Source organism: Pistacia vera, unplaced genomic scaffold (assembly GCF_008641045.1).
Source record: "Pistacia vera cultivar Batoury unplaced genomic scaffold, PisVer_v2 Contig467, whole genome shotgun sequence".
Classification (NCBI taxonomy): Eukaryota; Viridiplantae; Streptophyta; class Magnoliopsida; order Sapindales; family Anacardiaceae; genus Pistacia; species Pistacia vera.
This window is the reverse complement of record NW_022196298.1, coordinates 1,023,752-1,095,840: the sequence shown is the minus strand read 5'-3', so window position 1 is coordinate 1,095,840 and position 72,089 is coordinate 1,023,752. Positions and strand designations below refer to the sequence as shown.

The following is a 72,089-nucleotide window of genomic DNA, read 5'->3' as shown; positions in this document are numbered from 1 at the left end:
GTACTAATTTAATTCTAGGATCAAATATAGTACCTAAACAATAAAGAAAATGAATGGGTTCCCAATATTTAAAAAAAAAAAATTCAATTGCCTTTATTGGTGCATTTAAAATTACATTGTCTTTGTTTTTTATAAATAATTCGGAAATTTTTATAATTATATGTATTACCAATGGACTAGTAAGATAATACACACCAAAAAGTTGTAAAATAGATTGGTAAAAAGTTTTAAAAAAAGAATGAAATATTTTAGCTATTTGCCAATCATTTTCTACCAAATAATGAGGACATCTATTATTTGCTACAAAATAACTAATTATATTAGCATAAGATAAACATGAATCAAGCATTAAATAAGTATTATTCCATCTAACAGGCATGTCTAATGCAAAAGTTCTAGGAGACATATTTGATTTTATACAAGCGTCTTAAAATTCAGCATTTATTTTATTACTACTAGTAATCCAAGCTAAACAATCTCTACTTCTATTAATATTTTCTTTAATTATTTTCATACCACTTTTCACAATTAAATTAATAACATGGCATGCACAACGTTGGTGAAAAAACTTGAAATTGTTATATAAAGGATAATTACTTTGAAAATAATCTATAACTTTACTATTAGAACTTGCATTATCTAAAGTTAAACTTATCACTTTACTAACAANGTGTTATGTTCAATGTAATTGGATTATTGCTAATTAATATGACTTTTGATATTTTTTAGTAAGTGTTTGCATGTTATTGGTTATGGTTATTTTGATTTAAATGTTTTATTGTTATTGGATGAGTTTAAAATTTTCAGATTTATATTAAATGTTAAATGATAATACGTTTTATAAAAAAACATTTTTCGTTATTAGGTTTGATATTTTTGTTTAATTGAATGTGAATGGGTAAAGATATATTAATATTAATAATAATTAATTGAATGTGAAGGGGTACAAAAATATTAATATTAATTAATAATAGTAATTAATATACATGAATGAAACTTGAATATTAATGGATTAATAAAATGTATTATTGAATTTGATGAATGTAAAAAATACGTCATATCTTTATCAAATTAAAAGAAGAATATGAAAGATCTCAAATTAAAAGAAAAATGTGAAAAATTTGTATTGAATACATTAATTGAATGCATGTGAATAATTTCTATTATAACAATCTCTTAATATTCATGGAAATCAATAACACACAAGCAAATCATTAGTAATTTATCAAATTAAAAGAGGGATATGAAAGATTTGTATTGAATATATTAATTGAATGCATGTGAATAATCTCTATTATAGCAAGCCCAATAAACAGCAAACACGTGGACTAATTAACGACATCCTACATGATGATCATATATCAATCCTACGTGGCGTTAGAAGAAACAGTATGCTTCAGCATTATATAAATATATAGATTCTAGGAGTTGAATTGTTGTTACTTGTTAGTCTCAAAATAGGGCTGGGGAGGGATGTTTGGTTAATAATTTATATAAAAATAAAAAGAAGAAGAGGGGGGCAACGCGCCCATATTTTCTCTACCAATTTCTCTATATTTCCCTTTTGAAGATAAGGAAGAAGGCCATCCACAAAACAAAACCATACAGCAAAACAAATTAAACGAACTTAAAAGATAACAAAAACCACTAAACTGTTGGGTCACAAAGAGCAGGAAAATAAACAAACAAAAAGGATTATTTACAACCTATACAAAATTCCATAGGCTATTACAATAAGATCTCTTCAATTCAAAGTTTACCGACAACCTCCCTGCTCTGCAGTCCCTTCAGCTGTCTGTCTGTATGTATTGTTACTTCTTTAAGTAAGTGAGATAAGGTTCTTGTGCAAGAGTTAAAACATCTGGCCTTTCTGCTTGATTGTATGTTAGGCACCGCCGAATTAAGTCCTGCATGGAATATCCGAGAAAGGAAATGAAGAAATGCATCACTAGCGTCTTCTATTCCAAAGCACGAAGAAATTTGAAAAATGAAAACATGCAGCAGTAACTACCGAAATGAGGTGGAACTCACCTTTGCCTCATTTGAGACAGCAGGCCTTGAGGGGAATTCAACCTTGCGAGCTTTAATAATTGTGTCTTCACGAAGTATCCGTTCTTGCGTCTGATCATGCCCAAAAGGGCGTCGACCAAAAAGCATTTGGTAAAATAGAATACCAGCTGACCAAACATCCACCTGTTTCCCAGAAAATAGCATGTCAAAGACAGACTACAAATAGAGTATATAACAAAGAGTGAGTTATTTGGAGCACCATGTGCCTCGAGAGACCAACTGTAAGGTACACAGTACAGATACTCTGTAAAGGTAGAAATGCCACATAAGTTGGAGTAATCAACATAGCAGGGGAGGCATTTGCTCCACTTTATATGCATTTATTCATTTACATGTATACACAGAGTGAGGGGATATGGGTGTGGTTGAAGTCACTGACCTTCGACGAAATAAGAGGGGTCTTGCTGAGCTCGAAGCACTCTGGAGGCAAATACCTAAACATACAATATCAAGAGGAACATCATTTGAAACTAATTCAATTTTTCTGAGAATATATCTAAATTCAGTGATCAAGTTATAAATGAATGCGCTAAAAATAAAGGTTACAGCAAGAGGATAAGAATGGTATAAAACTCTTTCCTACAAAGGATTAAAAAAATTAACGAAGAATACTCTTGAAATTGAAAAAGCAATTGACAAAGAGGATTTCTCAGTTAGCAAACCCGGCATCTTTAAACAGGAAGAATAATGAAACTTCAGTCATCCAAATATAGATGCTGTACTGCATCACTCACCAATATGTTCCAGCTCCCTGGGACGTAAGTTCCATACCCTGGGATCCAACATCATCCTCCACTATCTTGCTAAGACCAAAATCGGTCACTTTTGCAACACCAAACTCATCAAATAGGACATTCCCAGGTTTCAAATCATAATGTATAATCTTCTGTGCTCTTTTATTCAAGTAGATAAGGCCCTGAAATATCTGAACAATGATTATTCTAGCTTCCCTCTCAGGCAATACAGGTGTTGCTTTCAGAACAGCATCAAGATCTTTCCCTGAAAATAAAAAGATGCAAATATGTAAGTAGGGAAGGTAGGTTCTCTGAGTTTAATTATTGTTCTAACCAGAGATCGATTTCTTCACTTCCTTGTAACTAAATAAGACATTCAGATTTTATGAAATTGAGTTAAGAGTATGTATACCACTACAGTACTCCAATACAGTACAAAATGTATTCTGGTCAATCTCAAAAGTGTCCCAGAGCCGAACAATGTGATGATGCACCAAAGTCTTGTGAATATTGTACTCCCGAATAGCATGCCGTATGTAACTTTGCTTCTTATCTTCGCTCCATTGAGCATTCAGACCATGAAGCTTACATGCGACGTATCTATGCTCTACCAAGTCATAAGCCTGCTGGAAATTTCTTACTTCAAATCACTGCAAAAAGGTATAATTTTACAATTGCCAACATTGGCAAGGAATTGCTCTAAACTTCTATCAAATAGAAGCCTTGGTTATATTTGTGCCAAAAATAGGATAACCATCTACAGAGAGTAATGCTCAAAATCCTGACCTTGTAAACCTCACTGAATCCTCCTTTCCCAAGAAGATTTAAGAGTGCATATCTGTGGTTCAGAATCTGAAAATTGTTAAAACGAGAGCCATCCTCATCTCGTATGCGTTTCATTTCACGAATAAGCCTTCCCTTTTCTAGCTCATAACGATCTCTCTCTCGCAAAACAATTTCTTCCTCCTACAAAATATCCAGCAACTAAATCATAAAGGACATATTTGAACAAGAGTAGTGAAATTGATGTAGGAAAAAAATTTACGTTAGTTATTCTTCTTATTTTATTTTCTTACTCAACCTGTCTTAAAGAATTAGAATTTCTGTTTTATTTTACTTTCATCATTTCTCTTTCCTTAAGTAAGATCTTAATTTTACACTTTGGAGATTAGTAAATATATGAGTCACTCTAAGCAGAAGAGATAAGCATTAGTCTTGTCATCTCAATTACTTCCTTGGTAATACTATTTCAATTGTTTTGCTCCTCAAGGAATAAAATTCTTTTGAATTGAGTTTTACTTTATATCTTTTCTGCAACATCAAGTGGTACCAAAGCCTTGATCAGTCTGATGGCAAATACCAATAACCAATCCAGTTGTGCAGATCAGGAAGGCAGGCCTTTAGGTAGTTTTCCATACCCATGATAAGTGACATGAAAGGATAGAACACATGCTAAAATTGGCTACACTTTGGCCTTGTGGCAATAAGAAACGTAACCTAGATCAAGTTTAGGCAGACGAGGTGGATCATGGACAATGGTTCATGAGAATGATCTTTTACACGACATATAGTCTATGTAAATTCATCTATTTATGATTGTGGGTAGATGGCGAACATAGTAGTAGAAGATGTACACTCTAAAGATGTAAAAGAACTTGATCATGAGCAAGAAAATCGTTATGAAGATGTAGACATTACTATAGAAGCAGATGAAAGGAATAGAGTTTTGTGTGGTGTAGACAAGATCAATAGTTCATATATATGTCATGCCAAGAAAATTGACGAGTGACTATAATTAAGATATGCCCAAAACTTTTAAAGAAGAGGAATAATTTTTTCTACATTTTCTTAGTTGATTGACAAATCAAATATAAGGGTTGAGAACATACCAGAAATTGAATTTGAAGTCAAACCAAATGTCAAGAAATATCTCATATATGCCAGAATGCATTCGTCAAAACTGAAAGACAAGAAACACGATATCTCTGGGAAAAAATGATGATGAAGATTATGTCTTCAATTGACCAGATGACTTAACAATTTAATTGAAGCCATATCCTCCTGATTCTTAATATAACTCAATGACAAGTTCTATCTAAGTGGGGAGATTGATGTGGGACAAAAATTTAGGAAAATAAAATTATTTAGGAATATCTTTCATAATTAATTTTCTTATTTACCATTTGCTTCAGCTAAGAAAGTAATTCTTAAAATCAATGACCATAAAATTAATAATATAGAAATCCTGAAAATACAAATCATACATAAGAGGCTAACTTACACGTTTGATGCTTGCTAGACGGGATTTATAAATCTCATCCTGAATGAAGAAATCTTCTTCTTGTATTCCTGATTCTGTTTCCACTGTATCACCCTTGTCTTCAAACAATAGTAAACACAGTTAGCATCCAGAATGTTGCCAAAGAAACAATGATGACTGAGATACCTAGAATCTCTCGACCTCTCATTGCATGTTCATGGAGTTATAATCTGGGAACTACTTCTGGACCCTACAATCTTAATAGCTATGGAAGTTGTAGGATATATATCTCAAGTAGATGCCTAGACATATTTTCTCTACCAATTTCTCTATATTTCCCTTTTGAAGATAAGGAAGAAGGCCATCCACAAAACAAAACCATACAGCAAAACAAATTAAACGAACTTAAAAGATAACAAAAACCACTAAACTGTTGGGTCACAAAGAGCAGGAAAATAAACAAACAAAAAGGATTATTTACAACCTATACAAAATTCCATAGGCTATTACAATAAGATCTCTTCAATTCAAAGTTTACCGACAACCTCCCTGCTCTGCAGTCCCTTCAGCTGTCTGTCTGTATGTATTGTTACTTCTTTAAGTAAGTGAGATAAGGTTCTTGTGCAAGAGTTAAAACATCTGGCCTTTCTGCTTGATTGTATGTTAGGCACCGCCGAATTAAGTCCTGCATGGAATATCCGAGAAAGGAAATGAAGAAATGCATCACTAGCGTCTTCTATTCCAAAGCACGAAGAAATTTGAAAAATGAAAACATGCAGCAGTAACTACCGAAATGAGGTGGAACTCACCTTTGCCTCATTTGAGACAGCAGGCCTTGAGGGGAATTCAACCTTGCGAGCTTTAATAATTGTGTCTTCACGAAGTATCCGTTCTTGCGTCTGATCATGCCCAAAAGGGCGTCGACCAAAAAGCATTTGGTAAAATAGAATACCAGCTGACCAAACATCCACCTGTTTCCCAGAAAATAGCATGTCAAAGACAGACTACAAATAGAGTATATAACAAAGAGTGAGTTATTTGGAGCACCATGTGCCTCGAGAGACCAACTGTAAGGTACACAGTACAGATACTCTGTAAAGGTAGAAATGCCACATAAGTTGGAGTAATCAACATAGCAGGGGAGGCATTTGCTCCACTTTATATGCATTTATTCATTTACATGTATACACAGAGTGAGGGGATATGGGTGTGGTTGAAGTCACTGACCTTCGACGAAATAAGAGGGGTCTTGCTGAGCTCGAAGCACTCTGGAGGCAAATACCTAAACATACAATATCAAGAGGAACATCATTTGAAACTAATTCAATTTTTCTGAGAATATATCTAAATTCAGTGATCAAGTTATAAATGAATGCGCTAAAAATAAAGGTTACAGCAAGAGGATAAGAATGGTATAAAACTCTTTCCTACAAAGGATTAAAAAAATTAACGAAGAATACTCTTGAAATTGAAAAAGCAATTGACAAAGAGGATTTCTCAGTTAGCAAACCCGGCATCTTTAAACAGGAAGAATAATGAAACTTCAGTCATCCAAATATAGATGCTGTACTGCATCACTCACCAATATGTTCCAGCTCCCTGGGACGTAAGTTCCATACCCTGGGATCCAACATCATCCTCCACTATCTTGCTAAGACCAAAATCGGTCACTTTTGCAACACCAAACTCATCAAATAGGACATTCCCAGGTTTCAAATCATAATGTATAATCTTCTGTGCTCTTTTATTCAAGTAGATAAGGCCCTGAAATATCTGAACAATGATTATTCTAGCTTCCCTCTCAGGCAATACAGGTGTTGCTTTCAGAACAGCATCAAGATCTTTCCCTGAAAATAAAAAGATGCAAATATGTAAGTAGGGAAGGTAGGTTCTCTGAGTTTAATTATTGTTCTAACCAGAGATCGATTTCTTCACTTCCTTGTAACTAAATAAGACATTCAGATTTTATGAAATTGAGTTAAGAGTATGTATACCACTACAGTACTCCAATACAGTACAAAATGTATTCTGGTCAATCTCAAAAGTGTCCCAGAGCCGAACAATGTGATGATGCACCAAAGTCTTGTGAATATTGTACTCCCGAATAGCATGCCGTATGTAACTTTGCTTCTTATCTTCGCTCCATTGAGCATTCAGACCATGAAGCTTACATGCGACGTATCTATGCTCTACCAAGTCATAAGCCTGCTGGAAATTTCTTACTTCAAATCACTGCAAAAAGGTATAATTTTACAATTGCCAACATTGGCAAGGAATTGCTCTAAACTTCTATCAAATAGAAGCCTTGGTTATATTTGTGCCAAAAATAGGATAACCATCTACAGAGAGTAATGCTCAAAATCCTGACCTTGTAAACCTCACTGAATCCTCCTTTCCCAAGAAGATTTAAGAGTGCATATCTGTGGTTCAGAATCTGAAAATTGTTAAAACGAGAGCCATCCTCATCTCGTATGCGTTTCATTTCACGAATAAGCCTTCCCTTTTCTAGCTCATAACGATCTCTCTCTCGCAAAACAATTTCTTCCTCCTACAAAATATCCAGCAACTAAATCATAAAGGACATATTTGAACAAGAGTAGTGAAATTGATGTAGGAAAAAAATTTACGTTAGTTATTCTTCTTATTTTATTTTCTTACTCAACCTGTCTTAAAGAATTAGAATTTCTGTTTTATTTTACTTTCATCATTTCTCTTTCCTTAAGTAAGATCTTAATTTTACACTTTGGAGATTAGTAAATATATGAGTCACTCTAAGCAGAAGAGATAAGCATTAGTCTTGTCATCTCAATTACTTCCTTGGTAATACTATTTCAATTGTTTTGCTCCTCAAGGAATAAAATTCTTTTGAATTGAGTTTTACTTTATATCTTTTCTGCAACATCAAGTGGTACCAAAGCCTTGATCAGTCTGATGGCAAATACCAATAACCAATCCAGTTGTGCAGATCAGGAAGGCAGGTCTTTGGGTAGTTTTCCATACCCATGATAAGTGACATGAAAGGATAGAACGCATGCTAAAATTGGCTACACTTTGGCCTTGTGGCAATAAGAAACATAACCTAGATCAAGTTTAGGCAGACGAGGTGGATCATGGACAATGGTTCATGAGAATGATCTTTTACACGACATATAGTCTATGTAAATTCATCTATTTATGATTGTGGGTAGATGGCGAACATAGTAGTAGAAGATGTACACTCTAAAGATGTAAAAGAACTTGATCATGAGCAAGAAAATCGTTATGAAGATGTAGACATTACTATAGAAGCAGATGAAAGGAATAGAGTTTTGTGTGGTATAGACAAGATCAATAGTTCATATATATGTCATGCCAAGAAAATTGACGAGTGACTATAATTAAGATGTGCCCAAAACTTTTAAAGAAGAGGAATAATTTTTTCTACATTTTCTTAGTTGATTGACAAATCAAATATAAGGGTTGAGAACATACCAGAAATTGAATTTGAAGTCAAACCAAATGTCAAGAAATATCTCATATATGCCAGAATGCATTTGTCAAAACTGAAATACAAGAAACACGATATCTCTGGGAAAAAATGATGAGGAAGATTATGTCTTCAATTGACCAGATGACTTAACAATTTAATTGAAGCCATATCCTCCTGATTCTTAATATAACTCAATGACAAGTTCTATCTAAGTGGGGAGATTGATGTGGGACAAAAATTTAGGAAAATAAAATTATTTAGGAATATCTTTCATAATTAATTTTCTTATTTACCATTTGCTTCAGCTAAGAAAGTAATTCTTAAAATCAATGACCATAAAATTAATAATATAGAAATCCTGAAAATACAAATCATACATAAGAGGCTAACTTACACGTTTGATGCTTGCTAGACGGGATTTATAAATCTCATCCTGAATGAAGAAATCTTCTTCTTGTATTCCTGATTCTGTTTCCACTGTATCACCCTTGTCTTCAAACAATAGTAAACACGGTTAGCATCCAGAATGTTGCCAAAGAAACAATGATGACTGAGATACCTAGAATCTCTCGACCTCTCATTGCATGTTCATGGAGTTATAATCTGGGAACTACTTCTGGACCCTACAATCTTATTAGCTATGGAAGTTGTAGGATATATATCTCAAGTAGATGCCTCAAAGGGATTTGAGCCCTTGACCTTTTAGTTGAAACCAAGGGCTTTTACCATAATGCCCAACCCTTGGGGTTGACAGAGGATTCAGAATCCACATCCCCAACTCAGATAAACAAGAATGTAGTGTGAAGTATAAATATAAGAAAACTTGCAGTATGATATGTACAGCAACAATTTGACCAGATAGCAGACAACTAAACAAGTTGATATGACAATGGGATAACTCAAGGCATCAAACACAATTCTGACAGCATCCACTAATATATCAAGACAAGCCCTTGACCTTTTAGTTGAAACCAAGGGCTTTCACCACAATGCCCAACCCTTGGGGTTGACAGATGATTCAGAATCCACATACCCAACCTAGATAAACAAGAATATAGTGTAAAGTATGAATATAAAAATGCTTGCATTATGATATATACAGCAACAATTAGACCAGATAGCAGGCACGTAGCTTAGTTATGTCCAGAATAATACCCATACAAACGATGCCAGCATGGTTTACCCACATGAATGAGGAACCATGAGGAAGAGAGACAAGAGGGGGTGGGGGAAAGAGAGGTTGTAAAGAATAATGCATTGATATTTAGCTGAAGGAATAACATGAAGTAAATTATATTATCAAATTCAGTGCACAGCTATAGAGGCCTATTGAAGAATCAAACAACTTAAAAGAGCTTTAGATTAGGGTGACACAAACATCTTTGAGAAGTCCTCTCCCTAACTCGATATAAGGATGGCTGTATTCGTGAATTACGTTTAGAAACTACCGGAAACAATACACCAAGTGTAGGAAAGCATGAATTTTAATTGTTGAAAGATGTTTTACCAGATTGCCTTTTCTTTAGTGACTTCCGTTGGCGCTCAACAGCCTCCTTAGTTTCTAACAATTGTCTCTGAAAAAGAAAGAGAATACCAAAAAAGATCCAAATCAATCAAAGCACACAGATAAAAAAAAAATTGTAATTTGGAACGGACTGGGTAAAATAAGATAAGGGTGGTAGAAGGATCAAAATTTTAGAAGAAATCCGAAAAAAAATCTCATAAACTAGACAAAAATAAACCATGTCCATTTTCTAGGTTTCAAAATCTGAGTATAGTTTGGTTCAAGTACCAAAAGAAAGCCCAACCACACAGCAAGTACTAAACAAGAATACCAGAAATTGGAATTGGAAAAAAAAGACCTGAAAAATACTGATATACATCATAGGCTACTCTTGAACAGAGTCTTGGACATCTAAAAAACAATTAATCTCAGTCTGAATGTCTCAAAATTAAGACCAAATGAACCATGATCACCTCGGGATTCCTTTTTATTTTTCATATGAAAAATTATTAAAAATAAATGAATATGAACAAGCAGTTCACTAAAAAAGAAATAGCAAGGGAAGTTGTTATTCAAAGTCCCCTCTCATTTTAAATGAATGAAAAAGGAATATGTATCCTGAAACTCTTTTGACACCAAGGCCCAAAGGAAAACCAAAAACAGAGCTTTATCCCACTATGCCTCTCGTTCCTAATCCCCCAAAATAAAGCCCACTTGTTTCCTCTTCTTGCTCAACATCATAGATGCAAAGAAATAGAGAGAGAGAGAGAGAGAGAGAGAGAGAGAGAGAGAGAGAGACAGACAGACAGACAGACAGACAAGAGACAGAGACAGAGGAATTTAACTAAAAGTATACAATAAGTAAACCAAACAAGACAACATTAACATATTTCCCACACCAACAGGTTATTATCAACAAAAGCAAGAGTAACTATCCAGGAAAGCAACAAAAAATTTACGTTTTTAAATCAAACCCAGCAAGGCAAGAAAACAACTTACTGCAGGTTAATTCTAGAGATAATAGGCCAAATTTATATAGTTAATGCTCTTTTTTGTCATCCCCAATCTTAAAAAATACAAGAAATTTAAATTGTTTGATTCAGCTAAAGAAAAGGCACAAAAAAGGACCGCATGAACAATAACTCAAAATGAGAAAGCCACAAAGAAGATTTCATTTGCATATGAAGAAATTCAACTGGTTCCAAGAAGTGAAAAAGAGAAAAAAGATGAGAACATACAAGATGAGCATTTAGATCTTTCAATGCTTGCCCATCCTCCCATGTCTCAGATATGATGGTTCCAGCTCTGCAATGGAGAGAAGCTAAATTTCTTAATGAATTGGACTCAGATTTCATGATGAATTTGGCAACAAAAACTAAAAACATGTTGCAAGTCTTGGCAAAGACCAACATGTAAAATGACTTACAGGCTCTCGTCTATTATATCAGAACATTTATAAAAGGTTCTCCCATCAATTTTTGGATGCTTTTAAAGCAATTATAATTATAAATCTTTTAACGTCTTGTTTCCATTGGGCAGTCAAACAGCACGATATACTGGTTCTTTTTGCTTTTTCAACTCCTTTAGTCTTTTCTGTCACCCAAATTGAGCAACAAATGGAGCATGACGAACACATTCAAGAACATTTACAAGCTTAAGAAATAATGATATACCTGATTACACCGACATTGCCAAGTCTCACAGAATCTTGGCGTACTTTCAGCCTAGCTTCCTGTCTCTCAGCTTTTGAAACGGATATCAATAAATCAGATATTATTTTTGTCCTCTGCATAAGAGAAAGAACACAAAAATTGATAACAGTTACAACAGAATAGTACTAGTATTGACATTTAACACATTCATACAACAACTATTGTGTCTTACCACCAAATGGTTTTTCTGGAAAGAAAATTAAGTATGTGCATGATCAAAGCTCTTAAGCAGATTTTGAAAATAAAAAAAAAGGCACTATCAAAGAATTCAATGCAGACAGCAACACTGCAGTTGTCATTGAAACATAGAGTTATCCTTCGACATTCATCAAAATCTGTAGATTATCTATTTTGAAAGCTTGAAAAGCAATGGAAAAGCAAAATTCCAAGTATCCCTCACTTTCCCACCGTATGTAAGCTAGCCCATTAGGCTCTATATTGACAGTTCTACCATAAAATTTGTGCTAAATTAGCAAAATGTGAAGAGATACCCTCATGGACCAGGTGTCCACAAAGAATAAAAAATCAGGAGCCCATCTGTGTACTACTTTTAGACACCATAAAAAAATTCCCATGCTGAGGCTGTGATAGTGTGATTACATAGCAGTTACATTTTTCCTTTTTTCAAAAATCATTGTTTAATTATTAGAGATCTAGAATAGAATTACCATGAGTTGTGAAACTTTAAGATATTTTAGTAAGAGTAAATCTTTCAGAGTTACAATGGAAAGTAATAACCATATTCAACTTAATACAATGGGACTGTACAAATTGTACTTTTAACCATCAGCATATTGAACATGTAAAGAACAAGACCCAAAACATTAAATGTCCAAGCAACAAAACCGCAGCTAGCTTGACAAATGACAACCCATAAAATAACACAATGCATATATATAGTAAGTATAACAGTGGAAAGAGAGAGATCAATTAACACTTAGCACATAGTTTGCCATGAAAACTGAAACTGTAGCAATAGTGTATAAAATATATATAGAGATTTCGACAAGTTCATAAATCAAACAACTAAAATAAGCAGATGTTAGAAATGCAGTAGTAGAAGTCTTTGAGAATACACACCTTTGGCTTCATTTGTTGTTCATAATCTTTAAGGTCTTTCAATTCCTATGCAAATCACAATTAATATTAGAATATAACATCAGAAATAGGAGCAAAACCCTATATAATTCATCATAGATAACATTTATGCACCTTTTCTAATTGGCGGCAAAGATTTTGATAATCAAAGACCTCTTGATGGGATTTACGCAGGTCCTCCTCTAATGTTGCAACTTTTGCACGTAAAGATGTGACCTCCTCCTAATTTAAGTTAACAAATAAAGGAATTAGAATCTTTAATATCAAAACCTTGCTGTGCATATTGACAAAAAACAAAGAAAAAGGTAACCCCATACATGATGAGGGCCCATCAGAAAAATATGAAAAAAATATATTTCCTCAACACAAGAAAAGCAAGGGTGTTTTTGCAAAGGTTTTGTCAACATTTCCACAAGACATACCTCTAATGATGCATTATTGTCAATCCGAAACTGTTCTTTGGGCCTATTATCCTGCAGAATGGATATGAAAGATAGTAGTTAATACATGTAATTTTTTAATGAAAAATGCATTTTGAAAGAAAGGTGTAGATGAAAGGCAAAGGAAAATCTACGAAGGAAGGGAAGAGAAATATTAACGAAATCTTCTTTGCAAAAATTGTGGTGCAAACATTCAGCAAAACATTATGAGCTCTAAACTGAATGAAAGGGATTCCATTTTCATTTTATGTAAAATACAGAGAGGTCTACTCAATTCTTTACAATTAGAAAGTCTCTTTTGTAATTGAAACTGAAGATAATCTGATTTCACAACCATAACTAAGTGTGACAATAACATTGATGATGATGATAACTTCAGATAAAAACAAAAGATAAGGAAAGAAATCAGAGTAACTCGTACTAGTAAAACATACCTTATGATAGGAATTCTCAGGCTGACCATTTGAAGGTGAAACTGTTGTAGCAGATATTTGGGGTCTTGCTTGTTCATTTCTGGAACCACGACCTCTGCCTGAAACAGAATTCCCCCTACCACGACCATGTTTTTTCCTATTTACATCTAAACCTACCTTGGCCTCAACGGTTTCAGAAATCTTTTGCCTTCCATCAACCACTGCCTGGTTCAGTTTTAATCAAGCATTAGCATGTAATCATTTTCCAAATACAAAACAAGGAGAGAATTTATTGTTGAAGTGCATTAACATATTAATCAGTGCCATGAGAATATCGCCATTAGATTGCCTCATTATTTCATATGTAAATCGGAAAATTAAATAAAAGGCTCATGAAAGAAAACATTTGAATTTGAGAAAATGTGTGAACACAAAATTGATAATGAAAGAACAACCAATAACTTAGATAAAATATTAATACCAAACTTCCAACTGAACTGGATTTTAAATCATCAACCTACCCCTACACGTTCAAAAACAGCCGAGTTCTCATCTTCTTGAAGTTTCTGGCGCTTTTGAGTGTTGGCTTGAATCAGAAATTCCCCTCCGATCTGGGAATCATTTCATGAAGAGATTGAAACATAAGTAATAAGACCAAAAAGGTACTAACAGCTACAATTTTTGGCCAACAATTAGCAAATTCGAAATCATTCATAAGGAAATGAAAACACCAATTGTTCCCAAGCATTTATATCAACACCAATTGTTCCCAAGCATTTATATCATCATTTATTTAGAAAGGCATCTTACAACGCAGACGTAGATATACATTCACACACAAGCAGACAAACCACACGTGCATCATCTTAACCCAAGTATGGAAACAATCTCATCAACTTGAAAACTCCAATTTATAACTAAAAACATGCACATGCCTCCAAAAAAAATATATTATTCATTCTAACTATAGATTACTGGCTGATCATAAAATCTCATTACGTTACACATTATTCAGTTCTATCAATGCCATCATTTAACAATCTTATAATTCCCTCAACACCGTGTCCCTCGTGATAAGGAACATCTCAATCACATCACTTCTGCTTTATTATTGAACCAGCTCATTCTTTGAAATAGGAAAATTACTGGATACTGAATTAAGTAGCTCGCATAAGTTGGGATTAAACTCATTTTTATCTCAGCTGATATCTGCATAATAATCAACCCATTCAAAAGACCTAAGCTAGCATCATCACTAGAACAGCCACCACCACACTCGCTAATTAAAACTCTCATTTGTAAGAGTTCGCTTGACTTAATTCTGACTAATTAGAGTAACACAAAACCTATATTACATAAACGGTTGTACTTAAAAGAACCATCAGCCTTTCTCTGCTAATAAATCTCTACATTAACCAACAAAAGCGTTCGTTTACCATTATTCAACTCCAGCCCCAATTTGAAACACGTCCTAGCACTAGAATTAAATTAAAAAAAAAAAAATAGAATTCCAACAATTCAATATACATAATACACCATACACAAGATCAAGAAACTCTAGACAGAATTGAAGCTTACATCATCATCCGAATCACTAGAAGTTGAGGCCTGGTCCATGTCATCAGCAGCAACGGATCTTGTAGCCGTAGAAACAGAGGCCCAAGTGTTCTGCTGCTGCTGTTGCTGCGGCTGCTGGGCAGGAGCCTTGCCGACCATGCGAGCTTCGAGCTTAGCAATTTTAGTGGGGAGAGACTGGTCTGACTGGTTCGAAGAGTTTGAAGAAAAATGTATCAACATATCATCGGACATTGTGCTGTGGGAAAGAAAGCAGATCATAAAGGGTGTGTTTTTGGGTCTAAAGAAGAGTGGTTTTGCGGTTACTGAAAGCGAAAGACATGGTGAAGAGAGAATTAGGGTTTTGAAATAGTTGAAAAAGGGACGATTTACGGTGAAGAAAATGGAAATTTTGGGGTAATGTTTTGTGGTTTGGTTTAAGTTTCATGGTGGGCTTGGAGTGAAGAAAAGTTTTCAAAGGTTTGATTTGGTCAGGTCTAGAAATTAGTGAAACAGGGGACTCCTGTGGGAAACAAGGAAAAGAGAGGTCATTGCTTTGGTGACTTTTAGACGTGCCATCTCCTAAGTCTCTGTGAGATGCATCGTGTGATATATATGGTGATGTAATTAGTGACAACTTTTTAATTCCCACCTTAATTCCCTTATTTGAGAATCCTATAGAAATAAATGTTAATTACATCTATCTCTTAGTAAATTTCACTTGTTATCCTTGAATTTATTTAAATTATCATACGTGTGCCAAGTTTAGTGTTTTTTGTCACAAAGCACACTCGTATTATTTAAAAATTTATGTAAATACTACCCTTGACGTTAACTCTATCGAAATTGGCTACTAGAATTAGGACTGTGCAAAAAAATCTGATATCTGATATCTGATATCCGATACAGATCCGATCCGCTCCAATCCGTAAAAATCGGATATCCGAAAATTCGGATCGGATACGGATCGTTATTTTAAAAAATCCAAATATTCGGATCGGATACCGGATTGGGAATGTTACAAATTCGAATATCCGAATCCAATCCGGATTTTACAAAACTACGTCATTTTGACTTTTGAGTGTAACAACTAACAATAACCCTAAGTCTAACACAATGTCACAATTAACTCAATTACTCAACTTTGTCTCTCTCACTCGTCTCAATCTCTCGGCTCTCGCCGGAACTCGGAAGTCGAAAGCCTGTCTCTCACTCTCTCTCACTCTCAGTCTCTCTCGCTGGAACACGGCAACACGCAGTCAAGCATAGCACAGACCTCACACACTTTCTGTCTCTCTCACTCTTAGAGTCTCAGTCTCTCTCGGCTCTCGCTGCCTCGCTAGAACACGCAGTCACGCACAGTCGCACAGACCTCACAGTCTTACACACAGTCACTCAAACTCTCAGACTAGATCCCGGCTCAGTCTCTCACTCAGTCACTCTCTCTCGCTCAACTCTCTCGGTCTCTTTCACTCAAACACGCACAACGGCCAGTGTCTCTCACTCAACTCTGTCAGATCTCAGTCTCTTTGACGATTGAAGCCCTAAATTGATCGTAAGTTAATTTCTTTAGAATTTAGAGTTGCTGAATTTTGTTCACGTCATATATCCCTGAGGCTACAATAAATATTGAATCTACAAATTTGACTACAATAAAACTTTGTTTTCATAATTTAATCTTTATCACCGAAAAAAGTATCTGGGTATTGTAGTTTGACCCCTAAATCTAATCCACTGGAGAATTTTCCTGGCTTTGTTTATTGTGGAAGGAAGCATGGTTGGTGATAGAAAAGTGGAAAAGGAATATTATGAGAAACTGAAAATGTTTTAATTTGGTTTGTTTGAGATGCATTGCTTGCTTGCTTCACCGAAAGGTGAAGTGCTGACTGCTGAGATAGGAACAAGTTAACAACATCTCTTTTAGTGTTTAACTTTATGCTTAAGTTAAATTAAGTAATGGTGTGATAATAACATCAGGTGGAGCCTTATGCCCAACAATTTCATATTTTCATGTTCTTCCTGCTGCGCGGTTTGATGGCATGTTGGTCCAAATCTACTGGTGTTAGTGGCTCAAAATCACAGTCATTGTCAACCAGAGAGTGCAGATACAATGGTCAATCTGGTAACAAGAAACCATGTGTGAGGCGAGTAGGATTTGGCAATGAAGAATTGTAGATAGCATAGTCATTTAGGCTGTGACAGTGTTTGGACAACATAAGTTAAATGTTTTGTGCTTCATGTTAATTTTTTTAGATACTTTTATCATGTAATTGTAAGGGAATTATAATTTCAATTCTATTTCTAGAATTATTTGATTTTAAAAAGAAAATTGTTAAATTCGGATCACATTCAGATATCCGGTTATCTAATCCAAATAATCGGATATCCGTAAATCCGGATATCTGCATAATTCGGATCGGATTCGGATCAGGGTATAGTCTGATCCGAAAATTCGGATCGGATCAGAAAATGCCATATTCAGATCGGATATCCGGATTTGCACACCCCTAAGTCCAGAATAAGGGTAATTTATCCTTAAAAAACTAAGATACCATTTTTAGGGTATAACAAATTAACCATAAATTGGAGGGATTAAATGATATTAACCAAATGGGGTGAATTTGGATTGGGATCATACAAGATAACGAGGGTAATATTCACTTGTTTTGCAAGATTCTGTTATTTGGTTTGCAAATAAAATATTACATGTATCTTTTATTGCAAATAGTGTTTACTGTTGGTAATGTAGGAGGTAATATGATACCCTCTCCCTGAGGTGTTATTAAAAAATTATCAAATAATTTAATTTTATACCTATTTTGCCCTTAATTAAATACCATTTCGGACACAATTGCCATCAAATGTCTACCAAATAACCATTAGCTCAGCCCCCTACATTTGAGAATTTGGCTAAAAATTTCCAACCACAAAACAGTTTAAAAGTTAACAAAATACCTCTAGCCACCCAAGACCATCGCCGACCATTGGCTACCACTGCCAACCGCCGACGTCAGTCGCCATGATGGTGCACAATCGGTGGGATCTGATTTATCATGCACTGATAAGGTCATTTCACGGCCAAAGATGTGGCTGTGAAACGGCCATGGATCTGTAATTCATGGTCGGAAATAGCTTTGTCAACGCACGACCGACCATATACGACTAATCGTGCGCCATTTCATTGACTACCAGCGACTGTCGACGGTCATGGCTGGCTGTCGATAGTGGCTTGGGGTAGATGGGGGGGATTTTGGTACAACTTAAAGTTTTATGTGGCTGGGGTATTTTAGCAAAATTTCAAATGTAAGGGGTTAAAAAATGATTCAAAAAATAATATCATATTAATATTTAAAAGTAGAGCAATTTAATCTATATACAGATCCATTGCTAGAAATGGCTTTGTCGGCGCACAACCGACCATATACGATCAGTCGTGTGCCATTCCGTCGACTACCAGTGGCGGTCGGCAGTCGTGGCTGACTGCCGGTAGTGGCTTGGGGTGGATGAGGGTGATTTTACTACAAATTAAAGCTTTATATGACTAGGGTATTTTAGCAAAATTTCAAATGTAGAGGGTTAAAATAATGATTCAAAAAAAAATATTATTATATTAATATTTAAAAAAAAGAGCAATTTAGTAATCTATATAAGGTACCAAATACAAAATATAATTTCTCACTCAAATGTGCACAATATCAAAAGATTGGCGAGATAAGAAGCAAAATGGCATTGGTCGCTTAAGCGATCATGAATCACTTAAGCGACCAAGGCCAAAAGTGAAGAATCGCTTAAGTCATCTTGAGTAGGCCTTGGACATGATCGTTTAAGCGATCTATGATCACTTAAGCGACCAAGGGTAAAAGTGAATAATCGCTTAAGCAATCGTGCACCTGGGGTGACTTGATTCTGCCTTGGACATGATCGCTTAAGTGACCAAGGGTAAAAGTGAAGCATCGCTTAAATGATCTTGATTCTGGCTTGTATGTGATCACTTAAGCGATTTATGTGATCGCTTAAGCGATTGTACGTGATCACTTAAGCGATTGTACATGATCGCTTAAGCGATTAAGGCTAAATATACTGGATCGCTTAAGAAAGACCTAAAATCGCTTAAGCGATCCAGTATAGTCGGATGTCCTTTATTCTTCCTTTGACAAAATCGCGTAAGTGATTTATTATCGCTTAAGCAACCAAGGCTAAATAGACAGGATCACTTAAGCGAAACCATATATTACTTAAGCGATTAAGGGTAATTTACTTTGGTACTTTAAAAACATTAAAATTTGTATTGTATAGAATCATTATATACTTTAATATTTCTTTTCCCTATTTATGTACAAATGTAAAAAAATTAGTTTAATTAAAATATAATTTTGAAAAAAAATCGACTAAGTGATATAAATAATCAAATCAATTGACACAAGCCAGATCATGGTTCGTACAATCAAAATTGAAGCTTATTGCAGTCTAATCATTCTCAAATACATCATCCATATTTATGAAATGAGGTATGTTTTTACTAACATGTCACACTAGTGCGCTATGATATTCATCCATATATCATACGATTGTAACTTAATATGTGTTGATGGAATTAAGTTGCAAATAATTATTCTTAATTGGTCTTAATAAGTGTTAATAACTTATGTCGCTTAACATTAATAATCATGTGATGTTGTGAATGTTCAAAGTTTACATTAACGTCACTTAATATGAGGTTGACAACCTATTCCCAAAAAAAAAAAAAAAAAAAAGGAATCGCTTAAGCGATTTTATCATCGCTTAAGCAATCCAGTGTTTATAAGCTTTCATTGCTTAAGTGATAATATAAATCGCTTAAGCGATCTAGTGAAAGGCATAATAAAAATAATCACAATACATTGGATCACTTAAGTGATTTCATGTCTCGCTTAAGTGATCATGTATATTTAGCCTTAGTCGCTTAAGCGATTTAGTACAATCACTTAAGCGATCACGTACAAGCTAGAATCAAGATCACTTAAATGATGCTTCACTTTTACCCTTGGTCGCTTAAGCGATTATGTCCAAGGCAGAATCAATATCACTTAAGCGATACTTCACTTTTACCCTTGGTCGCTTAAGCGATCACATGCAAGGCAAAATCAAGATCATTCCAAATGCACAATCGCTTAAGCGATTTACGGTCACACTTAAGCAATTATTCGCTTTTACCCTTGGTCGCTTAAGCAATCCCAAATCGCTTAAGCGATCAAGTCCAAGGCAAAATCAAGATCTGCCCAGCTGCACGATCACTTAAGCGATTTATGGTATTGCTTAAGCGATTCTTCACTTTTACTCTTGGTCGCTTAAACGATTTAGGATTGCTTAAGCGATCAAGTCCAAGCAGAATCAAGATCTGCTCAGATGCACAATCGTGTCACGGGCCAATCTGCACCGTGGGCACGGCTGATCGGCCCCTGGCCTGATGGTACTCACCATGCTTCCCAATTAACTATAACCCCTTGGTCTTGGGTTCGAGTGGTGGGGAAGGCGAAAGAAATCCCTTAAGGGGGGGGGGGGGGGGGNGACTTGATCGCTTAAGCGACCAAGGATAAAAGTCAAGAATCGTTTAAACGAGACCATAAATTGCTTAAGCGATCGTGCATCTGAGCAGATTTTGATTCTGTCTTGGACTTGATCGCTTAAGCGATTCTTAAGTGACCAAGGATAAAAATGAAGAATCGCTTAAGTGAGACATAAATCGCTTAAGCGATCGTGTATCTTGGCAGGTCTTGATTTTGCCTTGGACTTGATCGCTTAAGCGATCCCAAATCGCTTAAGTGACCAAAGGTAATAGTAAAGAATCGCATAAGCGAGACCATAAATCTCTTAAGCGATCTGTAACGGACCGCCTGGCTCTGATACCCTGCCGGCCCGGCCACGGAGCTCCCTCCACGTGGCAGGTATTGTCCCCCTCCCCCCCCCCCCAAGGGATAGCTAGCCTGATGGTACTCACCATGCTCCCCAATTGACTATAGCCCCTTGGTCTTGGGTTCGAGTGGTGGGGGAGGCGAGAGAAATCCCTTAAGGGGGGGACAATACCTGCCACGTGGAGGGAGCTCCGTGGCCGGGCCAGCAGGGTATCAGAGCCAGGCGGTCCGTTACAGATCGCTTAAGAGATTTATGGTCTCGCTTATGCGATTCTTTACTATTACCTTTGGTCACTTAAGCGATTTGGGATCGCTTAAGCGATCAAGTCCAAGGCAAAATCAAGACCTGCCAAGATACACGATCGCTTAAGCGATTTATGTCTCACTTAAGCGATTCTTCATTTTTATCCTTGGTCACTTAAGAATCGCTTAAGCGATCAAGTCCAAGACAGAATCAAAATCTGCTCAGATGCACGATCGCTTAAGCAATTTATGGTCTCGTTTAAACGATTCTTGACTTTTATCCTTGGTCGCTTAAGCGATCAAGTCCAAGGCAGAATCAAGATCTGCCAAGATGCACGATCGCTTAAGCAATTTGTGATCTCGCTTAAACGATTCTTTACTTTTACCCTTGGTCTCTTAAGCGATTTGAGATCGCTTAAGCAATCAAGTCCAAGGCAGAATCAAGATCTGCCTAGATGCACGATCGCTTAAGCCATTTATGATCTCGCTCAAGCGATTCTTCACTTTTACCCTTGGTCGCTTAAGCGATCATATCCAAGGCAGAATCTAGATGTTCCCAGATGCACAATCGCTTAAGCCAACTTAGGGTGTTTATTTAAATTAACAAACTTAGGGGGTTTAAAAATAATTGAATAAAATATAATAGTATTTTCAGAATAGGGAAACAAATGTGTATTTTGTAAATTATAGGAATATGATAGGGGAAAAATAGGGAAACAAACGCACCCGTCGTCAAATTGCGACTTGGAATGTATCCTTTATAATATTTATCCACTAAAACAATGCAATTTAAACTCATAAATAAAATGAAATTTGAACATAAGAACATACCTTCTTCCCNGATGCACGATCACTTAAGCGATTTATGGTCTCGCTTAAGCGATTCTTCATTTTTATCCTTGGTCACTTAAGAATCGCTTAAGTGATCAAGTCCAAGGTAGAACCAAGATCTGCCTAGATGCACGATCGCTTAAGCAATTTATAGTCTCACTTAAACGATTCTTGACTTTTATCCTTGGTCGTTTAAGCGATTTGAGATCGCTTAAGCAATCAAGTCCAAGACAAAATCAAGATTTGCCAAGATGCACGATCGTTAAGCAATTTATGATCTCGCTTAAGCGATTCTCTACTTTTACCCTTGGTCGCTTAAGCGATCAAGTCCAAGGCAGAATCAAGAGCTGCCTAGATGCATGATCGCTTAAGCGATTTATGGTCTCGCTTAAGCGATTCTTCACTTTTACCATTGGTCACTTAAGCAATCATGTCCAAGGCAGAATCTAGATGTTCCCAGATGCACAATCGCTTAAGCCAACTTAAGGTGTTTAGTTAAATTAACAAACTTAGAGGGTTTAAAAATAGTTGAAAACAAATGTGTTTTTTGTAAATGATAGGAATATGATAAGGGAAAAATAGGAAAACAAACGCACCCGTCGTCAAATCGCGATTTGGAATGTATCCTTTATAATCTTTATCCACTAAAACAATACAATTTAAACTCATAAATAAAATGAAATTTGAACATAAGAACATACCTTCTTCCCTATGCCAAATTGGTTCTCCGAAAATTGGTCAAACCCTTACTACCTTTGACACTAAATAAAAGGCCAATTGCAATGTTCTTTGGTCTAAAAAATGCCGATCCATCACTATAAAACTTCACCGGATCTTAATTTATGTTATATTTTTCAACGGCTGTCTCTCCTAATTTTTCAAAATCCTAAATTGTCAAAGAATGTTAAGTTTTTATAGGAGGGTAATTTGGGAAACTACCATGGGTGTGGTTGGATCATACAATGTTTTATTATAGAAGGATGTTATATTAATGGAAAAATAGATCACCTTGAAGATTACTCTGAATGTTTAGGGAAATGTATTTAGTTTATTCGAATAAATTGATGAGTATGTTATATATATATGTTATACTTATATGCGAAATTCAGTAAAATGGATGAAAATGAAAAATAATTAATTTGACTTAATACGTTATAAAGGATGATTTATTCAAGGTAAAATTAAATTTAAAACTTAAAAAATTGAAAACAACATCTCTTCAACGGTTGGCCTTGGCAACTTTCTCGATTTTATTTTTCTTCTTGATGACATAGTTAGAAATATAGGGAAATAAAATCAGTTTAATGTACCACAAAAGAGAAATAAAATAACTTCATCAGATCGCTTAAGCGATCTACTTGTCAGATCTGCATATAAGAAAAGATCGCTTAAGCGATCTGGTGGTCACCAGATCTGATCTGAGTAGCATATTGCTCAAGTGCCCAAGGATCGTTTAAGCGATCTAGTGTTTACTAGATTTGATCTAAGCAGCAGATCATTTAAGCGATCTTTTGTTCAGAGCTACAGATAAGAGCAGATCGCTTGAGCGATTGGCTGTTATCTGCAAATCTAACATTAGATCGCTTAAGCGACCAACGATCGCTTAAACGATATGCTGTTCAGGTCTGCAAATAATAGCCAATCACTTAAATGATCTTATGTCGCTTAAGCGATTCGATCTTATCTGTAGATTGCTTGTTTTCTTTTTTTGATCGATTGGAACCTAATTTTCTGGATTTGCATGTGATCGACTTTGGCAACTGTTTCTCTTGTGGCCAGGTTGCTTGCAAATTGAGCACTTACTCATCCTTCAGGGAACCTCACAGGCTGATGGAATACGCTTAACTCTTTTTCTTCCCTTTTCTGTCTTTATGAATGGCGGATGGAAGATAATGTCAACCAACTCTGGTGCACCACTCACTGCTCTTCTAGAGAAACTGGATATATTGTTTCTGAATAAGCCAGCATGTAGTGATTTGTCATGTAGAGAAGGGAGCAAAGTTCCATGTAAATTCTTGAACCAAAATCCGGCTTCCATTGGTGTTTCAGTGCTACTAGTGCATGAGGATAAGGTAAACGTTGAATGTCAAGCACTTTACAGCTGCAAGTTTAACTAAGAAGGTTAACTAGGGCATCCGGACCATAGCAGCGCATGGTGAACTCTTGAGCATTAATGTAATAACTCCTTTATACTAGAATACTCATAGAAATATATATAATAAAATTCATATATTGTAGTAAAAGTAGATAGGTCCAAAAATGTTATTTTATTACATATAAACATTATTTATACAAGATAGAGCATCATTTACAAAAAGTCATCAAAACGATAGACAGTGTAGCTATTGCTCCTCGTTTGCCGACACCCATCCGACCGCGTCCTCACCCAGATCCTGCAAACGCAAAGAAAACAACGGGGTGAGCACAAAATAATGCTCAGTAAGTAAATCCTCTACTCGTCTGTCCCCGTAACTCTTTCTCTTAATTCTTTCCTTACACTTTTCTCATGTGATTTATTTTCTCTTTCTCTTTCTCATAACTATTTTATATTAACTTTCTGTTGTAGGTCACGGCCTTATCTTACCAGAGGCACGGCTGGGTAAAGTTCACAAAGCACTAACCCACTCTTCGTGACCCTAATCATTCTTTCTCTGTTTTTTCTTATGTTTGCTCATTCTTTCTCACTTGAATGTCACGGTCTCATCTTGCCGGAGGCACGGCCGGGTGGAGTTCACAAAGCACTAACCCACTCTTCGTGACTTTTCTCTGTCGATCGGACTTGGTTATGCATAGATTCGGAACCCTTGGCCATGTGAGTGTACTCTCTCTCTCTCTCTCTCTCTTTGCGTATCATGACCCTATCTAACCGGAGGCATGGCTAGAACCTGACGTTCCACTTTACGTGACTTCATTCATCACTCACGGGTTCCTCATCGCACAACCTACTCTATTCTCTTATTTAGCACTACTCTCTCTTTTATTCTCTAGTGCTAAAACTCTCTTTCTCTTGACTTTTTACTCGTGGAGTGCTCTTTACTCTTAAAGTAGCTTATTCTCAAAATTCTCTACTCTTTCTCAAGCTACTTCTCAATGCACAATTAATGCATATGGATGGTTCATGCTCATTAATGCACTCATGAAATGCAATTATGCCATGTAGCAATAATTAAGGTTCTCTACTCTTACTTGTACTTCTCTTAGGCATTTCATCAAACAACTCATGTGCATAGAAAAACTCTACTTTAACTATATTTTTTCTTCTCTCTTTAACCATCCAATTTGAGAGAAAACTCACTCATATACTATAAATTCCTGTCAAGGAAAACACTCCCACAAAGATGCAATCTCATACAAAACTCTTCCAACTTCAATCAAACTCAACTCATCAACATGCAATCTCAACACTTCTCATAACTCAATTATATTCAATAACAACATAGATAAATACTCATAACATCTCAATCTCTCAACAAGCATAATACATACATGCATAAAGAAATCTCTACTCAAAAGATTTCTTAAACCTTAACTTGGGTTGGATTTACTTACCTTGTGGTGGAGTGATTCCACTAGCACTTCTCTTTTCCTTTGGTAGCTTGTCTTTTCTCTACAACTTTAACCAACAATACTACAAGACTTCAACATAACTATAATCAAATTTCACATCTAAAGCAAGAATCCTTATCTTAGGATGCTTTAGATTAACTCTCTACCAAAAACTACTCAAAAGCCCTCCAAAAGTCTTTAGAAATTCTTGGAAAATTGAGTAGAAGATTGAGAGAAAATGGGGAATAAGAATGGCGGTGGAGTGGAGAAGAATAAAGGGTTTACTAAGCTTAATCCCTTTTTAGCTCATAATATAACTACTCTTTCCTATTTTGCCCTTGTTCTTTCTCGGAAATTCTATCTTTGTCATTTGATTCATTGCACTCACACCCCCACACTAACATATTCTCCATGAAATTTCCTTACATGTAACTCCCCACTTTTTCTGTTAATTAGGGGTAGAATGGTCATTTTGCCCTTAGGGAAAAATATCTAGAAACTTCAATAGAAATCTCAGCTGGCTCTTCGTCGCGGCGAAGAAATCCAGGGCATACGTCGCCGCGGCGAAGACTCTTCTTCGCCCCGGCGAAGACTGGAATTCTAAAATTCGCCAAGTCTTAACCAATTTCAGGGCAAACACTCAACCAAACTAACACATCACTTCAACCAAGGGCCAACCAAAACAATAAATATTCAAGCAATGCAACATAAGTTAGCTACATACCTCAAGTGGGGCGTTACAATTAAAAAGATAGGCAAACAGTGCATTTGATAGTTTCATAAGTTCTCGCAATAATTTTTCAGCTGACGGAACAAGGGTTGTGGTAAAATTATCTGACTTAGTACGATGCTCATGGAACCACCGTGACAATGTCCTTTGGATTGCATCAAAAAGGGCAACTATTGGAAACTCTATTTCTATTAACAACTTCAAATTTATGGACTCGACATATTCGTGATCATGACATCGAACATTCTTCTAGGAAAGTAAGCTTTACTCTATCACTCGAAACCAATATCATGCTCAAGATACTTAGTAATTCTATTATCCTTGATTTGGATTTGCCGGAAGTGCTCATCGAACTCATCAACTCAATAAGCTTTTGCTGCCATGTAGTATGTCTGAGAGAGGCCAACACAGTTAAACTTTTGTTTTATGTTCTCACCAAGGTACCTCATACAGAATATGTGATGTGCTTGAGGGTAAATAGTGGCAATCTCTTTCTTTATAGAGTTGTGTCTATCATATATTATTCATAACTCGTCACTGTCAGGCACTATCGTACGTAATTGCTAAAAAAACAAGACCATGACTTGTCGTTCTCATAGTCAACCACACACTATGCAACAGGATATGTGTAATTCTCGCTATCTTGTGCAGCGGCCACCAACAATGTACCTCAATACTTTCCTGTCAAAAAGCAACCATCAACAACCAATACATTTCTCATGTTTACAAAACCCCTTATAGTAGCACCGTAAGCAACAAAAAAATATATTTAAATCTCATATTCTTGTCCCACTTCAAAGCCGTCTTGCTACCTTGGTTTGTCAACTCAAGCATATAACGGTACACTTCTAATACTACGAATTTGTGCTTTGGCGTGCCCCTCTCAAAATCTTATCCATGTTGTCTCCCTTTCCAGCATTTCCAGTAACTAACAGCGCATCCCAACTCTGTGCGCACAAGTCTTTGAATGTCCTTAGGAGATGGACATTTCCCTTCAACAAACTGACTTTTGACAAATTGTCCAATAACATCAGCGGAAGCTTGTCGATGCTCACCTAAAATATGTCCCAACCCACATGTGTAATCACGGGTATATGTGCTAACAATAAATTTTTCGGACTCCGCCAACCTTCTACAATAAACCCTCTACTTGCACTTTCGGTCAAGGCATGTAACCGTCACTACCGATAAATTAGACTTTTTGGTGATGAACTCAAAATTACCTCTCACGGCAACAAGTTTTAGCTTCCTTACCATTTCCTCTTTGTTGTCAAATAAATACCCTACGCGCAAGTCTAATCCATTAATAAAAACACGAGTTGATTCACTACTACCTACAATTGCCGCCTTTGAACTTGCATAAATGACCATAGTGTTCTCTTCCTCACAAACTACACCTTCTGCATAATCTGTATTTAAAGAAATCTCTACATCTGTGGGAACATGTACGAGTCCTCCTCGTCAACATTTTCATTCTCCCGCACATGACCAACCTCTTCTACAGTGTCCTCCTCACCACCCAAATCACCGCCTACTCTTGATTTTTCAACTAAGAAATCAATGCCCTCGTAGTTCAAATTAAAACCAACATTCTCTCCACTAACTGCCTCGTTATCCACTTCCTTTGAACCAACTTCCAACGATTTATCTACAAAAGAAACCCTTAAAATCGGTCTCGAACCATTATTGCCCACATCAATCATATATAACTTCACACCTTCATCCGAATTTAATATAGCAAGAGGTACTTTATAATGTTCAGGAACTCTGCTTAAAACATACTTCACTGCTATATCACTACGTGAGCAACTCAAATCACCTCTTCTAAGTATTTCATCAATCAACTCGTCAAAACTAACCCTATGCTCACAGTAATTGGTATAACTTCTTTACTCTTTCCAATCTACTTCCAACAACTTTCTTCCTCCACCCATTCACCAAAATATTCAACACCCAAAACAACTTGTCTCATGTCTAATAATAGCAAGTACCTATAATGCAAGAAAAAAAGAATTATTAACTGATATATTAAGGGTTAACAGATTTTAAAAAGTATCTGCAGCATCGCTTGAACGATCTGGTGTATTGCTTAAGCGATTTGCTATATTGCTTACTAGATCGCTTAAGTGATCCATTATATCGCTTAAATGATCTGGTATAAATAAGTCTAATAGTTTATGCGATCTTTAGCCATTTACCTGATCGCTTAAGCAATCTGCTGTCATATACCCGACTTATAGCAAATTGTTTAAGCGATCTTATACCATATATCTGATTGCTTAAGCAATCTGCGATTTGCTACATTATACCAGACATACCAGATCACTTAAGCGATACACCAGATCGCTTAAGTGATCCATCATATCCAGAACACATTTTTAATCATCTCTACCTACAATCGATGCTATTACCCCCGACTACCCACAATGCAAGAAAATATTCAACAAATTTCACTCCTTTCAACTTGCATTACGTCAAATACAACCCAATAACCTAAACAACTAAATCAAAATCATAACCCAAACCCAATCCATCATTAAATCTTTGTAAATCGAAATATAAAATGCAAAGAAGAGATACACATACCTAGATGAAATGTCAGGAGGAGGAGGATATGTAGTGAAGAAGATGTTAATGGCGGAGGAAGAAGAAAATGTTAATGGCGGAGGAAGAAGAAAATGTTAATGGCGGAGGAAGAAGAAGGTGCAGAAGAATAAGAAGATGTAGATGAAGCTTAGAAGAAACAACAACCAGGGGAAAAATGCACTAATGGCGGGAGGAAGAAAAAAAAAGGTGTTTGGGTTTGTTTACAAGAATTTCGGCTCTTTGGGGACATATTATAATTTTTAAAAGATTACACAATACTTTATTAATCATAAATAATCACTAATCATGTTTAATTAACCTTAATCAATAATAAGATTATTTACTTAACACTTTCAAAATACATGGCTTTTTAATTAAATTTGAACTTGATTTGACCTTTTAATAAAATGCCCCAGATTTGACGGAGTTCGTAATTTGTAATTGGAGTTATGATTAATTTAAATTGAGGAATTTAGTTTATAAATGGTTTGTGGAGATGAGATCAATGTTCCGAAACCCGGACTGGAAGGTGACTCAGTCAAGTGACCGGTTTCTGGTCTGGGCGGTCCAACCGGTCTGACTGACGGGTCAGACCGGTGATATCATCGAATATACATATTTACTCACATGTCATTTCATCTTCCCTTTCTTCTTTTCTCCTTCATTTTTCTCCCTCTCTTTTTCTTTCCTTCCTCTCTTTGTTCTTTATATTATATGTTTTTTCTTCTCTTTCTTCTTTATATTATATATTTTCAGTATGTCACCTTATCTTCTCTTTCTTCTTCTCACCCGTCACCTTATCTTTCCTTTCTTCTTCTCTACTTCATCTTTTTTTTTCCCTCTCTTTCTCGCCGTCTCTTCTCTTTCTTCTTCTTCCATATTCTCTTCTCTTTTTTCATCTCCTCTTCTCTTTCTTCTTCATCTTATTTTTTTTCTCTCTTTCTCCCTATCCTCTTCTTTTCGTTCTTCTTCTGCTTCTTTGGATCTTCTCCTTTGATCTTTTTTTTTTTTTTTTTGTTCACTTTCTAAGCTCGAATCTAACTGAAGATGAATAAAGGTGAAAGAGAAGATGAATGAAGTTGGATTGGAAGCCGGAAAAAGACGAAGAAACAAATGAAAATTAAAGAAACGAAGGCTGAAGCAAAAAAGGCAAGGATTTTGCCTTTTAAAACAATAACATATAAGGGTGAGCACGGGTAGCGGGTAGAACCGGAACCTACCCGGAACCGGCACTTGCGGGTAGGTTCTGGTTCCATTTTATTGGAACCGACATTGTGCTGTTCCGGTTCCTGTTCTTATGTGTGGAGAAACCAGAACCGGAATCGGAACCTGAAATGGGTACCCAATTTGGAACTTGCTTGGAACCTATAGCGGGTACCTGATTTGGAACCTGTTTGGAACCTATTTTGGAACCTGAGCTCCAATGAAATATTTGTGAATACTGGGGGGTTTCATTATTTTACATATAAAAATTTTAAAATAGAAAAAGTTAAAATTTTAGAATAACCTAATTAAATAAATATACAATAATACTTATTACATATAAACTACACCATATTAAAAACTTTAATATATTATAATATATTAATATTAAAGTTTTGATTAATTAACTTTATAATTAGAATTAGGATCCAATTAAAAGTGTTTTAACGTTATTAAAAAAATCATTTTTGAATAAAATAGTATATTTGATTTAATAATAATATATTTAGTTATTTACTTCAATTATCAAGTTCTAAATATATCTATAATAAATTAGCAATTAATTAATTATGTATGATAAATTGATAAACATTAATAAATTTAATTACGGGTTAAATATTATACTTAATCAATTGTAACATTACATTAAAGTTAAATAATTACTTAATTAATTATAATTTTATAATATTACTTAATTGATTTATAGTATAACCAATTATAGCATTACATTAATTGATTACTACTTAATTAATTGACTTATAATATTTTGCATATTACTTAATTAAATAATTATAAATTTAATTAATTATAGCATTACATTATAGATTTATAGTATAATTAGTTAATTACTAATTATAACATTTCATTACAAACATTAATATAATACTTAATTAAATGATTAAAAATTTAATTAATTATAATATTACATTAAAGATTTATAGTATGATTACTTAATTCACTATAACATTACATTATAGTATATTCACATAATTAATTATAACATTACATAATTAAATAATTACTTAATTGATTATAACATTATATTATAAACATTAGTAATTGTTAATTTACTACATAAACATTAACATAATACTTAATTAAATGATTAGAAATTTAATTAAGTAATTGTTTAATTGGAATTATTGACGAAACCCGGTTAGACTGTCCGATTCGGGTTTCAGAACATTGGATGAGATAGCTCCTAAACTAGAAACCATGCAGAAGTAATTTAAAGAGGGAAGTAGGAAAAAAATAAATTAAAATAATTATTTTACTTTATAAAANGGGGGGGGGGGGGGGGGGGGGGTCATTTAGCCATCGTACGCTACTCCGTACGATGACGTGGAAGGAAACTCTCTAAAACCTAGAGAAAACCCCAACAGCATGATTCGAGCCGCCATTCATGGCTCGAACCCGATATGAGCGTCTCGTCTCCAATTAGCTACCGGAAGACTAACGCCATTTACCAACCATGGAGAATAACAAAAACAGGGAAAGATTCTTACCTCTCGGAGTACGAAAATGGCTTCTGCTTTGAATATCAGAAAAACGCTGGTTTGGAAAGCCAAGACTCCAAGCTTGCGAAAATCTCTTGCTCTTTGTAAAAAAGACAGTGTGGTGACATTTCCTGAGAAAGATTTGAGTTTCATAGCACGCGAGACGACGTTTGGGCGGCAAATATTTCTCACTGTTGATCACGACCACGTGTCGCAGATCAGTGAGAAAGAGTGATCGCCACGATTGAAGAAGATCAAATCTTCATCTTTTCCGTTGAAAAACTCAAACGACGGCACTCTCTCTCTCATAGCATTAATTACGCCCCAATTTGCATTTAATTCTCTGATAAGGGGCGTCGTTTTAGCATGTCACGCATTTAATGCTCTGATAAAGTGATACCGTGTCAGCATATAACGCATTTAATGCGCCTGGCTGGCGCTTATCACACGCAAGACACGTCTGTCAGAGCAGAGACTGCTTCATTAAATGCACCCATACCAAAAGCACGACGGGTAACGCCTGACGAAGTCAGGTCGCTCATCCTTAGCAAGCAATGACCATGTGAGGTCGTGTTCGCAAAGAGTGCTACCCCGACCTCATTTCAAACAGGTCGGAAACACCAGAATTTTCAGATCATCCAATCGCGGCATGACTTATAGTTTCCAAGGTTCGATCCTCAAACCTTAAAAACTAGGGGACTTCTGTTATGTCTGAGAAATATAGGGCTGACGTAAGGTCTAGTCAGCCTGCGAAAGTCAGAGCATGGGTACACCCACAGCTTGCTTCTGTCAGAATAGTGGACGCGCGCCAGGCCAGCCAGGAGCTGTGGTGACCCCACGTGTCTAATCCTTGCTCCAAATCGCGCAAATATCTCTAGAAGGTGGGCAATGTGACATAAAGAGGGATCTGCACAGATAATCCCACCAACTCACAGATCCAATAATCATTTCTTTAAGGTATCCCACTATAAATTGAGAGTTCCTCTCTCATTCAAGGGATTGGCACATTTTTACTCTTAATTAGCTACTCTCTCTCTATAATTTATAGCATCCACTCGCTTGTACAATCATTTGTAAGTCAGTCAGCTAATGCGACCTGACCCCTATCATTAATAAAACATCAGTGGACGTATGACTTGCTACCTTAGCATCCGAACCACTTTAAAAGTTGTCTCCATTGTATTTACTCTCATTTTCCTTTATATTCACGTGTGTCTTCTAGGCCAACTCAGCATTTTACACGTGCGTTTCGTTGGTGTAAAAATTACGCATCAACAAACAAGAACAAGTTTGACTTTTTCAAAAGTTTCATATATGTTAACTTGAACGGAAATACTGAAAATGACAAGAGAAGAATTAAATTGAGATTTTTTATTTTTTTTATTTTGCATGATGAAATCTTAATTACTTAATAAGAACACAAGCATCTAGTTTTGAAAAATTAAATTAGAAAATATCGTGTTTGTTTGATGAAATCTTGATTATTTAAAAAAAAAAAAAAATTAAAAGTTGTCTACAAACATAGTTGCATGAGCCATGAGAAAGAAAACAAATACAAAATTACATATCCCTTTTAAATCAATAATGGGGTTTATTGATAAAATAGGATTAACATCCTTCTTATTGTTTTTATAAGAATCCTGAAGAAAGACTAGCCGTGTCTGCAGTGGGACAAATTTCAGTACAGTCTCGTTCTCCAAAAAGAAGAGGACTAAAATTAAAAAATTTGTGCTCAAGAAAAAGTCCGAAAGGTCATTTTAATTCTTTTTAATATTCTAGTGTTAATAAATGCTTCTTTTCCATTAATTTTTATTTTCTTAATAATAAATTTAAATTTTTGATATTTTTGTGATTGGGCGTTGTGATTGCACAGAGATTGTTATTGATCTAGTCATTCTCGCAATATCTAATATCTGAAGTTATTTGTGAATTGATTGAATGATCATTTGGGTTGTTCGCGACTAGCTTGTACTGGGTTTAGCTATATGTTGACAAATTTATATTGGGTCGAACAATCGGTGAAGTCGGATTGATCCTAGGTCAAGCTACATTCTCGCAGTAGCCCAAGCTTGGTGAAAAAATCACACACAACACAAATAATGAAATTACTTGTTCAAAAAATGTCATTAGAAGCTATCTCAAAGATGAAATGTAATTACAATTTACAAAGAAATTCAATAATTTTAGAAAGAAATATTAAAAAATGGATGAATATATAATTTGGGCGGATGCTTCTAGGCCCAAACGCAGACCCAAAAACGAAATAAATGACTCCACCTCTCCGAGTCTCGTGATTTTTGTCCTAATCCCATTTCATAAGAGGTTGAGTGTACGGGCCAAATTGCTATGATGCTATCCATAAGATAGGGGTGTGATTAATTTAAATCAAACCTCCGAGGATTTATATGATGTTTTTATTAAATATTAATTTGCACCCATTCTTTCCTCGGCGATCTTTACTGTACTGTATATACCCAAACTGAAATTCCGTAAACGCCCCTCTTCCAAATAAAGACCACGCTAAGCAGGACCTTTCTCTCTGTCGACCACCTTCTGGTGATCTCCTTTGCTCTCTCTAAGTATAATCTAATTAATTACTCTTTTAGGTTTCCATTCATTCTCTCTGCTGCGAAACGACGTCGCCCCACAATTCCCTATCTTCTTTACACCATGACTGTCATGACTACTGCTCCTATTGATGTACGTCCGTCCGTCCGTCCGTCCGTCCTTCAATCTCTCTTTGTTTGACACTCTGTTTATCTATTTGAGAATTCTTGAAATCTTGTTCGGGCGCTGTATGTATTTCAATTAGTTGTTTTCATTTCTGTGCTGTAATTGTGGTTTTATTTGTTTTCCGGTCTATCTAGGGCTTTGGTTTTTGTTACGGAAGGGTTTTGGATGAACTTATAATGAGCAATGATGTGAAAAATTGGTTACTTTTGTTAGGGTTTTGGTGTTTGTAGTGGATCCAGGCTCTTTTGGTTTCTACGTTTTTATGATTTTTTACTTTTTTTTTTTTTTTTTTTAAATGTTATTGTAGCAACAAGAGGATGAGGAGATGTTGGTGCCGCACTCGGATTTGGCTGACAATCACCAGCCGATGGAAGGTATCATATTATTTATTTAGCCTTTTTTTATGTCATTGAGTAAATTCTGATTTTATTTTGGTCGATTAGATTGTGTTGATTATCGAATTACTTGATGGGTTTCCAATGATATTGATATAAGTCAAAGAATAGTAATAGCAATAATATGAATTTAGTAAATTAACTTCCATAATCACACAGGACATTGGCTTTTAGTGTATATATTTAGTATCTTATTTTGTCTTCTTTTAGAGTCTAATTGGATGGTTTAGTCAAGTTGTTGACTATGTAGTTTCTGATTCTAGTTATGGGCACACAATATGGAGTACGGTTTTAACTTATGTGTTTTGTTTTTGCCCTAATAGTTGTGGCACAACCTGAAACTGCTAATGCTGTGGAGAATCAACCAGTGGAGGATCCTCCATCATCCAGATTTACATGGAGAGTCGAGAACTTTTCTAGGTTGAATACGAAGAAGCACTACTCGGAGATTTTCATTGTCGGCGGTTATAAATGGTACTCACCACTCTCTTTCTTTTGGGTTATTTTTGTGAAGAAGCATTGATGGTCAATAATGTTTCTTATATGCTTTTTCTTTTCTGCATTGCACTGGCAGGCGTGTGCTTATTTTTCCAAAGGGGAACAATGTGGATCACTTGTCTATGTATCTAGATGTTGCTGATTCAGGAAGTTTGCCATATGGGTGGAGTAGATATGCTCAGTTTAGCTTGGCGGTGATTAATCAAATTCATACCAAGTACTCGGTGAGAAAAGGTACCCTCTTTTATGAAAGTCAACATTGTTCGGCAAATTTTTAATGAATGAAAGTTTGATTGGGTTCTATGGCCAAGCATGAGTAGTGCAGCTTGTTTCATAATTCAAACCGTTGGTATGTTTATGTATGTGTGTGTATTTATTATATTGGAGTTGAGGGGTCTGCAATTTCAGGGGAATTGATGTGCCAAAAACATATGAAGGAGTAACTTCTGGTTTGAAGAAAATAAAGAGGGAGGAGGGTTGGGAATGAATTTCTGGGAATCCTTGTGGTTGCATTTCTGGAACCACTGTAATTAGGATGTGTCAGTGGTTTTTTGGACATTTCTTTATGATTTATTAATAAAGACAAAATCATCATGCTACATGGATATGGGGTGTTTGGGGATATTAACAACTCTTAAAAATCTTGACACGTGCATGTTTATGCACTGCATTTATATTTTATAATATATGTCAAATTATGCTTGTTTGCTTGTAGAGCCATGGAAAGCAAGGAAAGAAAAAATTAAATATGTGAATATATAAAAATTCTGTGTGGTTAGAACTGTCTTATAACTTATTGATAAGAGCGCGCTTATTTATTTTTTCATACTTTTTCTTTTTCATATAAACCATTATTAGTGGAAATTATAAAAGGCCATTTAGATTTCATGTATTTTATCCTCTCATCTATTCAATTTCAGATTTAGGAATGCATATTGTTGATGGAAATTGTTTTTCATCCCTTTCTCTTCCTAATTTCCTGACTTTTTGTGTCACTATATTCTCTCTGCCTTTAGTTGGACTTGGTATGTATATTTGGGGATAAGAAATTTTAACTTAAATCCTTTAAATTCAGTTTTCTTGCATTCATTCATTTAAATCCTATGGTTAAAATCAAAAGTCAAAAAGTCATATTTAATGTTGACAACTTACGAACTCTGTGCAACATTGGATTAAGATGAACAAATGAGTGAAATTTAAGTCGAGTTCTTAAGTAAAAACTCTCTAGTTAAAGGATCCGAATCCATATATATTTATATGGTAGAACAATAAAATAAAAAATAAATTAAAAAGAGGGTTTGGGGTTTTGTCTTATTGATTTCCTGTAATTTCGCCCATCCCCAGCTTTTTATTTTGAGCCTTTCTTGAGTGTGCTGCTGAAACCCATGTTAGGTGAAACAACACTTTGATGTCCATTTTTTGGGTTCTCTCTTGGGTTGGATAAGTCTGACATTTTCTTTTCCTTTTTTTTTTTTTTCAAACGGAATTTTATCCTGTTTAATTATCTTTGTTGTTATTTTGTATGAAACAACAAATACCCGGCCTAGTTTATATTCTTATAAAATTTTTAATCCAAAAATTTGAACATAATTCATCCTTGAACTTACTTGAGTACTGATAAGCCGTAATATGCTTTTCAATTTTCAATTTGTTCTGAGCTTTGAATTGTATTTTACGGCTCTGCTTTTTGAAAAAAAAAAAAATTCTGTGTTTACTAAAACTTGGGGACTTCACTGAACTGAGATTGGCATGGTTCTAGAAGTATTTTTCTTAGTAGATTGGACTTTCAACTGTGACCATGTTGCATTTTGTGGGGTGTTATGATAAGTTGGGTTTTCCTTTATGCTATTAGCACTTACAAGCATATATAGATGTTTATTGCTTCTTCATACACCAAATATTGATGAAAGAAATACCACTTAGTAGTATGTTTTCCTGATTCACTATTTTTGATGATATATGCTGGAAAAAAAAACTCATCTTTTAGGTTCTCTTTGTCATTCTTTCTTCCTTTCAATATGTATCTCATCACTTTTAAATGTGCTAATCAGCTGATGATAACAAAAGACTAAAGGCTTGCTTTGCTTTTAAGACTGCTGCAATATGTGTTCGCCTGGCAAAATGTTTGAAATGCATGGAATGGACGGAAGGGTGCTGCTTGTTTGTGTCCTGTACATAAATTATTGTATGATGCCTTACAACAGTGTCCAAGTGAATTATAGTAATGCCTTTTTAGTTTTGTTGAAATTCCTGAGGATTGTTCATCAGAGAAAATTTGTTTCTTTCATTTTACATTTTTTTCTTCATTTATCCTAAATTGTGAAGGGGTTTTGGAAGCTTTATTATGTAGCTTGGGTTCTGGTTGTATAAAAAAATGAGATTGTTTTTTGTGCTTATTGCAGTTTTTGGAAGCTGTGGGCTGTTTTTTGTAGTCTTTTTGTTGCCCCCAATTTTTTTGGCTCTTTTTTGAGGATATATTGTCCACTTTACCCTGTTAAAGCTTTTTCAAGCTGATGTTAATATACATTCTTATCTTTTCATTGATTTAAAAGGACAATTTTTTTTTAAATTACCGTATGAACTATGTTCGTGGCGGGAAAAATTTAATCTTTGACAGAATACTGGTGTTGCAATGGATTGAACTTTGTATTGTACATCATTTTTCTGAAATGGGCATTAAGAGCCACTTGGGATTGGGAAGCACGGGTTTTCATTGTTGAATGTGTGCCTTCAGCTTTCTCATGCCTTCTGTTTTTGTGTTAACATCTGTTTGTTGTGGCCGTGTATCTCATTTGGTTTGTCTGTTTTCTTACCTATGCAATTTGGACCTTGTGAATTGTATAAATTTTATTTTTAGTGGTTGGACTGTTCCACAACAAGATGGTGTTCAAACCTTTAGTTTTAAAAGATGTGTTTAGCATGATGCTAGGCACTCTTGTGAAATATGTGATAACTTTACCATTTGAACTTGTCAGATACTCAACACCAGTTCAATGCACGAGAAAGTGATTGGGGTTTCACATCCTTTATGCCCCTTGGTGAACTCTATGATCCTAACAGAGGGTATCTTGTGAATGATACTCTGATAGTTGAAGCTGAGGTTATTGTTCGTAGGGTTGTAGATTACTGGACATATGACTCAAAAAAGGAGACTGGTTATGTTGGCCTTAAGAACCAAGGGGCCACATGTTACATGAACTCTCTTCTACAGACACTGTTTCATATTCCTTATTTCCGTAAGGTTAGCACTTCTGGTTAACTTTTCCTTCTTACTCATCTTGACTTGTCTGACCAGAATTTGTGTGGAAGAATTAACAATATTACACTTCAGGCTGTGTACCACATGCCAACAACAGAGAATGATATGCCATCCGGAAGCATTCCTCTGGCTTTGCAGAGTTTATTTTACAAGCTTCAGTACAGTGACAGTAGTGTTGCAACAAAGGAGTTGACCAAATCGTTTGGATGGGACACATATGACTCTTTCATGCAACATGATGTACAAGAACTTAATAGAGTTTTGTGTGAAAAACTTGAGGACAAAATGAAGGTGATGACCTTGACATTGTTTGTTTCCTTGAATTCATTATTTTTTAGTGGAAAATCTAATTAAAAATTGGCATTATTTGTAACTCATTGCCAGGGAACAGTTGTAGAGGGCACTATACAGCAGTTATTTGAAGGGCATCATATGAACTATATTGAATGCATCAATGTGGATTACAAGTCAACAAGAAAGGAGTCCTTTTATGGTATCTGTTTATATATCTGATTTAGATCTTAATGATTCTTCCTCTGTTCCATATCGCTCATTTGCACGTACTTTTGTGGCACTTCCAAAAAATAAAAAATGTCTTGCAGATCTTCAGCTTGATGTCAAAGGCTGTCGTGATGTTTACGCTTCTTTTGATAAGTATGTAGAAGTTGAACGTCTTGAAGGCGATAACAAGTATCATGCTGAACAATATGGGCTACAGGTTAGTCTTGTGATCAGTGCCTAGTTTTACTGCTTGATTGTTGCAGTGCTCCTAATATGAAATATTTTTTAGGCTCCGTTTGTCTTCCCAGTAGTAATTTTACCATGGGAAAATGAATTACAATGTAAACTACTTACTGTACATACTATTTTTCTTTTCATTTTTGGCTACATTGTTGTATTGCAGAAATTGTCTCATGAAAGTGAAAACCAAAGCTCAAAATTTTAGAGCACATGGACTGTGTTTGACAGAATGAATTACTTGGGATTGTATTGGATTGGATTAGATTAAACAAAGATTAGATTATATTGAATACTGTACTGTGTTAAATAAATTCAAAATTAACCATCTAACTGATTAAATATATATATATTATTTATTTTATATTTATTTAAAGTAAATATTAACAGTATACATTTTCTTTAATTATTAATTAAAATTGATTATTAAATTTTGTGATTCTTTATGATAAAATCGAAGAATTAATATGATTTGAATAGTAATTGTTGAGTATAATAACATCAATGCAACGTTTGCACAAAAGGAGGTGCACTAAAACGTGTTCTACCTTCTCCATGGGTTGTCTAAAACTATACTTAACTAAACTCTGTAATTTCCAATTCTGTCCTATCTAATCCAATGCAATTCAATCTAAATAGTTGGTTTAGTTCTGTGCAACGTGCCAAATGCATCCATAAGGAGATTTTTTGTAACCATTATTGAGTTAATTTACTTATCCGATAAAATGTTGAAGGTTTTAAACAAGCACTTCTTATGTTTTGTTTTTGAAAAAGTCTTTAATTAGCATGAGAAGGTGAAAATGTATTGTCAAGTAGCAAAATCTCACAGGAAAAGGAACGAATTAGTGTACAAAAAAGCTAGCATAGAGAAAAATGTTTGAATGTGTATGAATATTCTTTCTTATTCTCTTTTCGTAAATTAATCCATCAGTATGCTTATCTTTCTGATTTATTTCCTACATCTTGGAGGTTTTATTTTTTATTTATTTTTTAAGACTCAGTAAATCTTAGTTTTATATCATGGGTCCAACTTCTTCTAAAATAAAATTGGTTGAATAACTGGGTAGAATAGAGGCACCCTATGGGAGGCAATAATATTAATTAGCTCTAAATGTATGGCATGGCTGATTGTTTTTGGCTGGAGAAATAGTTTTTATTTGATAGGTTAGAGTTGGATGTGTTTGGTAGTTTTATTCTAGAGTTGTGAATGAAAATTTATGATTTATCATGGGTTTCTTTTATCAATTGATTGTATTTTGAATGTCATACCATTTCAGGATGCTAAGAAGGGTGTGTTGTTCATTGATTTCCCCCCTGTTCTTCAACTTCAGCTGAAACGATTTGAATATGATTTTATGCGGGACACTATGGTGAAGGTTAGCAGTCTGATATCCAATTTTGATCTGTGACATTATTTTTATATTGTCTCTGCAAGTTTTGCATAAAAGGCTTTATTATATTCATTCATGTGTTCTATGACTTACACTAAACATTGTTCAGTTAGAAAAGCACAGAAATCTTTTGGCTTTAATTAATGCTGATCCATAACCTTTGGTTAAAATTTCACTGTCCAACTTCTGCTCTGCTATTTCATTGTCGATGTGCTGCTGTTGTATCATACACTATAGGCTCATTATTGTTGTCATCAGGCTTCCTGAGCTTGAATCTCTGGACTACAAAGATTTTATGGTATGGGAACATGAAATAGCGTAAATCAAATTCCTGATAGTGCAGGTAATTGATTATTTATTCAATCATCTTTTAGAGGGATGGATGATACACTTGATTCTTCTTGAAGCAATTAAAAATGATAAATTTTCTATTCTAGCTGTGAAAGTGTTGTTGGAATGTCTTGAGTTCCAGTTATCATTAATCACTTGCTGTTTTCAATATATGAAATGATATTCTATTGGAAGTAGAGAAACAGTTCAAGAGTTTTCAAAGGAGAAACAAAGGTTTATTCCATACTGACAGAACTATGTGATAGAAAACAACAGTGGCAAAAAGTAAACAAAGATCTGAGTCCTAAACAGCACTTTCACAATTCCTAGAAAAAGAGCTTCTAGAAGTCCTTTTGAAATGGCTGAAGATAGCCAGAATGAGATGAAATACATTCTTTTCCCAAAAAAAAAAAAAGAAAAGAAAAAAAAAGGGCATTTGGATTACTTTTCTTCAAAATTCTACCGTTTCTCTCTCTCCAAACAACACGTGGCTGTGTTCTCTATCATTCTTCCTTTTTTCCCCAGAATATTTTGGTTGTCTTTGCTAAGTGACTGTTCAACCTCAAAGTTAAGTTCATACGTATGGGCAAATTTTAAGCTCTATCCCTCAATTTTTTTGATAGGAAGTTGTATTATGCTTCCTTACGCAAAAGGAATATGGATTGGATACAACTATAACAAATAATAATGAATACAGCTTACTTTTAATATGACAAATATGATTTATTTAATTTGAGTTTGTGCATGAGGGAAGGGTGGGGTCAAGTGCATGTTAAAAGAAAATATACTTAATCGACTGTTATTTTCTCACCATGTTAAGTTACAGGTTTTCTCTTTTATCCCTTTGTGGTCTGTTAGTTCACTTCATTTATACTTTTTGATAATTTTTGTTTATAATATACTTTGTTTCCTATAAAAGAAACAGTTGTACTTAGCTCAAATAGTCTATCTTGTAAATTAATAGGATGTGCTTGAAGTAGTGGTACAAGGTTACAAGGTCTAAGCTGCTTTTGTATAGCTACATTTATCTCTTTGAAGGGTTTTTACTTCTTTTGTAACTTCTCTTTTATCAGTATATTTCTTTTGATGTTTTCTCTCCACACACACACACAAAAAAGGGGATTTTGCTTAGTTCTAATTTTCCTAGACTATTTTAATAATTTCCTTATTTTGTTTTTGGAAAAAAAAGTCATCTGCTTCTGATGTTTCAAAGGAATGTTTTAAGGGTTAGCTATAAAATTTTAGTAAAAATATTTAATGCTGGTTACCTAAAAGATCCTATAATAAACATTGTACCTACCTGTTTCTCTGTCCCTTTCTAAGACACCTCCTTTGACCTGATTATGGATAAGACTAAATATATATTTTGCTTACTTCTAATTTTCCTAGACTATTTTAATAATTTCCTTATTTTGTTTTTGGAAAAAAAAGTCATCTGCTTCTGAGTTTTCAAAGGAATGTTTTAAGGGTTAGCTATAAAAGTTTAGTAAAAATATTTAATGCTGGTTACCTAAAAGATCCTATAATAAACATTGTACCTACCTGTTTCTCTGTCCCTTTCTAAGACACCTCCTTTGACCTGATTATGGATAAGACTAAATATATATTTTGCTTACTTCTAATTTTCCTAGACTATTTTAATAATTTCCTTATTTTGTTTTTGGAAAAAAAAGTCATCTGCTTCTGAGTTTTCAAAGGAATGTTTTAAGGGTTAGCTATAAAAGTTTAGTAAAAATATTTAATGCTGGTTACCTAAAAGATCCTATAATAAACATTGTACCTACCTGTTTCTCTGTCCCTTTCTAAGACACCTCCTTTGACCTGATTATGGATAAGACTAAATATATAATGTCGAAGTATGGCTTATGAACAAAGCATGTCTCATGGCCATAAATTAATAATTATCTTCCTTTTACGTTCATATGAACAGTGTCTCAATGTGCAGTCTTTTTATTTTTAGAAATACACACTTAGATTACTGTTATGAAACATATTGGAGAATATAATAAATGAGGTTTATATTGGTGAAGGAGAAAATGCCAAAATCTTATGCAGTTGTCTTTTTTTGGCTACTCTATCTATGATGTGAGGAAGGTACGGATATTTTGTTTTGGAAAAATCCATTTACTTCTCATTGCGCTTAGGTCTCAAAATCTTTTCAATATGTCTATTTTCTTTGTTCCTTTTTCCATTATTAGAGACATGGAACTAAATACATTAATAAATAAAGAATAAATAGGAAGATAGTGATTTTCTTTATTCACGTAAATTGGGAAGGAGTTTTAGTTTGTGCTATAGGCATTAATTTTTGAGTTTTTTTAAGTGAGTTTTTCAGTCTATACTGTGTAACTCCTTTTGTGATCCTTTAGCTGATCCATTATTTTTGTGAACAGTTTGTTTACTAAAAGACCTATTGCCCATTATCATTATATGGACTCTTTCTAGATTGAAATCTTTGTAATGTGAAAACATTGAGGAAGTTGTCATACCTGGCCTAGGGGTGAAGGCTTAATAATTGCAAGTCCTGTAATCTTACCATTGTCGATTCCTAGATTTTGTTTTCCTCATCTGGAGGGGAACAAAATAAGCTATCAGGCGATTGTGCCTTTCTTTTCTTCAAGAAGTATTTGTCACACATATTCTTTCCACTATTCCTTTTTTTTTTGTGGTTTGTGAATATTGTTGCATGAATTTGACAGTTAAATAAGTGCTATTTGTCTTCAATGTGCATTTGCTTGCTAGATTTATCTATAGCTGTCTTCTTCAGTAATGATCCAGTTGCTTGGGCTCAGTATATTTTATTTGGTTGTATTTCATCATACTAATCATTGGTTTCCTTTGTAACTATGCTATTTGGAACTATAAAATTATTATCTTTGATTCGGAGTTGTAATTTCTTTATTCTCTTATTTTGTAGATTAATGACCGTTATGAGTTTCCTCTGCAACTTGACCTTGATCGAGAGAATGGCAAATATTTGTCTCCTGAAGCTGATAGGAGTGTTCGCAACCTTTACACACTGCACAGGTATAATTATTTTCAGTGTTGAGCTATTTGGAAAATATCACAGATTGTTTTTTCGTTCAAATCACCTAGCTGACCTTTGACCTGTTGAAATTCCGTTCTATGTGTTAATGGTTGAGATGCTTTATTTTTTCAAGGTTCACTGATTGTTAAGGTATATGTATTTTTTGTTATTTTTGAGACTAAATCAAAGTGTTTTTTTTCATGTTTTGTTAGATTCCCCTACACTATTATATTTGTTATTATTATTTTATTTTTGAAGATATACTTTTGGGGACCTTTTCTTTCCAGATTAAAGTCTCTGAGTGAACGTTCAATATCATATAAGCTGATTTTTGTGGTAATATATTTGTTATTAGTTTACACATGTATTGTTTGTTTCAGTGAAATTATGTCAGGTGTGCCAAACTGGTGTGTTGTGTTAATCGTCACATTGGTGCTACTTTTTCCCTTACATTTACATGGTTTTTAAGTGAAGGAAGCTTTTCTTTTTGAAGGACAGTGAAGAAGATAAAGATAAATAATTGATGTATATTGCTTAATAGAATACTGTAATCGAAACTATGCTCTGTTGCCATAAATCTCCTTTTCATGATGCTTATATATCTTTGTTTTTCTTGATAAAGATGATGGAAGTAATGCTTAATGGAGTCCTGGGATCAAAACTAACCACCCACATATAATTTTGTTGCTTTGATGCCCAACAATTTATAGAATTTGACGTTATTTACATCTGTTTTTCATTTTGTATTGTGCTTATGTAATTGTACTTGTGTACAGTGTTTTGGTTCACAGTGGTGGGGTGCATGGTGGACATTATTACGCCTTTATCAGACCTACTCTTTCTGATCAGTGGTATTCATGTCTTCTCAGATTTCTGGTTTTCATTCCCTAACATGTGCAAAATTGCATAGAAACATGCACAAATGTAAATGTGTGTGCTTGCAACTTGTTTCCTGCGTCTAATCAGTCTTAACTCATGTTGTTGTGAACAGTAATTATCAACAATAATGTGAAGAGTTCTTTTACTGACTGTACTTGAACATTGAGTTCTATAAAAAATGTGATCATTATTTGGACAAGGATTCCTAAAATCAGTAGGTTTTAGAATTTAGTTGGCTTAGTTCAAATAATCTAAAGGCTTAACAAAGGACTAATAGGTGAACTTATTTTTGAAATTCCTATAATCCGTCTAACATGCAGGATTGCAGGAATTATAGTTTTCCCTCTACATCCAAAAGTAAAATAGTACCTAAATTAACATTCTGAATTGAAAACTGATTGAGTGCCTATGCAAATGCCTTCTCAAACTTAATCATGTAAGCTTGCGTACATTGAATGTCGCAAGAGATTTGGAAGAGAAACTTTGAATTACTGAAACTAGGATTACTTGGAAATTAAGATATCCTTTTTCTAATGGTTGCCTCTCAAAGACGAGCTGTACTTGATCCTTGCTGTGCATCCTCTTGTTCTTATTTGAACTTTTATGACTCCCAGTGTGTATTGTATAATTTACTATGTGGTAACTTTCTAAGGTTATCATGATTGAGCAATTATGCTGTTACCTCATTTGCCTTAGATGGTTAAATGGCTTTCAGGTATAAATTTGATGATGAAAGGGTAACAAAAGAAGATATGAAAAGGGCATTAGAAGAGCAATATGGTGGTGAAGAGGAGGTGGTTTTTGTTTACTTTCTTTTATTTATTTTTTTAATTCAGTGTTATATGTTATTACTGGCTTATGAAGTTATTTATTTTCTCGCTTATGAGTTAACAGTTACCACAGACAAATCCTGGATTCAACAACACGCCTTTTAAATTTACCAAGTACTCAAATGCATACATGCTGGTGTATATACGGGAAAGTGACAAGGATAAGATAATATGTAATGTGGATGAGAAGGATATTGCAGAACATCTTCGGGTAAGAAGCAGCTCTTGTATATATTTGAAGCAGCTAATAAACCGCGTTACATGAATGATCTCAGAAATGTATAAAATCAAAAATGAAGCTAATATATTTGATGTCAAGTAGGCTGAACTAGAGGAAAGGAGCCTATTGAATAAGGTCTTTTGTGCTATATCCTGGCCAAGTTCCTCATTAGGACTTTTCTTGGATTGTTTGCACCAAGAACAATCTTAAAAGAGTCTCGTTTAAGCTGATTTCAAGCTAAGCTTTAGTAGCTTCTTTCATTAGAGAGTCCTGTGTATATTGAGCTTTCACATTGTTTGATTTTGGAAAGTTGGTCTCAGAACTTCTTATGATTTTTTCCCAGGAGAGGTTGAAAAAAGAACAAGAAGAAAAAGAGCACAAGAAGAAAGAAAAGGCAGAGGCACACCTTTATACAATTNGCGAGATCGCTTAAGAGATCTTGACTCTGCCTCGTGCAAGATCGCTTAAGCGATCTGAAATCGCTTAAGCAACCAAGAGTAAACTGAAAGAATCTCTTAAGCGACACAAAAGACCGCTTAAGCGATCTTATATCTATGATTCTGTCTCGAAAATATCACTTAAGTGACCAAGAGTCAACTGAATCAATTGCTTATATCGCTTAAGCGATCTTAGATCTGGGCAGATGATGCAACCATGAGTAAAAGAGGTTAATCGCTTAAGCGATACAAATGATCGCTTAAGCGATAGTTCAGAATGTACCCTTTCTTTGCCGGCCTCCACCTCGTCGCCTGAATCCTCGGAAGACTCTTCCTGGCCTGAATTCTCATCGGAATCCTCCTCCTGGCTTGAATTCTCACTTGATTCCTCGTCTTCAGAACCGTTTGCCGATTCTTCCCTCTATTCTTGTGCTGTTGGCGTCTCTTCTGCCTATGGACCACCTTCACTGATCGGATGATCCACCAGAGCAGCCATTGAACTGCTTGCGCCACCGAAATCTAGGATTCGAAGTGGCGTTGGGTTTTTCTCGTCATTGTGAGTGTCAGCCATGGTTTTGGATTGAATTTGGTGTCAAAATTTGTAGTTTCGATCGAAAATGTGGGATGTATCACCGGAAATCGCGCAGATTTCATTTAAGGTTCAAGAAATCGATTTTAAGGTTCAAGAAATCGATCGAAAATCGTGACTTATCACCGGAAATCGCGACTATATTCTGTTTAGGGTTCAAGAAATTGAGTTTACGATTGAATATGATGTGGAAATTTGCGGGTTTGATCGGAAATCTCATTGTCTGCCTTTGGTTCAAGAAATCGTTTTTTGCCCTAATGAATTTCAATTAAGCGAGGTGAATAGTTAGTGGGGCTTGTTTTGAGAAATTTCAAATTTTAAAAACTTTTATTATTTCTTATTTGGCCCACATATGTTTTAATCTTTTCATTTTAACCCATTTTACGTGTTTAGTTAATCCTAACTATACCACGTCATCTTCTCTAGATTAAAAAAAATGAAAAACAGTTTCAAGGCCATTTTCTTAAATCGAAGCTTGGGATGGCCGGGTAGCTAAATTTTATCGTATTACAGACTCGATGTGATGGATTGTGTGTGCAGTAAGAGGTTGCTAAATAGTTTGGTATTCCAGTGGAACTTCAGCGGTTTTGGCTGCGGGCAAAGTGCCAGAACCATACATACGACCCTAATCGGCCATTTACACCTTTGGAGGAAACACAAACTGTAAGTAGTTCTGCTTGCTATTACTACCTTATAGTTACTGTTTCAAGAGTTGTTTGGTAGGTTTGTTTAGTTTTGGGCAACGCCAAATTTGTTCAAGGGACTCCTTGTGATGTAATAATTATAACATTCTTCTTTTGGGCCATTACTAATATGTTGCTTGCAATTGTCTATATTAGGCAAATACGTAATCCTGTTTGATTTGTAATTTCACTGTGAATTAATATCCATATGTTTCCTTGGAAGAAATAGTGAATTGTTTTGATAATTGTTCTTCATTTATTCGACATTATTATTTTGACCATCTGTTTCAGTGTATGTGCTAATTCCCATCCACTGTATTTTTTTTTTTTTTTCTGCTCTTGCTAATGGTACAACACTTTGTGGTAGCTATCACAAATCTATAGTTTTTATGTTTTAGGTTTTCTATATGAAAATATACATTTCAATTTTGCTATGCATTTGTTATGAGATAATTGATGTTGCTTATCTCCAACATTATGTTTTATTTCTGCAATATTGTATCGAATTGTTATCAGCTTTGGCAATGTCTCCTTCCATTTTGCCATTGGGGGTTCATTATTCCAAATGGTTTTACTATATAAATTGGGCACTTGTTTTAGTGGTTTTAGTGCCTGAGGAGGTGAAGATATGCATTGCCCAGTTTCATTTTTTTTATCTTGGTATTTTAGGTTGGGCAGCTGAGAAAGTCATCAAATAAGGTTCATAATACGGAGTTGAAGTTGTTCTTGGAAGTAGAGCATGGACTGGTAATTATTTCCTTCCTATTTAGGCTTTCTAGTTTCTTCCTTGAACTATCATCATATTTTAAGTGATGTTATTAATGTCATTTCTATTACTTTTAAAGAAACATGGAAATTATATTGATAAAAAGTAATGGATACATGTGGGCAGGTGTCCACTAATAAAATAGTAGCATCTCTTAGTGAGGCTACTGGTATAAAGTCGATATGCTAATTTCTATAGCTATCTGTACAGTTATGATTATACCAAAATTACCTGAAGCTGAACAGCCCTCAAAAACATTTAATTTAGAGTTGCTTACCAATCAAAATAAATGTTATTTACGTTTGTATTTTCTGTTCAGGATTTACGACCTATTGCTCGACCTGGCAACACAAAGGAAGATATATTACTTTTTTTTAAGCTTTATGACCCTGAGAAAGAAGAACTATGGTACTTTGTTGTTTTCTATTGTACATTTGTGTCTATAAGCGAATTTTTTTTTCTCTTCTGGAATAACTGCATTTGATTTCGAGATTATTTTTCTGTGATAACAGCTATGTTGGAAGGCCTTTTGTGAAGAGTACTGGTAATCCGATGGAATATTTGGCAAAACTAAATAAAATGGTTGGCTATGATCCTGATGAAGAAATTAAACTCTATGAGGTTTGTTTCCTGTTGCTTATCTTTCATGAGAAGCCTTAAATGAACGGTGGCGAACTCAAGCTGAGTGGTTTAAGAATTTCTTAGTCCATTACTTTATTCGTAAAGTTGCAAAAAGGATAGGTTTCTCTTCAATTGTTGTTACTAAAGAGTGGATTGCTATAGTATTTCAACCTTATTTTCAATAAGTTAATGCAAAATGTAGTTAGTACTGTATTTGGAGAAAAAAAAAAGAAGAAGAAGGATCCGAGCACTCAAAATTCTCTTAAGGAAAAATGGTCTTAAATTAGCAAAAAAAGCAACTTCAGTGTTTTTAAAAAAAATATATGTTAAAAGTAGTTAATCACACCGTTTTATGAAATTTAAAGTTTGGGTGTGCTAATACTTTGTGGCCCCTTAGAGATTTATATTATTTCTTATGTTTCGGAGATGATTTCCTTTAGTTATGCTTGGACTTGAAGCCAATGTCATCCTTGCCTGTGAGCATAAAATTATGATAATTTGGTGCTCTCTGCCCTAGAGTGTGTAGGGTACTTGCTGGTATGCAACTCGTTTCAGGTCCACTTGTCTGTCTCTCCATGCTTTGGTTATTTGGAGTGACTGATGTATTAAGGGTTGACTTTTAATATTGTCCTTTAAAAATGTGGACCACGAAGAGTTGAGTTGTCTAAGAGCTGAGATCTCTAGTTATAGGATTTTGTGGTTTAAGTCCATTCTAGAGGTTGCATTGGAATGTTGGTTTATTTGATAATCAGTTAGCATGTCATATTTAAATTTGCATGGTTATGCATTATTTTGAGGATGGTCGATATACATTTCGAGCTAGCGAGGTAAATGTTATGCATAACAGACATGGTGTGATTTGTTTTCCTTGTGATAATGTTTAACTCTGGCATTGTCTCTATTGCAGCTTCAAGATGGAGATATTGTTTGCTTTCAAAAATCTCATACAGTTGAAAGTGCTGAACAATATCGCTATTCAGATGTTCCTTCATTTTTGGACTATGTGCATAATCGACGAGTACACCTCCATGGTTCCTATTGTATTCAGAAAACTAAGCTTTTCGTTGATATTCATTTTGTTTTATTATTGGTTTACAATCTCCCTACATTTGTGATTTATCTCTTTGCTTTTTTGTAGTGAACATATTCCTTGTCATCCCTAGACATTGTGTTTATTGTTTTTATAATTAATTGGTATTCATCAACTCATCATTTAACTTTGCTAAATTTTGCATGATTTTGTGTGGTAGGTGGTTGTTCACTTCCGATCTCTTGAAAAGCCAAAGGAAGATGATTTTTGTCTAGAGATGTAAGGGCTTAATATTAGATGATGTTGAATTCTGTAATTTTGCTGCAGATTTATCTTTGTTGATTGTGCATTATATTATGTATATGTACGTTACCGAGTAATTGTATCTGATGCTATTGTGTTTTGAATGTCAAGGTCAAAGCTTTTTACGTATAATGATGTTGTAGAAAGAGTAGCTTAGAAATTGAATTTGGATGATGCATCCAAAATCAGGCTTACATCACATAACTGCTACTCTTAGCAACCCAAACCTCAACCTATTAAGTACCATGGCATTGATCATTTGGTGGATATGCTGATTCACTACAACCAGGTAGTACTCGTGGTCTTAGTTAATCTGGGATGTTGAAATTTAATGAAAAATATAATATTATGCTTTTTCTCATCATGTTCTTGGACAGACTTCTGATATATTGTACTATGAAGTATTGGACATTCCTCTGCCAAAATTACAATGTCTGAAAACTAGCAAAGTAACAGTTCATCATGTTATCAGGGATGAAGTGAGTATGCTGATCAATTTCTTAAGTCACTCTTAAAGATGTTGAGCCTTTCCCCGCTTTTTGGTGGAATCTATTTGTGGCTTTTGTGAAACAATGGCAAGGGTTCAGAGAACACAAAGAGAAAGACAAGAGAAATCGAATTTTGCTTCTATATGATTCTTTTTCTGAACAGTTTTAAAAGAGGGAATAACTTTCCCTTGTATACAATTTTAGATAACCCACAAACTACATTCTCTAACAATCTGCATTCTCTTTTGTGAAATAAAGATGACTGAACTTTGGCAAAACGACATCACTTTTGCCAAAGTTCAGTTTGTTCTTGCTACTCAGCTTGTTTGCATTCTCATCCCTTTTTACCAACACTTCCCCTCAAACCAAACTAGGAAGCTTCGTTACTTTATCAACACTTCCTCTCAAATCAAACTGGGAAGCTTCAGTACATTGATGTCAACATCGTTGAGCCACAGATTATAGCCCAAGTCTATAACATTTGATCACGCAGCAACTGAACAAATTATGACTGTAAGATGAATTGAACCTGTAGAATAAGAGGAGCAAGTATGTAATCTTTAATCACAAATCAACTGAGTCAAATTGTGACAGCAATCTAGACTGCAATACAAAGCAATTTGAACATATAAAACATATAATCTGGCTACATTCTGTATGACTGTAATCTGATTGTATTATGAACAAGTGAACTGAAGTAGGAATTAATCAAAGCTCTGAACTGATCCATCAACTAATCAACTTATATAGTAATTAAACTGACTGAATACCAAGATAAGTAGCAAGCAGTAGACACTAATAAGCTCTGAACTGATCAATCAACCCATATGACAGTTGAACTGATTGTATTTTGAACAAGTGAACTGAAGTAGCAATTAATCAACCTATATAACAGTTGAACTGAGTGAACACTAGCATGAGCAACAAGTAGCTAACACTAGTATACAGATTTGAACCATGCATGTGGAGGAACAGATTCAACTACACTTAGCTTTTGTCTTAACTCGGAAAACTGGGCAGCAAATAATGGTTTGGTTAAAAGATCAGCTATTTGCAATTTAGAAGGCACATACTGAACATTGATCTTTTTAGCTAATGCTTGCTCTCGTATATAATATGTGTCAATCTCAATATGTTTCATTCTTGCATGAAACACGGGATTGGCGGCTAGAGAACCTGCACTAACATTGTCACACCAAATGATTGGAGTGTGAGGAAGTGTAATCCCTAACTCAGAGAACATACTCTGAAGCCATGCCACTTCAGTGGCAGTGTGAGCTAAAGCTCTATATTCAGCTTCAGTGGAAAAGAGAGCCACTGCCTTCTGTTTCCTGGAGCTTCACTAAATCAAATTTGGACCAAGGTAGACACAATAGCCACTAGTTGATCATATATCGTCTAAGTTACTTCCCTAGTAAGCGTTGGTATAGCACTCAAGATGAGGAGTGCTTGCTGGTTTGAATTGAAGAAGGATATAGTACCTTTGATCTACCAAAGCACTCTTTTGCTTGCTTGCCACTGTAGATCAGTCGGTGCTTGTAAAAATTGACTCAGTCGATTGACAAGGAAATTAATATCTGGTCTTGTAAGGGTCAAATACTGCAGTGCCCTTATGGTGCTTCTATAGAGCTTTGGTTGATCAAATAAGGGACTATCACTAGCAAATAGTTTTGTACCAATAGCCATTGGTGTGGAGCAAGGATGAGCATCCATCATCTTGGTTTTCTTTAACAAATCTAAGGCATATTTGTTTTGTTTAAGATGTATTCCAGTAGACCCTCTGTTGGCTTCCAAGCCTATGAAGTATTTCAAGGAACCAAGAGTCTGTTTTAATGCATATAAAGCCTTGTTTAACTTGCAAACAAATGATGGATGAGCAGTTGATACAAATCCAAGAGGTTGTGCCATATACACTGTTTCATTCAAGGTTCCATTTAAGAATGCATTGTTCATATCAATTTGTTGGACATCCCAAGAATTGATTACTGTCAGGGTAAGTATAATCCGAATGGTAGATGGTTTTAATCACTGGACTAAAAATTTCAAAATAGTCTAAGCCAAGTGTTTGTTGAAAAACCTTAGCTACCAATCTTGCTTTATACTTTTGCAATGTGCCATCAACATTGTATTTGGTTCTAAACACTCACTTATTCCCTACAATGTTCATATCAGGTGTTCAACAGACAAAGGTCCAAGTGTTGTTATGCACAAGTGCATCAAATTCAACCTGCCGGCTGTTGTCCAGGCAGAGCTGACAAGAGCTTCAGCTACTATAGAAGGTTCAGATTCAACTACATTATGACTTGTTGTAAGGTAGACTTGATGAGGGAGAGCAGAAGTATGATAGTTAAGAGTACTTGCAGCTGATTTTGCTCTTGTTATCTAAATGGTACTGTTTATGTCACAAAATAATTTTGTTATTATTGTTATGTTTTTTATTAAGTGTTATTGAAGTTTATACAATTTTGTGGATAGATATTTATCTGAAGGAGATCAATATATTGTATTTGCTATGTATTATTGTTAGTGTGAAATTAATGTGAAGTGTGAAGAGTGTTTATCTGAAGTAAAACTCTTGAAATTAATGTGTTTGTTATATATATGTAGTTGTTTATGTTGTCGTACACTATTAAGAGCAATATGTAAAGGTACTTGAAAGTACATTATTAGATCATTGTTCCCCAAAAAAAAACAAACAAACAAACAAATTGCTGGCATAGTTCAAATATAGTTCCTGTTACAGGTAATCTGATACCTTTAATTGTTTTTATCCTTCTATTGTAATGTTGTATATGTTGGATTATGAATTCATCTATAAAAGCTATTAATTTGCGTATAATAATATTATAGAATTGTAATAAAGAAATTGACGAACAATATTATAGTGACAATTGTAAATTAGTAAGTTCTTTTTGGAGTTTAAAATTTCAGTACCGAACAAAAAATTTCGCATACTATTAAATTAATTAGATTATAAAATCGAAACATTATTTTATTTATTTATAATTGTGATACACCGACATTTGCTTTAGTTGTAAAATCTCCCTTGGGAATCACTATTGCTTTTATTGGATTGTATTAAGGATGAATTTCTTTTTGCAGGCAAGGTATAACAATGTTTGATAATTTTCTTAAAGATATTGATGAATCAAGAGATGATTGGATAGTCACTGTCAAAGTATCTAGATTGTCAGAGTGTAGGAATTTCAGAATGGGTGACGAACTTATGAGTCTTGACATGATTTTGATTGATCAACAGGTATAAAATATGGTCTGAAAATAATGTTAAGACTTTTATTTCTGATTTATACAGGTTTGTTTAAATTTGTGGTTTTCATTGGTTTTTAAGAATCAAGTTATGCATGCCTCGATACCAAAGAATTGGATTGCAAAGTTTAAAAATCAGCTTCATGAAGGGTCAATATATTTGATCAGACATATAAAAGTCATATCATTTGCTCCCTCTTACAGACCCATTGAAGGTATATACGATATACAATTTCTCATGATCACGACTGTACAAGAAATAAAAGAACCGAGAATTGTTATTCCAAGATATAAATTTGAATTTTTTGGTCTTCATGATCTTTAGAATATAACAAACGATACAAGGTTATTATCAGGTATAGTTAATTTGAATATTTATATTTTAAATGCGTGAGAAATATTTTTGTACATCAAATATGATAAATTATATGCAGATATCATTAGAGTTTTGAATGCAGTTGGAGAAATTGAAGAGATCAAATCAACAAAGACTAAAAAAAGACATTAGATTGCATATGGCAGAGTAAGTTCTTTTGTTAATATTTTTATGTTTATCTTCCACTTTAAATAATTTACACTGATATTAATTTCAAAGAAGCAGTTGACATTACGTTATGGGGAAAGTTTTCAGAAGAAATAGGTGAAGATTTGCAATCAACAAGTACCAACCCAATTGTCATAATAGTTACTTCAACGAATGTTAAAGATTTCCATGGTAATAAAAATATATTACATGAAATTAATATATTTTCGTTTACTAACTTATGTTTTTTTCATACATGAAGATTATATCTCAATACAACTTCAGCATCTAGAATTTATATAAATTTAGATATTGGGGAGGTGCATTCTCTACAGAAAGAGTATGTGTTTGAGAAACAGTTTTTTAAAGTAATTTCATGGATAGAATGATATTTAACATTTTATCTACTTTTTGTTATTTCAGAATGGGAATTCTGCCAGTAATTCAATTACATAAAAAGATTTTGAATCGAGTTTCGATTGAGAAGGAAATCTTTGAGAATAGAACATCACTTAAACATGTTACCAATCTCGTGTGACATGATGTTGATGAGGTACAGTATTCATTCAAACGTTAAACTGATTATTATAACATAGTTTGTGAACAAAAATTACAATTGTATAGGTGATGGAGTGTACAATTAAGGCCAAGTTAACCGAAGTTGATGATAGATATGGTTGGTGTTACAATTCCCTACACCTATTGCAAGAAAAAAATTCCTGGTATTAATACCTATTTATATTGTGACAAATGCAACAAGGAATTGAAATCTCCTCATATGAGCTATATCATTGTTTATTTTTTACTGTTTATAATTATGTATTGTCAATGCAATAATAAGAAGTATATTCAATTTCAGACATTTATTTGTAACAATGTTTAGTTAATGTTATAACAGGTACAAGGTAGATATGAGAGTGTCAGATGGAACTACCGAAGCAACTTTTATATTGTTTGATATAGTAACCTAGAGATTGGTTGGTTTATCATGTTCGTAACTATTGAACAAACAAGGTAATGATTAGAAGAATATCCCAAAAGTTTTAAGTGAGTTGTTTGGACAGATGTTATTTTCAAAATCAAGTTGAGAATTATGGATATGAATGAAGGATACGAATCTTATACTGTGACGAAAGTTGTTTCGATTGATGAGAATCTTGAGGATGAATATAAATTGCGAGAATTGCAAAAGGTCAATATAATTTTTATTCTTAAATAGTTAATTTTCATAATATTGAAGTGATATCAATGTTTTGTAAAAAAACAACAGGCAAATAATGGAGAATATGGATCATAATCCTCGATGTCAGATGTGACTAAATATGAAATATAGACACCAAAAATCAAAGACGTGTCTGGAAAAATGATGGCAATAGTAGAAGCTAATGACGCTGAAAACAAGATAGAGATTCCTTGTACAGACATGTTAGACACATCGAAAGAGAGGGAATGAGGAAATGAGCAGAAAGAAAACGATGATGAGAATGTTAAAAGAAGCAGTAAGGGTTACAAAAGCAACCCGAAAAAAAAGTTGAAGTCTTGATCATGTCACATTTGATCGATTAAGTATATAATGTAATTGGGACTTCATTTGTGAAAATGTTTTATCTTGATTGATGGATGCCAACATAAATAAATATAACAGTGAATAAACTATTTCGTGTAAAAATATATATATATCGCATCCTTCATTCGCAAATAACAAAATTGTACCTTTGACTCTACGAACAATCAAGTTGTATGCTTGGAATATGAAATATGATCAAATTATATAACGTGTAACAACAAAAGAAATACAAAAATGTGATTAATAATCGTGCATAAGTCTAGATTTGACATATTGTTTACTACAATTAGTATAAAACATTATGGTTTAGTTTTGATATTTTGAGCCAAAGTAGATAGTGAATTACTTCATAGATGTTACTGTGAAAGAATTAAATGCATGCTATTCCTAAAATTCATGTGATTTTATGTCAATATTTATTTATGGGATGAGATTTGTTTGAATTATAGTTTATTGATAGTAATACATTATCGAGGAAATACAATTTTTTTAAGATAGATTATCACAACATTAATAGTTCGATATACTTTTATATCTGAAAATCTTTTTTTTTATAAATAAAATAATAATGAAACTATGAAATTTCTAATCAATTATAGTTTTCAAATTATTAAATTTTATTACTGATTTAAATGAATAAAATAAGTATAACGTATATTTATGGTTGGTCCGGCAATAGGAACATTATCCATTTACTTTTAGTAAATTTTTCATTAATGTTATAACAGGGAAAATGTAGATGTGAGTATGTCTGACAGAATTGCGAAAGTAACTTTTATGTTATTTGATATAGTAATCTAGAATTAATTGGATTATCATGTTCTCAATTATTAAACAAACAAAGTTTTTGAAGTAAATAGATGTTTAGTTTGAGAACTAGACTGGAGGTTACTGATTTTAAAGAAATATATGAATCCTATGTTGTGAGAAAAGTTTTAGTAGACAATGTCGAACTTGAAAATTATTATAAGTTACAGAAATTATAGAAGATCGGTATAAATTTTAAGTTTAAATAGTTGATCTTCATAATATCCAGGTAATATTAAATATCATGCACAATTCACTACAAAATACCGACATCGAATGTCAAAAACATGTCTGCAAATATAATATCAATTGTACAAGCAGATAATGCTGAAAATATAATTAGACCATTTTTATACAAACATATTAGGGGTATCATAAAAGAGGAAAAGAACTATAAAAGCAATCCAAAAGAAACAACATAACATTGCAATATTCATGCAAAAAAGCTAGCCAAACGTTTTTTAAGTTCACATAAAAACTATAAAAGCAGTTCAAAAGAAACAACATTGAAATTTTCATAAAGTATTCATTTCATACTGAATAGATTAAATACATAAGCAAATTGGGTCTTCATTTGTGAATATTCCCTCTCTTGCTCAATGGGGGTCCACCTCTGCGACAAGGTTGTTGCTCATGCGCTGGTTGAGAGGATACATTGACTGTATCCTGAACTTCTACTAAATTTGCTAGTAAGACCGTGTTCTTCCGTTTCTTCATCAATTCCAGACATAATCCAGTGTACTTCTCTATCTGCAAGCAAACAAAATAAACACGATTTTTCTTATCTTCTCAAGTGTTCAAATTCATTTCACCAATTTCATATATAAAATATACTTTGTGCAAAGACATCTTATTTTGTTATAAAAATATTGTGAGTTTATAAAAGCGATAAAACAATGGATTTGATTAATAATGTGTAGAAGTCATACTGCTTCAATTTTTCCAGATGCATTTTATAGCTTCAAAGCCAACTGATGATTTTCTTCTGTTAAGGTTTCAACCTAAATTTGAGTGAAAACAAAATCATTAAAATCATTAACAGTATTTAAATAGATATATCATTTGAAATCATCTTGAAAAGCGAATGATATTCTACTAGAATCTCTATACCTTCTTTTGGGATTCGAAGTACAAATCTATGTATCTAGTTTGCTGATTTTTTATTACGTGTATCAAATAGTCAACCTTTCCTTTCAAATTTTCAATAGTATTACTTGGTTCAACCTCATTCATCTACTGAGGTGATTGCAGTTCAACCTCTTGGTCATTGTTAGTGAAAACCACCAATTCTATCACACGTTGAATGTCATCATTGTGAGTATTCACAACTGTTCCTTGAAGTCTTGCAAAGTGCCTACCAAGACCTCTACCAACGTTCTTCTGTTTAGTTTTCAGAGACAAATTCTTTGCATTTTCTTTCACCTCTGTTTGTGATTCTACCATCTTTGATGATTGATTCGTCTTGTCCATTCTACTAAGATCACATAATAAAGCAAATCAAATACGAAATTGAAATATATTAACAAGAAAAACAAATAGTAAAAAAAAAAAAAAAAACATCGTTATCTCAAACATGTAAATTCTGAAACAAGAAATTTCTCTCTAAAAATTGTTGTAACAAATTATTTTTTTGTGACCCTTCAAGTATTGATTTCTTATGAATGGTAAACCTAGATTTTCATTTTTAATAACACTTGACTCAAATTTTTTTACAGGTGTTATAATTGCGTAGAAATAACTTCAATTGGTAGAAATGCCCATCAAATACAACTGTATACTATAACATTAAACAAATTTTAACGATAGATTACACAAACAAACAAATGAAACTACTACCAAAAACAAAGAACAGTATTGAAGAGAGGAATAAGATATACAATAACTAAATCGGCAATGTAGAAGATCTCGACACAAAAGCTTCAAACCCTTTGAAAGAAAATTGGCACCAACAAAAGAGAAAGTCGAAACGATTACATTGGCAACGTGTTCGACAGACAATGGGCGTGAACACAGCTTAAAGAAATAGAAAATGCGTTAAATAAAGAAACACCGGATAAATGAATATATTAATAAAACATAAATGACTATTAATCTGCCGACTGTAGAAAACCGGTTGGACCGATGTTTTTGAAATAGCAGGTGCATTTTTTAATAAAATAATATTTATTTTTTTACGAGTACCCTGAACAACATTATTGTTAGATATTGCAAAAATTAGGTGAAATATACTTAATTCAAATAAGTCAACCGGTGAAATATAATTGGAATGAAAAACTAAAATGTCATTACTAACTTAATAAACTATTTACCTAATTAATATAAAACCATCAACCAAAGTAAAATAAAAAATTACTTTAATATACGGTTTCATATTAATTAAGTTTGGTAGTGTTTATAAACATTATATCATTCATTGAACTATAACATTCTTATAATTGGTCTACTGAACAAATTGTTATGCTAATATCAAGCTGTAACTGTTGTATGAAACAATGGACTTTAACTAAATATATATTATTGTTTCTTTTGAAACTATCCGAAGAATATATTTTTTTATTATTATACTTATTTATTACTATTTCTTTGTTGGTTTTCCAGATGTAATAATTTATTAAATCAATGAAACATTTCTATTCTTATAACTTTTATACGTTTGTAGACTCTCTTTATCGGTTTTACCTTTAATTGGTTCGATAATGGCTGGAGAAAAAGGAGACCTAAAACAAATTTTGAGCAACATCGACCAGAATGTTACCGATATAAATACTGTGAAAACAAAAATCAAAGAAGGCATGCATTTGCTGGTTGAGGTCATGAATTCTATAGTCGTTGTTGTTTCGGATCTGAAAGCAAAGGATTCTTTGCTTTCTACAAATGAGGAACGACTTGTAATGGGAAGGAGTCAAGAGAGAAGGTAATAAAAATTTGTGTAATATAAAACTAAACAAAAAATAGTATGAATTCTCTATTATTTGTTGACTTATTTATTTGGAATTTAACTTTATATTATCCAATTATTTTCATATATATACAGTTATAATGCAATTTGTATTTCTAGCATGTTTAAATATTTATTGAAATTCATTGTTTTTTTAAACCTGTTGGTGCGGCAATGAGTGACAGACAAAAGGAGTTCAAACAGATACTACCCAATGTTCGTAGCAACATTGAAAATCTAAATGGTACAAGAGAAAAATGCAACGATATGATTGATGCTTTATTTGAAATCGTGGACGATGTTAAGCTTATTGTTGTTGGTCTTAATACATGGGAGTATTCGATCGATCTCAAAAAAGAAGAATTGAAATGTTCTGATCAGATGACCACATAACATGGACCTACACCATTTGCTGAACCTTGATAAATATATAGTGCAATGCACACATGTATTTTGATATTAAAATATATTAAACAAATCTTAGTTCTCATATAAATTGTTTTTTTTTTTTTTTTTTTTTTACTGTTTGAAATTATTTTGTATTGGTTAAACAATAGGATTGCAATATTGTAATACCAGTATTTCAATATTTGCTGACACAATCCAAATTAATGTTCTTAAGAGTGTACCAGTCATTAACCAAGTATAGCAGTTACAATAGCTCCACACACAATTTAGTAATAATATATCAGGGAATATTTTTACAAATACAAACATAAACCATTGTGAAACGTAACCCAGTGAACACCATCATTCAACACAATCCTTGATGACATCAAAAGCTCACCAAATCGATTCACATCAATACGCTTCTCAATATTCTTCTTAAAGTCAATCCCACATTGCCGCAACATCCCCATTGAATCACTTGCAAACCACAAGTATGTAAATTTCTATTTTTATCTGAAAATGATAGCCCAATTGAATCAATTTCAACATAACTTTCAACGTCTGGTACTTATAATCGTTTATATTCTTGAAACTCCCAACTAGATGCAAAACAATGCCAGAAAACTCAGTATCCATGGCTACGTAATCCTACTTATCAAAAATTTCATGAATTAAAGCAAATTCCTCTTCAAGATTATCATTCCACACCTCTCAGATGTGAATCGAATCACCCTTGGGTAAAATCAACATTTCCAAAACAAAAAATCCAAATTTGAACCAAAAAATTTAACGAAAGTACTATAAGAACCAGATCTGTAAACAAACCATAAGTAATAGGAAACCTCAAGGCCTGAACTGAGTTATCGTTGTTACCACAAACATCCGCGTTTCAATCCTCTTTTACCAAATCTATCTCTTCCTCTTGCAAAACCAAACTCTCTAAGAAACTGAAATCTTCATCAGGAAATCTGGACTTAAATGCATCACAACATGCTTCTTGAATGTTCAAGAACATGCATGAGACAACATCAGAAGCTCTATCTCTTTCCTTTTCAACATATCAAAAACATCAAACATTTTTTGATTACAAATAAAATTCCCAATGTGTAGATGCTAGGTTCGTTCACATCTATTTTACTGAGATTTTGGTAGGGTATTGTAACTTTTGTCCATTCTGTGGGTAATCCACCCCAACCTTCTTTGTAACCCAACAGAAAATATCTATCATTCCATCCTCGCACTTTATTTGATAATCCAGTTAACAATACTCAACCCTTTCTACCCTTGATAAAATAGAATGGACTATTCGGCCTCTTTTTCAATGCATGGAGTAGTTAAAAATATAAAACATGGGTAGAATATCGTGCATTAAACACAGAGATGAAGCTGAGTAGGTGCAAAGTTATAACGAATCATGACTTCTTCGACAAATAAAGAGAAAGGAGGAGCAAGACCACATTGGAGAAAATTTTTAAAAAAGATGAAAAACCCAAACGGGGGCTCCGAATTTATAAAAAATTTAAAACCATCATATAGTAATAAATCAAAATTGTCGGTGATATTGTAATGTTTTCAAAATTGCAAAAGATCGGCACAGGGAACTTCTGATGATTTATTTTGTAAAATTTAATTTGCTCATTAATGTATTGCTCTTAATAAATTGCAAGTGGGATGAATCTGATCCTATAAATAAATGGTGAGGTATAATACATGGCATTTATAAATACAAATATAAATAGTTATGTGAATTTCAACAGACTCATAAATTGTATATGTTATAATATTGTGTTTGACTAGTTATTGAAATTAATAACATTGCTCTCTCTCTCTCTCTCTCTCTCTCTCTCTCTCTCTCTCTCTCTCTCTCTCTCTATATATATATATATATATATATATATATATATATATAATAGAGAGAGAGAGATTCATCTGAACATTAAACTGTTATTATCTTATGTATGGTGTGTTTGATCTACTTTAAGGTTTAGATTTTCTTTTTTCTTTATATCATACTGCTTTTGTTTCTTAAATAATTTATGCATAATAATATTTATATTCTTCTTACAAGTGTATTTCTCTTACATCTTTATTTTATTGTTCGTTAACGTAGATATATATAGTTGGATGAAACGATTGCTCCTTATAGTTACAATGTGGTTCCTATTAAAGGTAATGAATATATTCTTTTTGTGAACTATTTTTGTACAATTGTTAAATTGAATATTGATTGTGATATCAAATTCAAATTACTCAAGTTTTTTAATACAAGTAAATTTGACTATCGTAATTTTTGAAAATATTTATATAAATTCTTAGAAAACCAATAAAGTACAAATTGAAAACTTCATGGTTCATCATAATTTTCCATTAGAATTGTAATCAATTAATATTTCCATGAGATCAAAATTTAATTGATGAACCATTTATTTATATATAATGGGCCTATAGAATTGTGACAAGTTAATAATAATACCATAATATAAGTATAATTGAAATAGATGCAGGTATCTTTTTCGTTTTAATGTCAGAGTCAAACATGTTCTCAGTTGTCAAACCAACAAATGGATGATATACTTTTGGTAGACCATTGTCGAACCAAAAATTTATTCATAGTTATAATAATAAATGTCTCCTTTGTTTCGAAATCTCTTTGTTGCCGAACCATTTTAATGCGTGGCTGTAATAGATGATGATTCAAATCTTGTTGCAAGACCATAATGTTCTATGCTTTAAATTTTTAATAAAACATTTGTCCATCTATAAATTTACATAAAAAAACTGTAGTAAGTCATTTGTTATCAACTTTTGCATACAATTATAAAAATCTGGACTCGGCAAAGGTGAAAAAAAGAATGCAATTAACACAATATATTTTTTGTTTTGGTCAGGTACAAGATTGTAAGATGGTTCTTACGAATCAAGATGCAGCAACTATATAGTCATATATTCAGGAATTATATTTGCAAGTGATTGAAAACTACAGATTGGAATATGATTCTAGAAAAATAAGTATCATTGATTTGAGAACAAAAGTATGCAAGGAGAATATAAAATTGAGAATGTTTATATGGAACAAAAAAAAAGGCCTAAATTTCCAAAGCCAATCAAAAAGTCAATCTCCAAAAAGAAAAAAGGTATATTTAATATTAGAACTTCATATAATTATTATGTAGAGAGTAAACTAGTCCAGACTATATCTTTGTTGTTTTAGTTATTCATCAACTATAAATTGGTGTTTTGACGTATGAACTTCACAAGAAAATGATCCATAATAAAGTATCAAACAAAAGTAACTAGCTTATTTATTTTGGTATAGTCATACAATTATTTTGTATATTACATGGTTGAGCAAATTAGTTTCTATTTTCTTTAATGATATGATTTTTGTGTAACATAGTCTCAATCATATTATTATTATTTTGAATTCTAGGTGACACATCTAAAAAGCAAAAACAATGTGTATCGAAGACAAAGAAAGATCCAATAATTTCTTTAAATGCTTCTATAAATATAAATGATATATTTAATTATTGTTTTTGCCTTTTGGTTAAACTTTTCTATTATATAATTTGTTGCATGGTATAGTATTAATTTTATTATTATCATTTTGAAATCCAGATGAGATATTTAGAAAACAGAAATAATGTGTATCAAACACAGAGAATGGTTCAACAAGTTCTTCAAATGCTTCTGTAAATGTAAATGAGATACGTGAGGAAAATAGAACAGAGAGAATGTCTAAATTAAAAAGGAAGAGAGGTAAAAATTATCATATTAGTGGTTACCTATGTTTTTTTAGATTATGATAACTTAAATTGGCTGACTAAATCTATGTTTTTCAGGTGCTTCTCCATCTGCAGAGCCTGATTCTAATATTCCAATTACTAATGTAGAACAATACAATCGTGAGTTCTAAATCTGACAACATACGTTTAAACATTCAATTTGTTATATTTTAAAAACAAAATGGTATTTCATTGCATTGTAAAAATAAACGTGCAGAACTTTGCCTGAACAATTTTTGACATTGCAAGTGTTGTTGAAAATTGTGATGATCTTTTTTTATTATTTTCATTCTCAAGTTAGACATTGAAAAAACAAAAGAAATATCTATCAAAGACAAATAGAGGTTCACAATCTCGCTCAACAGAAAGAGGTAACAAATGTCACGTTGTTAGTTAAACATATTTAAATGTTAACTCAAATATTAAAGTCACTTGGAAAAAAAATGTCATTGTGAGTTTCCAAATTAACAGAACACATCAATTACTTTCTAAAAATATCACTTTATTTCTTTGCACAGTGGAAAAAGAGTCCTGGAACTTTGGTGAACCATCCTACAATTGCATTAATTGTGGATCAATCATGTGGTATGAAGAGCGAACTATTAAGAACCAAGAGCCAGCCATCCCTTTGTTTTGATTGTGTTGTATGGATGGCAAAGTTTAGTTACCGTTATTGAAAGAATCGCCAAAACCATTAAAAGATTTATTGGATGTGGCCAATGGTAACAAGGGGATTAGTTTCAGGAGCAAAATAAGAATATACAATCCATTGTTCTTATTTACATCGATGGAAAGGCATGTTGACCATGAGATTAACCAATGGGGTGGTCCATACGTTTTCAAACTTTGTGGATAGAATTACCACCGAATAGGATCGTTACTTCCACCTAAAGGAAGGAAACCTTAGTTTGCGCAGCTTTATATTTATGACACAGAGTATGAAACCAGTCATAGATTAAATTATATACGAGGTAATACAGTCGATGGTACTGTTGACAGGGAATTAGTGCAAGAATTGCAATTGTTGTTTGATGCGAACAATGAATTGGTTAAAAGTTTTCGTTCCGTCAGGAACCATGTGCATTAGAATGATATTAGAAATATGCATTTGCGATTAAAAATGTGATGAGTGATGAAATGATATATATATATATATTCCATGATTTTATGGATAGATTGTAGGGAACTCGTGACTTTCATGGATTATTTTTGTGCAAATTTCTTTGTATATTTCCATTTTCTAGAATCACGGGTATGTGTATGAGTTCCAGGTTTTTAGGCGGAAAAAATGATGAATTTAAGCTCATAAGGTGGTTGGAGACTTTGTACATGCTAAAGAGAGAAGTTGGATCATCAAGCAAAAGAAAGAATGTGAAATTGCTGGATGGCGCTGCGGCATTGTTTTATGCGCCACGACATGGTTTTTTTGCGTCACGGCATGATTTTTCTATGTCGCGGCCCGAGAAACTGAATTTGGATAGAAAGTTCATGTCGCGGCGTGAAGAGGTTGGCGCCGCGGGTGACAAAGTTTTATGTTTGTGGAAGAATTTAGCATCGCGGCGTCGATCGCGAGAAAAATAAAAATCTTACCTTTTCCATCTCCGACTTGAACTTGGACTCTCCCAAGAACACCCCTAGCAAAGGAAAAGTATAAATAGGACTTTATAATTTATTTTAGGGATTCTTTTTTTTACCAAAAATTGAGAGTTGCTTTTTATCAAGAAAGAAAAAGAGATTTTTCCTAGGGTTTGGATTATTCATGCTTTTTGGGGAATTTCAGGTTTGCTCTCTTGAATGTCAATGTATAACTAAACTCTTATTTAGGGATCCAATGTAGCCTAATAGGAAGGCTCTATATTTAAACATATATTTATTGTTATCAATTCAATGAAAATCTGGATTCATTCATGTATTTTTTCTACCTTTAATTTTCATTATTGTGTGACAACACTTAGTGTGAATTAGTAGGTTGTTTGTGTTGAGATTATTGAATGAATGATTAGTATTTTGCGCATACGCCCTAACAGAATATTAGTTGCTTCATGATTTCTTGAATAATTAGTGTCTATGCATAAGCCCTGACAGATACGCCTTTGTTCTTGATTTCGAGTATTCCTGTGTTTAATGAGTTTTTAATTCATAGGTTAGACTATACGCCCTAGCTAGTCTTGTGTTAAAATTACTAGGTTAATCCTGAACGTCTTACGATAATACCTTGATTTAGTGAATGCAAACCCTAGAGACTGAATTGATAAACAATAGAGAAATGTTTGACATATAGTTGGATAATTATGGCGAAATTGGAGCCCTAGGTTTTGGTCAATTGGGTTTTAGATAATTTTAATAGTTGTTTGATTTTAGTTTTATTCAGTTGTTGCTTTTGAAGTGATATTCCTTAATTCTTCATTATTAAGTCTTGTTTTTAGTTTTAATTGAAGCATAGTTATTAGGATTAGTAAATTGCTTACAAATCTCTATGGGATTGACCCTTGCTTTTGCACACTAGACTACGAGACTAATTCGTGCACTTGCGAGTTTATAAAATTGTTCATCAAAATGAAAAGGGAAAAAGATGGAAGAAAATACAATTTGTCAACTGCATCTGAAATTGCGGGTTTAATTGTTGGTGATATTGGAATTTTAGAAACTGGAAAAGATGTCATTGTTCATCATTCAAAAAAGGGTCTTCTAAGAATTTCTTACTTGCATCCAAGCTTTATGGCATTAAGTTATCCAATATTGTTCTCATATGGAGAAGATGGATATAGAATTGACATTAACCATAAAGAGTTTCCTGACAAAAAGTCTTCAAAGAGAAACATGCTAAGCATGAGAGAATATTATGCATTTCTATTGCAGTATAGATTATATGAAGGGCATACTCTGTTGAAATCAGGTAGATTATTGCAGCAATATATTGTGGATGCATATATGGCTATTGAAGAGGAAAGATTTCGTTGGATTAGAAACAATCAGAAAAAAATGAGGAGTGATTTGTACAGCGGGTTGATGGGTGCCATTTCAAAAGATGATGTAAATGCACAACATCTAGGGAAATCTACGTTGATCCCTTCATCTCACACTGGTAGTCCACAATATCGTGTTCAGAATCAAGATGCAATGGTGATTTGCAGATGTTTTGGATATCCAGATATTTTTTTGACGTTTACTTGTAATCCTAAGTGGCCAGAGATACAATATCTATAGAATTGTATTGGACAATGTGATCAAGAAAGTGTAACTATAGTTTGCAAAGTTTTTGAGATCAAATTGCTTGAGCTAATGCGAGAGATAAAAAAAGATGAATATTTTGGTGAAACAATGGCAAGTAAGTAATCCAACGAACAATATTTCTACTTTCTTTAAAAATTGTGGTTCATTGATAATTTATGATATGAAATTATGTTATACCAACTATTGTTGAACACCTTATAGTTGTTTTTGTCAATTATCTACACTATCAAGTTCCAAAAGAGAGGCCCCCACATGGTCATATATTGGTTTTTCTACATTCCCAATATAAGAATCCTTCGGCATCCAAAATAGATGAAGTAGTTTCTACTAAAATTCCAAATAAGGAAACTGATGGTGTTGCCTTTGCAGCTATAGAGAATCACATGATCCACGGTCCGTGCAATGATGTTAACAAGAATTCACCATGTATGGAGAGAGGAAAATGTAAAAAACATTTTCCAAAAAAATTTGTCAATCAAACATCTGTGGATGACAACGGATACCGAATGTATAGAAGACGGAATAATGGAGCATTTGTTGAGAAAAAGGGTAGCAAATTGGATAACCGTTTTGTTGTTCCTTATAATATGAATCTTTTGGTTAAGTTTTATGTTCACATAAATATTGAATATGTAATCTACATAAATCAATCATCTTTCAAGTATGTCAACAAACGGTCGAACAGAATAAGAGTTTCTATGGAAATTGAAAACAATGGTCAACAGAACAATCAATGCAAGATTTTACAGGACAAAGATGAAATAAAGGCATATCTAGACTGCATGTATGTACAAAATACATCAAATATAATGTTTTTATATTGTTTATTGATGTTAGTTATAAATATAATATTAATTAATTCAATCAAAAACATTACAGATATATATCTTCTATGGAGCTAGAGGATATTTCAGTTTGACATGTATTACAAAGAACCGACTGTTGAAAGATTGCCATTCTGCTTAGAGAACGAACAAATAGTTATTTTCAATCCAAGTAAGTGTTTGGTTAAACTTTTGGAAAGGAAGGTTGTTACGCAGATGAAATTGACTGAATGGATGAAGTGTAATCAACGATACCATTCCGGAAGATCATTGACTTATCCTGGTTTTCCAAGCAAATGGGTTTGGAAGGATACAGAAAGAAAATGGTCTTCACGACAAAAATCAAGGTGTATTGGTAGGGTGTATTTTGCATTTCCAAGTAGTGGTGAGAAATATTATTTGCGAATGCTTCTAAACTTAGTAAGAGGAGTAACATCATTTGAAGATATTTGAACTATCAACGAAGAAATATTCGATACATTCAAAGATGCATGTTATGCATTAGGATTGCTAGATGATCATAAAGAGTGGAATGATTGCTTGGATGAAGCATCAACATGGGCTACCGGAAGACAGTTTAGAAAACTCTTTGTAACTATTCTTGTATATAATGAAGTGGTGAGTCCAAGAGACTTCTGGAGAGCAAATGCAGAACGCCTATCTTAAGACATTCCCTATATTCTTAAACAGAAAATGCGAATGACAGAATTGAGATGCACTAAGGAACAAATTCAGAATCATGCATTGTTCGAGATTGAAGAGTTGATGAAAAAGGCAGGAAAATCCTTGGCTGATTTCCCTGGAATGCCAATTCCAAACTATTCCATTTTTTAGAATTCACAGAATAGATTAATTGCTGAGGAATTAGATTATGATATCAACAACATCAAAACAGTGCACAGTGATTTATACAAAGGTCTTAACAATGGCCAGAGACGCATATACAATTCAATCCTTGATTCCATTAACAATCAAAGTGGAACACCATTTTTTGTTTACGGATATGGTGGAATGGGAAAAACCTTCCTATGGTCAACAATGATGGCCAAATTAATATCTGAGGGTAAAATTGTACTGGCTATAGCTACATCAAGAATTGATGCATTGCTGCTATCCGGTGAAAGAACATCACATTCACATTTTCGAATTCCTTTAGATATCACTAAGGAAAGTACATGTGATATCAAAAAGGGGACACAATTGGCAAAACTACTTGAGCAAACAGCTTTGATCATTTAGGATGAAGCACCCATGGCAAATAGGTATTGCTTTGAAGCTCTTGACAGAACTAACATAACTCTGAAAGATATTTTGTCTGAAAAAGATTAATCAAATGCAAATAGAATATTTAGAGGCCTCACTGTTGCCCTGGGTGGTGATTTCAGATAGATTCTACCAATTATACCAAAAGGGAAAAAAACATGACATAATACCAGCCTGTTTATCATCATCTTCCCTTTGGAAACATGTAACAGTGTTGACACTACTAGAAAACATGAGGTTGAAGACAAACTTGGTGAACCCAACAGAATTGGATAACTTGAAGACTTTTGACAAATGGTTACTTGATATTGGAGAAGGAAGGGACGTTGCAAAAGATGAGAGTTACATCCAAATACCTGAAGACTTGAAAATCGATCAACATACCAGTCACGAAGAAACAATTATGAATGTTGTTTTTCTAGATTTATCTGCTCAGATAAATAATATTGACTATATGAGAGAGAGAGAGAGAGAGAGAGAGAGAGAGAGAGAGAGCAATATTAATACCCAAAAATGAGACAGTACATAGATTGAACGACTATATCACCCAAAGTCTGCCAACAGATGGAAAGATGTATTTCAGCTCAGACAACACTTGCAAAGCAATAGGGATCTCAAACGATGATGACATTCTCTATCCGACCAAATTTCTTAATTCTCTAATGTGCTCCGGCATGCCCAAACATGAATTGCATCTGAAAATTGGCATACCAATTATGTTGCTACGTAATTTGAATCAATCTGATGGTCTTTGCAATGGAACCCGATTGATTATAACCCATTTAGGAAAGTGGTCCATACAAGCAGTGATTGTTACCGGGTCAAATATTGGGGATATTGTCACAATTCTTAGAATAATAATGTCGAATGCAGATATGAAGTGGCCTTTCAGGTTGAAGAGGAGATAGTTACCTGTGACAGTTAGCTTCTGTATGACAATAAACAAAAGCCATGGTCAATCACTCAAAACAGTAGGATTGTATATGAAACATCAAGTCTTTACACATGGTTAATTATATGTAGCACTATCAAGAGTAACTTCAAGACAAGGTATCAAGATTCTGCTAGCCTTGCAATAAGATGAACCGGCGAAGACAGTGACAAATATTGTTTTCAAAGAAATGTTTAACTGAAGGGATTAATATTTTCTATATAAATCATTGTTTATAACAGAAAGGATTGACACATTGTATATTATATAAGACATTGTTTATGAGAGATTATTGTGAAAAATTAAAGATATTTATATGAATGAGAAAAGGTCACATTAAATGTTTAAATATATACAGAAATATAATTTACTTGATACAAAGATATTTATACGTTTCATATTATTATTGTCAAATACAATGAATGCTACATTACATGTATTATGTGTTATAAATACATATTTTTTACTTATGCAACTCAACCATAAACTCTTGCGCGACAAACATCGTTAAGATATTTAACATTAATATTACAATTAAACAATTTAAATATTTACAGAAATAACATTACATAAATTGGAGATTTTTTTTCACATACACAAAAATTAGCATCAACTGAATAAATCCACATCTGTGATAACAACACAACTATAAACATTTGCAAGGCAAATATTGTCAAAATGTTTAACAAACGGTTTAAATATTTATAGAAGTGGCATTAAGTGGACCAGAGAAAGGTACAACAGCATTGCAGTAATATAATCTCTATTAGATGGCATCTTCTCATTTTTCAACACAATTGTCTCTAAAAAACTAGAATCTTCATTTGGGAATTTGTGCTTAAATTCTTTGACACAAGCTTTTCTGGCGGCCAAAAACATTTCTGACACTGAATCATAAGCCTCTTCTTTATCTTTCTCAGCTTGTGCAATTAAAGATTTGATGTTATTATTTTCTTTAGACAATTCATAACTTTTCTTTTTAAAGACTTCCTTTTGCTACCGCTCATTTGCAAAAGACTATTCAGCATTTCTAAATGATTCTTGATAGTGTTTCAATTTGGTTTTGACCTTTTCAAATGCCTCCTTTGATATTTTCAATTGTTCTTCCAATCTACGAACCTTGGCAATCACATCTTCATTTTGTTTTTTCAAATCTGCGATCACATCTTCTGAAACAAGCCAACGTTCTCTAATTTCCACATGATAAAGTGAAAAAACATTTCCTTTTTCCCTAGACCGAATGTTTTGCCGTCTAGATCTTCTTTAGAAAGATTTTTCCATTTTCATTCAGAATTCGTATTTGAACCCTCTTGCTAACAAGTTTTATGTTGTTTCACCAATTTACGTAATGGAATTTCTTCTAACTGATTATCTTTGTCTTCAATCAATTTAACATGGCAGGAACTAGAATCAAGTTTCACAGGATTGGAGACTGATGCAGGTAAAACAGGAGTCTATACAAGCGTTAACAATTCTGACTTGGAATCACTGCTTGATCCTTCTTTATACAGTACTTCAGAATCAAGTCTTCAAATAAATTTCATGAAGTTTTTTGGAGCCAT

General features: G+C 33.7%; 4 protein-coding genes across 5 annotated transcripts; 2 read left to right on the top strand and 2 right to left on the bottom strand.

Annotated features, from left to right (window-relative positions):
• Positions 1 to 1,617: 1,617 nt before the first annotated feature.
• On the bottom strand, positions 1,618 to 5,272 carry LOC116145799 (serine/threonine-protein kinase TOUSLED-like). The gene is made up of 8 exons (XM_031431240.1): positions 5,251 to 5,272; positions 5,086 to 5,183; positions 3,591 to 3,770; positions 3,217 to 3,427; positions 2,805 to 3,069; positions 2,450 to 2,504; positions 2,032 to 2,193; positions 1,618 to 1,907 (listed from the first exon to the last, which is right to left on the bottom strand). The coding sequence occupies exons 1-8, from the start codon at positions 5,270 to 5,272 to the stop codon at positions 1,812 to 1,814; spliced, it is 1,089 nt and encodes a 362-aa protein (XP_031287100.1). The 3' UTR covers positions 1,618 to 1,811.
• A 187-nt stretch (positions 5,273 to 5,459) lies between these two features.
• On the bottom strand, positions 5,460 to 15,826 carry LOC116145776 (serine/threonine-protein kinase TOUSLED). 2 transcript variants are annotated; one of them, XM_031431219.1, is made up of 16 exons: positions 15,279 to 15,826; positions 14,222 to 14,311; positions 13,722 to 13,925; positions 13,270 to 13,320; positions 12,962 to 13,069; positions 12,830 to 12,874; positions 11,711 to 11,823; positions 11,276 to 11,342; positions 10,041 to 10,107; positions 8,928 to 9,025; positions 7,433 to 7,612; positions 7,059 to 7,272; positions 6,647 to 6,911; positions 6,292 to 6,346; positions 5,874 to 6,035; positions 5,460 to 5,749 (listed from the first exon to the last, which is right to left on the bottom strand). In XM_031431219.1, exons 1-16 carry the CDS (start codon positions 15,534 to 15,536, stop codon positions 5,654 to 5,656), a joined length of 2,073 nt encoding a protein of 690 aa, XP_031287079.1. In that variant the 5' UTR covers positions 15,537 to 15,826; the 3' UTR covers positions 5,460 to 5,653. The 2 variants fall into 2 exon arrangements, with proteins under 2 accessions (XP_031287079.1, XP_031287080.1); XM_031431220.1 differs by having other exon boundaries at positions 7,059 to 7,269.
• An 18,458-nt stretch (positions 15,827 to 34,284) lies between these two features.
• LOC116145798 (ubiquitin carboxyl-terminal hydrolase 12-like) lies at positions 34,285 to 51,025 on the top strand. Its single transcript, XM_031431239.1, is given in 23 exon segments — positions 34,285 to 34,480; positions 34,821 to 34,887; positions 35,232 to 35,382; positions 35,483 to 35,640; positions 38,382 to 38,647; positions 38,738 to 38,956; positions 39,050 to 39,158; positions 39,268 to 39,383; positions 40,681 to 40,779; positions 44,042 to 44,151; positions 44,929 to 45,003; positions 45,747 to 45,825; positions 45,926 to 46,072; positions 46,425 to 46,508; positions 47,654 to 47,770; positions 48,460 to 48,537; positions 48,876 to 48,964; positions 49,069 to 49,177; positions 49,975 to 50,004; positions 50,085 to 50,195; positions 50,428 to 50,486; positions 50,622 to 50,799; positions 50,888 to 51,025. Coding segments are annotated over 23 exon segments (2,619 nt in total). The 5' UTR covers positions 34,285 to 34,450.
• A 3,088-nt stretch (positions 51,026 to 54,113) lies between these two features.
• On the top strand, positions 54,114 to 55,759 carry LOC116145797. The gene is made up of 4 exons (XM_031431238.1): positions 54,114 to 54,257; positions 54,312 to 54,480; positions 54,591 to 54,621; positions 55,687 to 55,759. The coding sequence occupies exons 1-4, from the start codon at positions 54,114 to 54,116 to the stop codon at positions 55,757 to 55,759; spliced, it is 417 nt and encodes a 138-aa protein (XP_031287098.1).
• Positions 55,760 to 72,089: the final 16,330 nt, after the last annotated feature.

Coding starts and splice junctions, on each gene's coding strand:
- LOC116145799 (XM_031431240.1), bottom strand. CDS start 5,272: ATGAGAGGTCGAGAGATTCTAG. Junction 5,184..5,250: donor GAGAGGTCGAGAGATTCTAG/GTATCTCAGTCA, acceptor TATTGTTTGAAG/ACAAGGGTGATACAGTGGAA. Junction 3,428..3,590: donor GATTCAGTGAGGTTTACAAG/GTCAGGATTTTG, acceptor AATTTCCAGCAG/GCTTATGACTTGGTAGAGCA.
- LOC116145797 (XM_031431238.1), top strand. CDS start 54,114: ATGTTTGATAATTTTCTTAAAGATATTGATGAATCAAGAGATGATTGG. Junction 54,258..54,311: donor TGATTTTGATTGATCAACAG/GTATAAAATATG, acceptor TGATTTATACAG/GTTTGTTTAAATTTGTGGTT. Junction 54,622..55,686: donor CGATACAAGGTTATTATCAG/GTATAGTTAATT, acceptor ATGTTATAACAG/GTACAAGGTAGATATGAGAG.
- LOC116145776 (XM_031431219.1), bottom strand. CDS start 15,536: ATGATCTGCTTTCTTTCCCACAGCACAATGTCCGATGATATGTTGATA. Junction 12,875..12,961: donor TTTGCCGCCAATTAGAAAAG/GTGCATAAATGT, acceptor TGATTTGCATAG/GAATTGAAAGACCTTAAAGA. Junction 11,824..12,829: donor AACAACAAATGAAGCCAAAG/GTGTGTATTCTC, acceptor TCTCTTATGCAG/AGGACAAAAATAATATCTGA.